The 72,089-nt window shown below is 42.9% G+C and overlaps 2 protein-coding genes across 2 annotated transcripts; both read left to right on the top strand.

Moving 5' to 3' along the window:
• The first annotated feature begins 48,459 nt into the window (after positions 1–48,459).
• Positions 48,460–49,768, top strand: RRS1 (regulator of ribosome synthesis 1). The gene has a single exon (XM_075141732.1). It carries the CDS (start codon positions 48,545–48,547, stop codon positions 49,628–49,630), a length of 1,086 nt encoding a protein of 361 aa, XP_074997833.1. The 5' UTR covers positions 48,460–48,544; the 3' UTR covers positions 49,631–49,768.
• Positions 49,769–51,373: 1,605 nt separating this feature from the next.
• ADHFE1 (alcohol dehydrogenase iron containing 1) lies at positions 51,374–71,873 on the top strand. Its single transcript, XM_075141731.1, has 15 exons — positions 51,374–51,517; positions 51,900–51,937; positions 54,226–54,269; positions 54,420–54,473; positions 55,707–55,861; positions 56,028–56,224; positions 56,596–56,673; positions 57,819–57,924; positions 59,149–59,301; positions 60,407–60,505; positions 61,464–61,542; positions 61,687–61,783; positions 64,958–65,115; positions 68,847–68,975; positions 69,587–71,873. Exons 1-14 carry the CDS (start codon positions 51,462–51,464, stop codon positions 68,928–68,930), a joined length of 1,398 nt encoding a protein of 465 aa, XP_074997832.1. The 5' UTR covers positions 51,374–51,461; the 3' UTR covers positions 68,931–68,975; positions 69,587–71,873.
• Positions 71,874–72,089: the final 216 nt, after the last annotated feature.

Raw genomic sequence — 72,089 nt, 5'->3', positions numbered from 1 at the left:
GAACTTAGACATAATAATTTTCATCTGACAACTATTCCCAATAACAGTTGCTGTGTTAAGGAATATTTAGAAGTCCTGACTGAAATTTTTAAATATAAATACAGTAATGCAATATAGATCTATTGTTTGACAGACTCACGGCATGGACACAGTACATAATTTTCTTTGCCCTAGTGCAGGTAAAGAGGAAAAAAAATTGCACCAATGCAACACAACTGAGAGAAAAATGAGCTGCAATGGTTTATAGATGAGTAATTAGAAACAGTTAATTACCACATACAGAAACTAATCTGTATCATGCATCAAGGCAGGCCTGGGCTCAAGCAAAGACAAATGTTGTCCAGACTTTTGAGCAGATCTGGTCAAAGATTTATCAGAATGTGATACTGTAAAATAGATTCCTGTTTTTTGTAAGAGACTTTAGGATTAAATATTAAGCATAAGCTCATTGAGATGATGACTGTGACCACTTTCATAAAATATATTATGAAGAACTATGTGTCTATGTTCAGAAGAATAAAACCCAAATTTTTATTAGTTCATGAAATGCACATATATACATGTGTTCATGGCTTCAGATAGAGAATAATTTAAATATTGTAATTCTCAGTCTATTTTAACCAAAACCTCCTCTTCTCACTGGTGCTACTCTGTACAAAATCAATCTGAAAGCAGACAAACACATTACTCAAAGCACTTGGGAAACCACAGTAACAGGTATTTAACTGACCCAAGCATTGCAAAGGGCTGGTGGTCATCAAAGAGAGTCTAAATCTTAAAAAAAAGTGTCTTTAGTCATGGACTTGGGATATGTTTGCAGTTGTGGGTCAATGTACTGCTGCTGATTTCACAGAATCACAGAATCATGGAACAGTTGAGGGTGGAAGGGACCTCTGGTCCAACCCCCCTGCTAAAGCAGGGCCACCTAGAGCCGGTTGCTCAGAACCATGTCCAGACAGCTTTTGAACATCTTCAAGGAGGGACATTCATAGGTGGTACCTTTCTTTTCATGTTATTACTGAAGCAAAATTCTAGGCATGACAGCACCACCTCAAGTGAAATCAAAACCATAAATCTAAGGGTCTCAGTACCTCACAAGATTTTATTTTTTAAATATTTATTTTTTAAATCTAGGTAGGTCACTAAAATAAAGAGATTCAGTTTCAGTCATTATTTCTTAAGGAAAATAATAAAAAAAACAAGATCCTGTTAAACCATACTTAAAATAGAAAATTATTTTTTTGTTCCAGAGATGGTCACATTTCAGGATTAAAGGTGCTACAGAAAAGCATAAGAGTTAATACAATTAACATCATGAGACAGCTTTATCTAGCACTTTGCTGTTTGCCCTTAGATTTTAAGTGAATTTGAGAACTGCTTCTGTCACATTTCAGGCACGACCTCTCATGTGCTCTGACACATCGCACCGGGCCACATACGTGACATCATGTTTTCTGTAAAGAAAGAAGCCTGATGTGACCTATACAACTCCATGCCGTGAGTCACAGTATTATGTATTGGGCAGAAAATTTAAAAAGATGCTTTGGCAAAATCCACCATTAAAAGAGTTAATTTTTCATCCTGGGAAACAAAAATGTTAAAAAATACAAAAATACTTCTAAAAATGCCAAATTCGTCTTCATTCATTGTTTAGGTCTGGATTGGTGGTCGTAATATATGATTCTCTTTTAAAGACCTAAATTAACAGATAGATAGATAGCGATATAAATGTTCTTTTCAAGTTGTTTTTCTTCTTGCTAAAAGTCATCCTCGTACGTTTTCATTCTCTAGATAAGATAAAGGTGAAATGAGCAAACGATGCAACATGCAGTGAGACAATGAATGCTTCTCCTTATCCTGAAATTGCAAAGAGAACAGCTCTGTGCTGGGTCTTTTGAGCTGTATTGTTATCACTTTCATGACAATAGCTGGTTGAATTTCAAACTCATGGCACTTATTGAGCTGTTACCTTCATAGCAGGATTTTGTCTTCTGTCTGAACTCTGCCGGGTCCCCTGAGCTCTCGCAGAGGCTGAGCAGCATGGAGTACCCAGCTGTTTCATCTAGCAGCTGGGTGTTGTGGAGCATCTCGGCATCTTTGAATCACAAGGAGCTGGATTTTGGTCCCAGTTCAATGTCCCTTGAAGTCAGACACATATGAAAGATATGTCATGCTCTTAAAAACAAGACCTTGGACCTTTCTAGCCTACCGTGAAGTATCTTTATGGAGCTACAGCCCTCCTCTGACAGGAACCCAGCGTGTCTGTGCACGGGGGCATGCTGGAGCCACAGACACAAACCTCCTTGCAGCCCACTGCCATGGTTACAGCTCCCCACTTTCCATGACCGCCCAGCTTACAGAGCTGGCTTCTCTATTGTTGCCCACTGAGCCGCTTGTGTGAGCCAGGTCAATTTAAGCAGGAGATTCAGATATATTTTGCTCATTTTCACTGAGGTGGGTTTGGGAGTTGAGTAGTTGAGTGAGCAGATCAGAGTAGCAATAGCCCCTGTGAGTGGGTAGCACTGAAAAGCTGGGGCAATACATCTTCTACCGGCAGAGCCACGTTCAGGAGAGACTGCCTACAGCCTGTTTTACTCCGAGTGCCATACTGCTGTACCTAGGCTTTTCTGGGAGTAGAACTAGCTCATTTAAAACTTCCTAAGGTCTCTCCAGGTTACATTACACCCTGTGAAGAGCAGACACCTCCACAAACAAAATCCTTCTCCACACCCAGGAAGGTCATGGCTGCGTTAGCCCGTGGATTGCCTTTGTCTTTGCCCTCCCAGCAGTGCGAGGTAGTTTGATGCAAGGAAAGAAAAGTTAGCACCAGTCTGTGATGCTCATACGTTGTGAATAACCCTCCATGCTGATGGAGCAAGGTGGCATGGTTGAGGGCCAAAGATGCCAGTTGAAAAACCTTGGTATAAATTCGGGATGTAGCAGATTCTGTCCATTGCCAGTCAGGGTTCAGTCCAATAAAAATCCTTTGGGAGTGAGTCTGCATTGAATAACCTTAGCCACTTAAGCTGGACATGTAAAATTAAATGCTGTGAATACTCACACCATCCTCTGTGTTTCATCCTCCTGATTTTTGCTGGGATGATGGAATATTGTCCTGCATATGTATTTCCCTAGCTTCCCTCCTCCCCTGCTCTGGACAGTGAGAAATAAGGAAGGGAAGAGCATCTCTCCTCTGCAAAGCTCTTGCCCTGCTCCACCTCCCTGAGAGCTCGGTGGCAGCTAAAGGTTATCCTTCAGGTAGAGACTCTCCTCTGACTCTCTGGGGATCAGCACTGCTACTTCACTTTTTCCTTGCTGCTGCCTGCAATAGTCCTCTCAGATCAGCCTGCTCCAGCAGGAACATGTTCAAGTGAACTGAATATCAGCAGCAATTAAATTTGTGATAGTCTCTAAGCAAATAGCCTCACTCAGTAATTTTGGTTTGTTTGTTTGTTTGTTTTGCTCAGGCAGCATCTCTAGTCAACTTTCCATTAAGTTTTTTGACTTAACAGTGACCCAGAGCCATGAAAATAATACATTCACTTAAGCACATTGAAATTCCAGTTATAAAAATATAACTGCTGCCAGGTGGGCAGCTGGATTTAATGCATACATGCTTGTGAACAAAGAAATTCATATATATATCTGTAATGCTGCCTCTACCAGCTTTGCACCTTATTTTTACACTGGCAGTGATTTTCTGAAAAGGAATAAAATAAATCTGTCTAGTAATTAAACTTCAGTGTAAGAAAGCTTTTAGATATACTATTAAAAAAAACTGAATTGGTCTGCTCACAGTTCTGTACATTTTGATTCAAATTCAAAGTACAAAATTATCTTCTACTGTGCAATTACGTATCTGCACATAGAATAGTATGCCCCTCATTCAACCACCTTCTTATATTAGCTGAATATGTTAGTCATATCTTGTCATAAATTGTAGCTCTCCACAAGGAATCCATAAAGAAGGTAGTAATAGAATGGCATTCCCATTCATATTTACCTACTCTAAGTCTGCATGAAGCAAGTATTTCCTTGAATACTAATTTAAAAAACAATTGGATATTGCGTTTGAAAATTTTATAGCATAGTATAGCTGACTGGAGTCACTAACTTGTGCATAACTTTAATGTAAAATTTATCTGGAATCTTCTGCTTGAGGGAAGGCAAAATGCAGGTTTTTTACAGCAATAATGATGGAAGACATTCTCAAGATGTTCATAGGAAGTGTATATAATTAGAAGAAGGGAATGTGAGTTTCTCCAAAAGCAAACACTGGAAGAGAAAATTCAGCCCAAAACATTTTTTTCTGAGACCACAGTGGACAAAGGAGCTACCTTCCACACCTCTGGTTTCAGGGCTGGAGATGTGCCCTCTGTAATGACAGCAGGGAAAGAAATGTTCAGGTAACAGCTTAGTGATTTATATCTAGAAAGACTGAGCCAAACTTTGAAGACAAATGGAGTAACTCTCAGCTTTACACTGTTGTAACTTAAAGCAGAATTTGCTTGTCAGTAGTAGAGGAAATAGAAGTCTTATAACTATGGCACAAAAGTCCTTTGTAAGGTAGACTTGATGTGATTTTTTTCAATAGGTATAATGTAAGTACTTAGCAGAGTGTCTTTCTCTGGCCCCTTGACATTTAAACAGGAATCTATTAGTCAACTGATGTCATTAGCTAAAGTACATTCTTTCTAAGGATGACACTGATGATCTAATCGATCATCATTATTAAGCTAACATCAATCAACTGCAGGTAGACTACAGCAGCTGCCTGATAGATAAAGTTCCTCTAGTAAAGTTGGAGACAACGGACTTCTTTTCAATTCCTTGCTGTTTTTAAAACTCACAAAATGTTGACGGGCCAAATTCCGCCGCTGATTTCAATGGTGGTGTTATTTTAGATTTATGCTGGTGTAAGAAAACAAGAGGAAGCTGTGTTTCCTTGTTTCATCAATGGGAAGACCATAAAAGTGACATGGTTGTGGCATAGCAGTTCAGAAGAATAAGCAAGATATTTGCCTGTTAGGTACCAAAGGCAAATTTTATTAACAAGGCTCAACTTTAGACAGCATCAATCTAATACTGTGAAATAAACTGTTAGAAATTCCTAGTCCTTTTCACAGCACGTTTTAGCAAAAATGAAGGGACAGCCTAGAAATAAGATGAATGTTGAGCTGACCATTCATTCATCCACTACTGACTGTATTCACTGTGCTCTCTTGGTTTGTTGAAGCTATTTTATAGAAAATTTTATATATATGTCGAGCAAAGTTAGGAACTATTACAATCATACTAATTGTGTTCAGGGAACAGGACACCACCAGCTTCTGAGCTGATTCTTTTCTCCATTTGCAGATGGGAAGGGAGTGAATCACCCAGAGTGGGTGTGGCTGGGCAATGACCTCTACCAAGGTGATGACTTCCAGCAGTAAACAAGTGTGAGGAAAGAGGTGAGCTTTGCCAGGAAAAGGGCAGGTAGACATTATCCTCTTAAAGGAATGAAAAAGCAGCAGATTTTAAAACACTTCTTTAGTCACTATTTGGTTATTCATCTTCTTCTCTGATAAAGTAGGACTGATTTCTATAGGGCTAACCAGCTCACAGACTGCATGTTACTCATGGCAGAGATCTGGCACCCAGCTTGGTCTGGAAAGATCATCACACTCTGGAGCTGCTAAATACAAATGGCCGCAGCAATCCATACTACCAAGCCCATATTCAGGAAGGATCCACCACCGCTGAGTTTTTAAAGGGTAGCCAGATAGACAAGTCCCTGACCTTGAGGAAACAGAATGTGCACATGCCCTGTCTGAAATGGGTTTCTGCTCTCTGAGAAATTACTTGCCCATTTCAAAGACCCATGCCCTGATGGCTGCCATCAGGACAGCAGCGAGGTCGTGAAGTCGTCCCATAAAGGCACGTTTCCCTCCAGTGGCACTGAGACCGGGGCAGGCAGAGCCTGTGCTGTAGGGAGGAGATGTCCTACCAGCCTCTGAAAGACAGGAACGAAAGAGAGAGGAGAAGCAAGCCAAGATGGGGGTGCCTGTCAGGTCTGCCTCATCCCTGTCAGATGTCAGCTGCCTCCACTGATTCTAACTATAAATGTGACAGATAGGTGCCTCATGCCAATGAGCTCTTATAATCATGCATGATGAAAGGATCTGAGATTATGGTGCTGTCAGTGGATTCTGTGTCAAACTGGAAATTTATATTTAGTATTTACCTCACTTGAAGTCACTTGAGTTATTACCGCAGTTCTCAGCCAGTTCTGGGCCCTGCTCCCTCCACCCTTACATCTGACTGAGAGGTCATGGCAGTGATATTCAAAAGAGCCTGTGGGAGGCAGATGTCCAACCTCGAAAGAAATTCAGTAGGATTTGGGTATCTCAAAGCTCCTTCAGAACCTATGCCCACTGAGTGCCAAGTAAATGGAAAGTGCTTTATATTAACGCAGTCCCCCAGCACAGCTTTAAGTGATGGCACAAGGTGCCAAAGATTTGGGCAGATTGAAGAGGTCAGCAGCGAATTGTGGGGCATGCATTAAGTAATGTAAATTACCCGGATGCAGGTTGGCCTTACTCAAGATACCTGGTCCAAGTGGGACCTACTTCTGTTCTAGATTCAGAACAAGCTCTCCAGGTATCTGCTTTTCTCCATCAGCCCAACTATAACTATGCTAGGATAATCTTGTCACTGTAACTCGACTGGGATGGCTCAAGAGCTACAGTTTTCTAAGGTGGATGAGTTCTAACCAGAATGAATCTTGTACCAGAACAACTGCCTTTGGACTCTGATAGCACCTCTGGGCATCATTCATTCAGAGAGTGTATTAGTCTGAAGGAAAAAGAATGAAGTGACAAAGAGGAGGTTCAGCTTTAATGAAATCAACTCCACTGAGACAAGAGGCAGATCATCAAACAGCCTAATATGCCTGCCTGGATTTCTGCAGGCAGAGATGAGCTTGTTTTGCTCTTCTTCCAGTTAAAAGTCATAACCAGTCTAGTTCTTGGTTGGTCTTGGCATACTGTGATCATCAGCAAACCATAGAGTCTCTGTGGTCCATATTGCCAGAAATGGTGTGTTTGAACCCAAAGCAAACAGAATAAAACTGGATTCTCTGTCTCAACAACCCTGCCAGCAATAACGGCTCACTATTTTACTCCTTAATGGTGGACTATGACAGCAGACTATGGGGCCAGCACAGAGGCTCCAGCCAAGAGAAGCCAAGTGAGAGACAACCTTGAACACAGTAAAATTTTGGTAACATACATTAGTGGCAATATGTCCCTACTACTCTGATCTGTTAGCATTTTATATATATGTTCTGTCTGATGTAAATATCTGCACAAGTGAGAGTTAGTTGGAATCTTTCACCCTATTCCTGAAGTTATTCCTGGATTTGCAATAGACTCCACAGTTACCCAGCAAATGAGTTCTGATGTGCTCACAACCTACTGGGGCATGGCTATAAATTATGTGCCTGGCAGATTTTAAATTTGACCTTAAATACCATATGTGTTTAGCATAGATATCTAATTAACAGCAACCAGCTCACAACACTCGGTTTTATATGCTGTGTACAAAATTTCTTAATCTACATGTTAAAAAGCACTTATTATAAGTTTCCAGATACACTTCTCTTGAACTGATTTTTCTACCTCTGTATCATATTCTCATAAATCTTGTATCTGCTTATACCACATTTCCAGTTTACTATTTCAATATCACTCATTATTTTTAATGTTACAAAATGGCAGTACTGGAATTATGACTTTAAATGATCAGAGTAACCATTGACATACAAAGTACTCCAAGTACTCCATACTTCATGAATTGTGCTAATAAATATTTATTTAGTTGACAGCAGAAGTAAAAAAATCTCTTCCAGCTACATCAAATTGACTATATCCTGCACTGTTAATTCTTAATTTGTGTGGCTCCATCTGAATAAAAAAAAATTCTAAGAAGTTTCATGTTCATTTACTGGTGGAAAAATAAATGTAACCATAGCAAGTAATCCTATTATGTTCTCAATTTAAAATGGTTTATAGCACTGGTTTCTCATCAGACAGCTCTCATCTAAAAGACTGGCTCAACATATCTTAAAACACCTGAAAGACTGAGAATTTTCCTGTAAGAAAAATTTTCTGTTTACATCTGAAAATAGTCTGCTCAAAGTCTAAGCATTTGCAGAACAAGTCTTAATAGAAACCTCTTTGTGTCTTGGCTCCTTTCAGGAAGAGGAGCTGCTGCTTGCTCTGACGTTTCTCAGAATGATGCACCGTACCTATACCTGAAAGGCTCAAGCTGACTTTTGCAATACCTACTTCTGGAAGAGAAGGTGCTCAGTACTCAACAGAAATAAATCAAATCAGTGACCTTTACTTTAAATACATCTGTAACATCCCCCAATGATCTAATGGTTTTCTCTTTCCCATCTAGGGTTGGAGGTGTGAAGAACTGACCTATCTGTTGCAGTCTGTGCAAGTCCTTACTGTTTTTCTCCCAACCCAAACTCAAAGTTTCCCAGAATCATTGGGCACATTCAGCACTACTCTGCCTTTTAAGATAGGAGCGAGACTTTGTTCTCATTTATACCCACAGAAATTCTGAGTCAATCAAGCAGGTGACTCTGTGTGTCCTGAAGTTAATAAATCCTCTAGGACTCCCTCCCAAGTTGACTCCTTATTCAGACACAGTTTCACATTTCCCACACATCACCATGATGTTCAGGAACACTTCCTGATATTTGAACGACAGTATTTTACTTACAAACTCTTAACACACAGCACTTTACAAAAAATAAATCTGCAACTTGTTCAGATTGTTCTCTGGCCAGTGTAAAGACATGCAATGGATAGGAAAGGCCCCACCAGCTTTTTCAAAGTATATGTGGAAAAAAGCAAACCTTTCAAAAACTTTTGCCTCGTTGGTCATCAGAGCCTAACTCCTTTGCTCACAGGGGCTAGTTTCTGCCTATGTGTGAAATGTTATTAGAATGCTGAATTAAAATTACTCCAAACACTGGGTTTTTTCAAAGCTTGCAGAGGAAATTGGGTTTTGCAAAGAAAGCCAGTACCAAGACTTTGATTGCCATTTAGAAACTGCAAGTCAATGTACGGCTCTTAAGATCATATTTCTTGACCTCTCGTCAGGAATCCTCACTTATTCTGCTAGCATTTCTGAGTCACATGAAGTTGAAGCTTCCTGCAATCCTATTTCCCAGATCTTTTAGCATGCCTATTAACTCTTCACTACTACCCTCCTTAGATTTTGTCCTTACAATTACTCCAATAACACCTACAAAATTCAAACCAAGTCCCCTATTGTCCCGAGGCCGAGCATACAGACTTTTGCTGATGCTGCCTGTCATTCCAAGATACTGAGTCTTAAAATACCCACATCTTCTGGGGATCTCACTCTAAAACACTGTATTTGGGGACCACCATGGAGAAAAGAGACTGAATCATGGAGGGAAAGCAAGGAAAACAAAGACAGCAAAACCAAAGTAATGCAAAGCAGATTTAGGCCAGCAGCACCAAGACGGTTTTACAAGCATTTCACTACTTTGCCCTTTAAAAAAAGGACTTCTGCCTTTGCATTTGGCAAGATACTGAAATGTACTGATAAATATTTATAATTTCTTTCTTATTTAAGTAAATGTAAGTAAAATGCTATGTTATATGCCTTGTCTGTTCTGATCCTCCTGAATATATAGTAGAAAAGAGAAAGATAATCTGAAAAGGGGTAACAAAAATATCAGGCTAGGATATGATGAAAATGGAAAACAAATGGGTGTATCCTTAAAAGATAACAGCTATTTTATTATTTTTTTAAAAAATTACACTAGCGTTACATGTATTAAATGCTAATTGCCAGAAGAGTTTATATCATCAAATGTTTGTGCATGTAAGATATAGAAATGATAACAGAACTTCTTCAAAATTTTCCTCCGGGGCTGCTTCTGATGAATGTTTGAATGCAAGTGACTTATTAAGTAAAGACAAATGGAACTTCTCTGGTACTATTAAAACAAAGCATGCCAGTTTTGTCCTCAACTAATATAAATCAGTCCATAAGCCTCATTCTTTATTCTTTTGCATCAATGAGGTATGTGTATAGTACCAGTGACATCACTAAGCTTATAACCAGCAAGAATTTATGCTAACAGAGAAGAAAATCAGGCCCATTAAATTCAGTATACTTTTCATGCTGTATAACAACCAGGGTTTAAGCATATTTCTTTCAGGCGTAAAGCAAGTGGTGAAATGTTCATAAATGTGACAAATGAACATCATTTATCATGAAGCTTGATCCAAGGTGCATCGAAACAGAGGGAAAGACTCTCTTGGTCTCAAGGGCTATTGGATTTCTCCTGTTTCCTACTATGGTGTGGTGCTTCCTTCTAGGTCTTTGGGCAGAAGCCTATGAGACCTCCCAGACACCAGGCAATACAGTGAGGGCTGGCTTTTCTGGGAAGGGAAAGGTCAATGATCCCAACATTTTTAAAATTAAAATTATAAATAGTGCTTGTACACTGGTCTTTAATCAATTAGACTGGGCTCTCTATAGGAGATTCTTCTTTCTCTGGATATGGAAGACCTGACTGCAGTTATCTCCTTTGTCTGACAGGACCTGAATCCAGAAGGAGTCCTGAATATCAGGCTCCACTTGGAAGGAATAGAGGACGGGAAAGGCAAGAAAAGTCCTAATGACTTAATTGCTTGGTATTACATTTTTTTGAGGGGAAAAAAAGTCCTACAATTTTCACCTTCCTAATGAGCCTAAACATGAGGCACATTAGTTGCTTTCTTCATATGTTTGCTCAGTGTCCTACACAGCTCCCAGCCGGGATTGTACCACCTGAGAGCAGTCTATTGGAGGTAGCTGGGGTGCCCACTGGGAGATAGGGGAGTTTCATTTGAAATCCTCACCCTGAATAAGGCCCCCAGTGGATCTGAACGTCCTTCAATTGCACTCTTCTTGAATGTCCTAAAAATAGGCAAGGGGTATCCACTTAGTTTTTCCTTTTCAGGCTGTTTTATTTTGCAGTAAGTGTTTAGAGAGACAGAGACTGGGTGGCAGCCTGACTGCCAGAAAACTCCCATGGTGGGCAGTCAAGTGACAGGTCACCTGGGTTTGGCTCTTGCTTGAGTGGGTATTTAATTATTTGTACACAGCAGGATAATAGGAACAGGAGAACCTTTTCTCTTCCCACCTTCACCTGTCTGCCTCTCCACCTTACAAAATCCATGGATTAAAACACTCTCTGAGACAGTGAGAGATGTGGGCTTCAAAACCGCTTTGCAGGGGTTAAAATTGACCCAACATCTCCCATACTGTGGTAGCGAGTCCTCTAGCCCCTGAGTTACTGGTCAAAACAGGAGCTACTGCCACCAAGATATTTAGGATTTACAGTTCAGTGAAAAGAAAAGGTGGACAATTACACATGGTTCAACCCAAACACAGTTTGTTCCCCATTTTGCCAGCCATCAATTAGTCATGCAGCTCTAATTTTGAACATTAGAAAATGCCTCTATTTTTGGAGTATCCTTATTCAAGAACCCTTAGTCCACAGAAGATAACAAAGACATTTAGAAGCAAGAAAATAGGAAAAATATTTATCCAGTGTCACCTTTGATATTGCTTTATACAATGTGCTAGAAGCGTTAACTATTACAGAGGTTTGCTTGTTCAAAGTGCTAAAAATGTTAATATTAACTTAGTAAAACTAGTCGTGATTTATAACTAACTAAACAGCAGCAGAATACTGGTATAGAAAAAATCACATAAATTCACTAGTCACTGGATAAATTTACTACCTTTTTGGTGTTCCACACAGGCCAATGTTAGAGGGTAAACCCTACAGTCAGAATAGGAGAAGGTAAAATTCACGTATTTGCTCTGACCTTTGGCATCTCGCTACTACCAGCTGCTAAACTGCATAAGAAAAAATTGCCAGGAAGAAAAAGGCCATGGTGTCAACATAAGAAGAACTTTCACTATAACTGAGGGAAAAAGGTAGTGGGCAGAATGATGTAAAGACTGTCCTTTGCCACTGCAGAAAAAAACAAAGCAAGGACCCCAGGGGAAGCTCTCCTCCAAAAGCCACGTAATCCCTCCCAGGAGTACACTAAGGTCTGTCAAATATCCACCTGGATGGATGGTCTTGTTGAAGGCTGCTCCTGACCTTTTCCCTCAGCCAGTCAGAACTCCCCTTCCAGACCAAACATATTTACTAGCAGCTATGTTTACCTTGTTCCTGCAATTCGGCAAAAATTGCCCTGTCCACAGAGCATTCAGAAACTGATGTGGCTACTGATGTGGCTGGGCTCTACTCCAGCACCCGGATCCGCGGATGGGGACTGGGTAGCTGGCAGGCAGCTAACAGCAGAACTTGGAGCCACTGCTGGTAGAAAGCATCTTTACTGGAGAGAGTTTGCCTTATTTATTTATTTATGTGTTTTGATTTGATGTGCAAAAATGCCTCTCAGCACTCTGACAGTAATTAAATTTACAATCCCCATAGGATTATTCTGTGAATGATGCCAATGTAGGTATTGACAAGGTGCCCGTAAAACCACACTGTTCCAGCACACAAAATGAACATATGTGTCATGCTGATGGAGCAGTACTGTTGTTGGTGGTGTACGCTCACCTCCCACATGAAATGCCATCATACCTGTTATGGCACTTGAAAATGTGTTAGCACTTAACCAGAAATATTTTCAAAATAACACTTGAACATAAGAACCCTTAACTGCTGGAAACTTCCCCCTAATTTCCTGCTAACATTTACTTGCTGAAGAAGCTCACTTCCCAAACGCATTGCAAGAAAAACTTAGGAGACCCACTGGCTGAGCTGAATGCCCAGACTATGAATGCTTTTTAATAAGATTTTGACATTTCTCATTCTGACCCTGCTTAACACAATGCTTTTCAGTTCTGCTTCCTGAAAATATGTTTTATTGAAAAGAGAGAGAAACAAAAAGTGTAAAAGCCTCTTGCAAATATCTTTAGGTCACCCACACTGTGTTAAAGAGAAACTGCTGAGAACATTAATGTTGCCAAGGCAAGCACTTAAGAAAATGCTGGAATTAAAGTTGCCTGTGGAGAAAGTGGTGTATGAGCGTGGAACTGAAGACAGTCATAGGGCAAATGAGTGAGGTGTGATAATCTGCTGTACAGGGATGGTACATGCAACGTAATCATGTCATTTTGTATCTTTCAGTGCTTGAAGCTTTCAATCACAGTATTCTTCTTGGATTTTTTAAGTGTAATTTCCTAGCTCTACTTTTTTTTCTTTTTTAACCCTCTAGTGTTGTTTCCCAGTGACACTCACCACCAGCAGGACCACAGCTGCTACAGAGTCACCAGACAAGACATGAACAAACAAGATTTCTAGAAACCTCATCTTCTCCAGACCCACCTTAGCTGCAGCTTCTGGTCAAGCTGCGATTTGGCCCTGCAACAGGAGAGCAGGAAAGCTCAAGGTGAACCAGAATCTCAGTCCAAGTATTTCACAAGCAAGCACTGGTATGAAATTGTACTGGGTCTGACTGGGATAGAGTTAGCTTTCTTCATAGCAGCCCGTATGGTGCTGTGGTTTGGATTTGTGACTAAAACAGTGTTGGTAACACACCAATCTTTTAGCTATTGCTAAGCAGTGATTGCACCGCATCAAGGCTTTCTCTGATCCTCACTCTGCTCCCCAGGGAGCAGGCTGGGGGCGGGCAAGATGCTGGGAGGGAACACAGCCAGGACAGCTGACTGGAATTACCCAAAAGGATATTCCACACCACACAACATCACACTCAGCAATAAAACCTGGAAAGACCAGTTTTCAAATGGCTACTTTCCAAACTAGCCATTGCTCGGAGACTGGCTGGGCACCGTGGGAATGATGGCCTTTGCAACAGTTCTTTATTTTTTTTCTCTCTTTCCTTCACTTACTAAACTGTATTTATCTCAACCCAGCAGTTTTCTCACTTTTGCTCTTCCGATTCTTTCCCCGATCCCGCTGAGGGGAAGGAGTGAGCAAGCGGCTGGGTGGGGGATTACTTGCTAGCCAGGATCGACCCACCTCAGAAGATCCAAAGCTTGATTTTCCTGCTGTTGGCAGTGGTTAGTGTGTGCTAGTGATGGATACAAGGAGGTCATTCATCATGGGCACCACAACGATGGCACCAAGAAAAACGATACCGTTGGTGCTGTAAAGCCAGCAGGAAGAATCCACCTTGATGACTTTTACTCAAACAAGTTGCTGACTCTGATCGGGACACTTCTCTGGCCAGTACAGAAAAACACATGGCCCTGTGCTACCTGAATCTAGGAGTCTGAGTAACCAGCAAATATGTGGTTGAATAGATGGTAGTCACCGGGTAAAGAAAATCTTTCTCCTCTCTTCAAACCTGTAACTTTGATTCAAGGTTTAAATGTCAGTGCTTATCACATCTGCTTTTGTCCGCCGCAGGCTAGTCCTACGATAGAAATGTCTTCATATTCTGTGTTTAGAAATGATTTTGCGTGGACCTGACATTTTCCTGACCACAGACTGTGATGACTAACGACAGTATATACGGCATGTTCTAACTTGCAGTTTGACAACAGTCAAAAAATTCAAGAACTGTTGTGCTTCAAAATGCAAGAAGTCCTGAGCCACGGTACAAATTCTTAGTCACACCGTTACCCTAGGATATGAGTTTCCACCAGGATTAGAAGGTGATTTGATTTGTTTGTTTCCAATAATGTTATTAAAGCTTCTGATTTACTTGAAATAGCTCATTATTTGTTCTGCAATTTACTTTAAAATTTCAAAAAAGTTAATTAAAGGGTTCTGTGAAGAGCTTCCATACCCGAGAGCAGTGGCCTATGGTGACAATTCAACAACAGAGTGCTTGTGATATCTACACCACCGCAAGCATGTAGCAGGCATCACTCTCAGACTGTCTCCTATATCTGACGACCTCATGATACAGGCATTGATAGAAACTGTAACCAACCTTACTAATTACCGATGTAGCAACAAAAATGAAGTAACTGTAGAAGTTTACTGAAGCTGTGCAGAATTCTGAATGATCTAAAAATATGCCATGAGCCCTGCCTTCTTCTCTGTAAGAGTGTCATAGTTTGTCATTTTCTGAAGTTGGGTAGGTTTTTTTTATCAGTATTAATATGCACAAAAATGAGCCCCCTTTTAATACGCACAAAAAATACCCAAAAAGTAGCCACCTTTTGAAGGTCCAGGGCATTTTGAATATGATTTAACAGCAAGTGTGAAAAACAAATGAGTGTCATAAGTAGTCCCCAGAGATTTCCAAATGCCGTAAGCAGACAGAGAGTTATTGATTGTTGCTTAACATGCCTGTAGAAAATAATGGGGTAACAGCATCTGTGCTGTAGCAAATAAAGTTATTCCATCTGCTGTGCCAGCACCAATATGTGGACATGTCCAGAGCTGAAGCCTCATTATTTGTAATGCCAGCTCCACTGTAACCAGAAGCAAAAGCAAGCAGGCTCCCGAGCCCTTGTGCTTTTGCTGTCTCGCACCAAAATTGTGAAGCAGTTCGAGGAAGAAAAGGCAAATCAATAAGTAATTATTTTACAGCCCTCACCACTCTTTGCCCATGTCAACTAATTGAACTAATAAATAATTCATGGCTTGCTTCCTACCTCGCTGGAGACAGGCAGCAGTTTCCCCAAATGTGTCATCACTATTGATAAAGAGGTGACAGGGATGATCTTTCCCCATCTCCTTTCGGTCACAAGTGGCCTCGTGAGTTTGACAGTGGTAGTTCAGGGTCTCTCTGCCAAGCTGAGCGGGGCTGGCAGGGGAAGAGGGAGGCCCGGGGTGCCAGGCTGCCTAATAACAGGGTGTCGCTTGCGTTCAGTCTCCTCCTAACAGGACAAGTGGGCCAGGAGGCTCATGTACACGGTCCCCACCCCTGCGTATCTCTGATGTAGCTCCTATGGGAGACGCCATGGGGGAGTGCCAGGGCCCTGCAGGGGCTGGGGGCTCCCTGGGGAGCGGCAGGGCCCCCCGGGGCGGCAGGCCAGGCCCTGGCAGCCCGTCCCGTCCCACCCCAGCCAGGAGCAGGGCAGCCGGGGACACAGGGGCAGCCCCAGCCCTGGGCATCGGGCACCTCCCTGGGGACGGGCCGAGGCTGGGACAGGATGGCGGCCTGTGGGTGGGGGCAGGATCGGGCCCAGTGAGGGTACCCGGGGTCAGAAGTGCCCAGGACGGTCGGGCTCAGTTCTGGCCACATCACCCCCATGGCCCCGGGGCTGGGGGCCACCCTCGGCTGCACCGGCGCTGAGCTGCCCCGAGCCTGGCAGCCAGCGCCGGGAGCAGGGGATGCACTCGGGGCCCTGACAGGCAGGAAAACTAAAACTCTCATGAGATGAGATCGTGAGAGCTGGAGAAAGCAGGCAAGCTCTCGGGACACAGCCCCTTCCACAGGTCCCCATCCACCACAACAAGACTACACAATTCATTAGGCAACATACAGTTTAAAATAACCTGGTGGGATTTCTACAGCCTTAGCTGATATTTATTAATGTTGGTTATTTCAAGGCTAACTACAAGCACCACCATTTTATGTTATTTCTGTTTTTTTAAACCTAACACTGCATGCTCCATGATTGCTTTTCCTTTGCCCACCAGCAAAAAAAGGGTCATTTTGAATGACTGGGCAGCCTGATGCAGTCTGATTTGACTTAGAATCATAGAATCATAGAATCATTAAGGTTGGAAAAGACCTCTAAGATCATCGAATCCAACCATCAACCCGACACCACCATACCCACTACACCATGTCCCTAAGCGCCTCATCTACACATCTTTTAAATACTTCCAGGGATGGTGACTCAACCACTTCCCTGGGCAGCCTGTTCCAAGGCCTGACCACTCTTTCAGTAAAGAAATTTCTCCTAATGTCCAATCTAAACCTCCCTTGGTGCAACTTGAGGCCATTTCCTCTCGTCCCATCGCTTGTTACTTGGGAGAAGAGACCAACACCCACCTCACTACAACCTCCCTTCAGGTAGTGGTAGAGCACGATGAGGTCTCCCCTCAGCCTCCTCTTCTCCAGGCTAAACAACCCCAGTTCCCTCAGCCGCTCCTCATAAGGCTTGTGCTCCAGGCCCTTCACCAGCTTCGTTGCCCTTCTCTGGACACGCTCCAACACCTCAATGTCCTTCTTGTAGTGAGGGACTTCTTTGATTTCTTTGATGGGAGGGTATTTTTCACCAGCTTTCAAAAAACTGCACGCATCACCTTCCACATGCAGGTCTTCATGTGTGAACTTTTGAACATACCAGTATTACAAGCTTTAAAATACATATGAGGGAGCTGAAACATAAGTTAGAAGAGTAGGTAGTAATGTACTTTTGGATCATGGAGTGCCATGTTATACTGAACATGAAGTTCAGACTCCGAACAGAGACATCTGATGGGGTGATTTCCAGAGGATGTTTCCCAGAAATTTCTTTTAAGAGCTTATAAATGCTTACCTTTTTAATAGACTTCACTTTTTGATTCATATTTTCCACAGGTATCTGCTTTACACTGATAATTTTTCCTAAATTCAGTGTTTATGTTTTGGGTATTTATGAGAATAATCTTAGGGATTTTGAAATAACATTTCAAGTTGAAAGAAATCTCACACCGAGAAACTCAAGAGCCCTCGCTTGGAGCAGAAATTTTGTCCTCATATCAGAGATGCTTCTCTGACGCATTTACAAATTCTGAGCAATCTTTATTCACACGTGCCTATTAAAGATTTGTTAGTATTTGGTGCCTAAATTCTCTAAAGATGTTGTGGCACCGGGTACCTCCAGCTCAGGCTATAGAGGCTGAGCACAGTTCTTCCTGCAGTTGGTTTTCTGGACTGTCAGGAACCAATGTGTTATCCCTGTCAGAAACACTTTCCTCCCCTGTATCACCATAGGTTCATCTATCTGTGTGTGGATGAGGAACGCACTCTTCAGCAAATCTCCTGTCTATCTACCACTTACCATGCTTTGCTTCATTTTGTGGAGTGGTCTCACAGTGCATGGGTCGCACTCCCGCAGAGTGAAATTATTAAGGGAGGGATATGGTCCTAATGTAAAGGAGGGTCCTGCCCATGAAAGGTTGTCCAAATTTAAATCCTCTGAAACACTTATGGGGTGGACACTGGGTCCTGAACACACAGCATTTCACTCCAAAGGTCTGCTCCCATTGGGCCATGGTATTTGCTAATGCGGACATAGCCTCTCTGTAGTGTAAAGGAGTAGGAATTTCTTGCCTGAGATGCAGAGGACAAGGACCGGACCAAGGGAAATGGAGGAGTAAGGAAGCTGTTTGGAAGTAAAAAAGTTGGGTTTTTTTTTTAGTAGGTGTTATGAAGTTATTTAGACCTAGATACAGTGAGTCTCAAACTGGAATGAGGAAGCTACGGCAAGAGAAACCGGAGCCAACTGCATGTGGAAGTGGGAATGGAAGAAATAGCTGGGAGGAGAGCAGCAGAACAACAGCTGGCAGCATCCAAACCGTAATTCAATGAATAGGTCATGGGTGAAACCCACAGAAGTTTTGCCATTGACTTCACCCTGGAACTCCAAGCTGCTTTACATCCATCAGCATGAGCAGGGTGTAATTTTAGGGCTGTTGCAAACACATTTGAACTTTCAAATAAAAAATTGCCTCTGCCCGCCACTAACACCTCACTTCCTGATCTCTTCTCATGCTGTGCTTGTGCCTGTAGCTGTAAGCTAAGCATGGACAGCCACTCAGCAGGAGTTAGTTGTCATTGATCTACTGGCTTAAATAGCAGTTGCTTAGATTTATACTTGCCTGAGATCCCACTCTTGGGATTTGGCAGTTAGATGAAGAGAGAGCTAATTCTGAAATCTTTTATATTTTAAAATCGAAATGTCTTTGTAGTCTAAATCCAAGTATGTATTATTAAGCCTATAGTTTACTAGCTGTAGTTTACTAGCAAGGCAATAGGACTCATGAAAAGGAAGAACAGGATGCAATTCAGGTAAATCAGAAATCACTTCAGGATTGATAATATTCATGACTTTTACCTCCTGCAGTAGTATGTAATAGCAAGTTGGTTAATCGGCAGAGGAAATGCACAGGATCTCTATAAATTATTCAATTCAGAAATGACAGGAAAAGATTATTAATGAGTGACACTATGATACAATGCCGTCATGGTGAGACCACCTGTAGTTTAATGAATTAACATTGTTACAAGAATCTTTGCTTAAGACTTATACATTTAATTTGATTGTGTTAAACATGCCACTTATTTATCATTATTAATGGGATTTCTATTTTTAGATATTGGTCTCAACATGACCAATGGGACAATATAATCAGAAGTAGCTTCCATGATATATACTGTCTATGGGAAGATTGCACAGTGTTTCTCTGTGCGTTCCCTCCATTCTCTAATTTTTCATCTGGTCCTGCTGCAACTACAAGCATAAGCCATGATAGAGCCAGCATCTAAAAAGCAGCAGATTATGAAGACTAATTAGACAGGTGATGCAGGAGGCTCAGTCCTATCAAGCAGCTTTTACTTTAATTCAGGTAACATTTTTTATTACAGCCAGTGAAATGTCCTATTTAAATCTGAACCCTGCTCTGTGCACAGCTACATCTCTCTTCTACCTACAGTTCATCCTGTGCTTGTAGTCACACAGCAATACTGTCCCTTTCATTTCGCTGGTCTAATTTCTTCCTGGTCTGTTCCTTCCACTCAGACAGTTCTGTCTGAGAAGATTATAGTACAACTTCAAAAAGATTATAGTACAACTGCAAAGCATACAGAAGCCAAGGTGGGAAGGGGCCTCTGGAGATCACCTGGTCCAACTGCCCTTTGAAAGCAGGGCCTCAGATTAGGTTATCAAAGGCTCTGCCAAGCCAAGGCATGAGTGCCTCACTTGTAGTGAGGGAGATGCCACCACTGCTCTGGGCATCTTCTTCCAAAGTTTAACTGTCCTCATGGTGAAGAATTTTTTTCTTATATCTAGCCAGAATTTCCCCTGAAATAACTTGTGTCCATTGCTTCTTGTCCTGTTGCCGTGCACGCCTTTTTCCAATTTACCAGATTACCAAGTACTGTAAACCAGCACAGTTCTGCTAACTCTAACTGTCTGCAAAGGTGATTCACTAGCGCTAGGGATCTGTGCTTTCTCAACCTGACATGACATCAGAACAAGTTTCCTCGGGAGTCTCAACGTGAGAGGCTGCAATCAGGGACTAGGGGCTGAATACAGGTATCAAACTGCCTGCATAACTGACATTCTGAGCATCTCTGCACATGATGTATAGCAGGGGCACTTGACCTAGAGTCTTTGGGTTAGAGCCAGCCAACCTGAAAACTAATCCATCTTCTGCAAAAGACCCAGAAACGTGGGCAGGAGCAGGTTGAGAGCCAGAGAAGTCGCTCTAGCAGTCTGTTATCTGCTGCCTCCTTTTCCTAAAGTACTGCAGCCCCTTCCTGTTACATCCAGCCTCACGATCTGTTGCACATACATGTTCTTGTCAATTTTGTTTATGTGACAGAGCATGTTGGATTACATGGCAGAGAAACTGCCACTGCATAGAGCCCACAAGACCTTCCACACAGCACCTCTGTTCAAAGCCAGCATGTATTTCACCCAGCCCCTACTTTCTCCTAACCTTCTCCTAGCCTATGTGACTGTTTAAATACATTTCCTGCTTTGGTCTGAGGGTTTGGGATTTGGAGGGGGGGGGATTAAGGGATGAGTTCTTGATTGTTTGAATAGTTAAAGCTTGGGATAGGAATAAATGCCTTTGATTATTATCAAATTCCAGCCAAACACAGCAAGACAAGTAGAAAGGTCTTTTAGCGCAGAAGAAGGAGGAGGATTTTTCCACATGCAGAGAATACAGAGGAGGAATCAGGAGGCAAAAGAGCTGTCAGAGCAATGAATGGCCACACTGCCAGTAGTACCTCAAAGGTTGTGCTCTCACTGCAGAAGAAGAAAACTGGAAATCAAGAAATGAAAAGGCTAGAAAAACTCATTTTGGAGACTCACTCGTCAGTAATACTGTCCTTCCACACCCTCCCACCCTAGACAAAGTAATTACACGTGAAGTGTAATAGAGAACTGGATATAGATTGCTGTTTTATTGAAGAGATGTAGCAGGGATCTGATCCCTTGCTCTAGAGATGTGGAAACAAATGAGTTCAACCTAGGCAATAGGAAGAGCAAACATGTAAAACTATACTTCAGGCTAGTTAGAGAAAATTCAACTTGAATTAAACCTAGATACCATGGCTGAACACGACTGCTATATATCAGTGCCAAGCACACCATGAAAATCAACTTTTTAAAAATGTAGCCTATACCGACAAAAAGGAAACACCGCACTTAGGAAGCGATCAATTCTCATTTACCTGAAATTGTAGGTAGCAATCTCAGGTGTCCCCAGACTTTTTGGCACCAATTACTCTTTTAAAATTTCAAAAACGTGAGTTCTCACTGTCTGTCACATCTTCCCAAAGTGGGAGGTGGAACTGAGGTCACAGCATCGGTTGGGGCCACTCCTTGTCTGTGGGCTTCCTGGGGGTGCAGGGAAACACTGGCCAGAGGCTGGCTAAGTAACCCATGTTCTGATTTTCTCTACCCTTACTTCCTCCACACGGTCATCATCCCAAAAGTTGAGGCTTCCCCTTCTTTCCCTTGACTCTAACACTTCATGCATTTCACTTACTGCCGTCTCGCAAATCCTTTCTTATAACCTGATGCAAGACCTTATTGAAAATGTGGAGCCAGTCAAGTCTAAATGAAGACTCATACCCAAACTGGAGAGAGTATCAACTTGGAAAAGTCCTATTTAAACTCGCAATTATGAAAAAAAATGAATCAAAACCAGTCTCTTCCACAGCTCCCTAGCAGAGAACATTAACTAACATAGACCACTTTTGAAGATCACTTTTGATGCAATTAGAGTCAAATAAGTTCAAAAGATATTTCACTATCTTCAATATGGAAAATCCTGTTAAAAAGCTGCTAAAAAAAATAGGAAAAATCCCAGCACAGTTGAATCATTAACTCAAAAATCCATTCATTAGAAAAAGCAAAGTTAGCTATGAAAGTTATCACTTTCTCTGCTGACCACAAAAAAGACCTTATCCTTCTTACAAAACTGGCTTTTACCATAACTGCTCTATTCTGAAAAAGAGCTAAAGGTCAGGTTACCTTTCAGAATCTACATCTTGAAGGACAGCTGAAAGACACTGCATTACAAATACAGCGTAAGGTTTATACACCTACATAAAATATTGAAATGCTCTCCTGTCCAAATACCCAAATATTTCAATTCATTGGTCATATTTCCTGAATTATATTGAAAAATTCCTTTATTTTCCTTTCCAAGAAGCAGAAGGATAGCAGGATCCCGAGGTAGAGAAAATGTTCTAATAAAAAAGTAAACGCAACGTTTTGTTCCACGTACAAGAATGAGAAAATGAACCACTCATGGGCAAGCAATTGCCTTTGGTGGGTGTCCCGATAATTTCCTCAATGCCATTATCTTGTCTATAAAGCCATAATAAAAATTAAACATGGAAGCTGTATCTTAAACACATTTTAGAATAGTTACATTCTTGCAAATAATGAACAAAGTCCCCACTACACTAATTAGATATTCAAATTCACCTAGTGGCTTTGTTGACACCTCCTACACATCCCCTGATACAGCTGTGGATAAGATGCAGGATCCATACAGTTATTTTAGGAACATCTTCATATAGAGAACTGTTGCAAAACCTCACTAATGGTGCAGAAACATACAATAGGAAATTATGCAGTCTGATGGTGGGGTTTGCACTCCTTTTGCATATAAAACAAAAAATCATCATGCAGCAGAATTCAGATTTCATGCACTGTTTTACATACACACGGGGCATAAAATAATTATATGCCCTTATAACATACTGTCATTTATGTCAATAACAACAGAATGTATCTGAAGCAAGTTTATAATTTGAGAAAGCAGATTCTATGGATTTGCTCTGATTTTTACTGAATGCAAAAGGAGCAGCAGGTGCATTTTAGAGGCAGAAATTTGCTCCTCGGATATTTTCAAGGGGGCAGTGGGCACACACTGGTGGTTGGGAAAGGAGCTGTAGAGCTACAAGGAGCCACAGTGTCAGTGGCAGACCCCCGAGCGCATCCCCAGCTCCGGGCGCTGGCCATCAGGCTCGGGGCAGCTCAGTGCCGGCGCAACTGAGGGCATCTTCCATCCCCATGCCCGTAGGAGGACACGGCCAGAACCAAACCTGGCCATCCTGGGCCGTATCTGACCCCCGATCCTCTCACCAGGCCTGATCCTGACCTCCACCCACAGGCTGACATCCCATCCAGCCTCAACCCATCCCCAAGGATGTGCCTGATGCCCAGGGCTGCCCCAGTGCACCCCAGCTGCCCTGCTCCTGGCTGGGGCGGCGGGTCCCTGCCTGGTTCCCCACTGCTTGGCCCCACACAGTCATTCTGACTTTGACCCGCAGCAGGGCGCGCAATGGCATTTTATCTGCAGTTTGCACAGAAAAATATACAGGTTCAAGGCAAAAGAACATCGGGCCCTTCGTGAGACATTCACCTCAACTGATTCTAAGGGCAGAATCTGGCTGCCTGAATGTCAGCACCTGGTGCCACATGAGGCCCCTTAGCCTCTGCCACCCGGCCTCCAGCGCTGCTTCAGAAGACTCGGATCTCCCACCGCTCCTGCAGTATATCCTCCAGCTTTGCCATGGGTGGGGCATCTCTTAACGCCTATGCTGGGGAAACTGAAATAAGCCCTGACTGTCTATATGATAAAAGTGAAATTCCTCTTTGCTTTAACACACCTAAATTTAGCTATGACAGATGTTGCCATGGGAGACAAGTGTCTAAGCTCCCATCATCGTCAGTGGAGCTCTAATCAGGGGAGGTAAAGAGCTGCCCAGGCAGAAGTTGTTTACTTTTTGGTGGGCTAAATCACCACCTTGATTGTCAGGGAGCAGCAAGAGTGGGTCTGCTTTGCAAGGGGAGCTGGGAGCCGAGGGTGGCAGCAGGGCAGGCAGGATGGTGGCCTCACTAACGCTGGGCACTTTCCTGGAGCATCCGGGCAAGAAGAGCTCAGCAGACGTGGCAATGGGAACCAGCGTTAGCCAAGAGCCCTGTGATCCCCCAGCGAGTCTGTATGGTGAGGCAGACCTGAGGCCAGGCCAGAAAGGCAAGTCAGGGAGCCAGGGTCAGGCTCAGGGAGCTGCGAGACCAGGCAGGGGCACCCCTGCACTGTGGCTCTGTTACAGATGGGGAGAAGAGCTCCCAAGTGAAGGAGGAGCAGGATCCTGCTGAGGATCCTCAGGGCCAGACAGCTGCACCACATCTAAGCTGCTTTGAGCCCAGGCTGCCAAACCCTGCACTGAACAGGGGCTTGATCCCTCTGTCCAAGGATAGGCACCTAGTGACTTTGGGGTGTCCTAGTGTACCCCTCCTGACCTCAGCTACTGCTTCAGAAGGGCTGGTGTCTCCTGTGGGTCCTATGGCATATCTGCCAGCCCTGAGTAAGGGCATTAGATTCTCGGGGGGATTTCAAGTGGCTACATACAGGAGCTTAGACACCAGTCCACACCACAGAGAGTCCTACTTGTAGACACCTAATTGTAATCTGCAGCTAAATCCCACTCCAGGTGTCCTGCCTCAGCTAACTGCCTGCACTCCCTCTGCCATCGGTGGTGAGAGAGAAGCAGCTCCAGAGGCAGTTCAGCTCATTTTAGGTAAGTTGGATAAATCTCTCTTTAGAGGTGCCTTCCTCTCTCTGTGTAGAGGAACCTAGATGACTGATTAGACGAGACAGCTATCCAATAACCAGCTAAAGTTGAATGAGATGTGTCCCACCCTTTGTTTTTAGAAATGTAGCTGTGCAAGAGCTAGTATGATTGAAGACTACAGCCCATGATCCTAGGGCAAGTTCCTAGTGCAAGGACTCACTAACACTGCGGGCAGCTACATTGCATGTACACCTACACTGTAAAATTCTGCACCTGGGTCTTCTCAGAAGTACCCCAGCCCTGGCAACGTTAACTCCTAGCTCCTTGGCTCCTGTCTGCATCCTCTCAGGATCTACAGACTGAAAGCAGCACTTGAATCACTGAGGAAGCAAAGCTGTGTGTGCCCTAATACATCAAGGAACACACAAAAACAGCAAGGAGGGGCAATTTCCTCATTTTAATCCAGTAATTTAGTCAAAGCAACACTCAGCCAGCAGGTGGGAGACCTGGGCTCAGTGACCTGCTCTCAGCCCTACATACCACTTCTCCAGAGCCCTCTCCGAAGGCAGAGAGAAGAAACCGTAGACAGAAAGAATACATGAGAGCATCTAGTGAGATGTGTAGAGCACTCATCTGAGAGAGGAGAAATCAGCACTTCAGTTTCTGCATCAGCTATTATTTATTTCACCAAATGGCTGCCTGATATAAACCACAAACGTTAATTGGCACAGAGACTTGTGGTATCAAAGTTCTTTGTTCTTGTTCTTATATCCCAAGTAACTATGGATTCCAGTGAAAAATGAGTAAAAATTACATAATTCATTTGCCTTTTTATATATCAACTCATCAAAAGCCTATTGAAGTATTTCTTCCTGCTCCCTGCATCACACACCCCCACTAATCAGGCCTGGAAGTTTGTTAAGGTGATTAATACAGCAACACAGTCTTTTGGCACGGAGTGATGTAAAGGTGGAGGGTGTCACGAGGACAGAGCCAGGCTCTCTTCAGTAGTGCCCAGTGCCAGGACCAGAGGCAGTGGGCACAAACTGAAACACAGGAGGTTTCCTCTGAACATCAGGAAACACTTTTTCCCTGTGAGGGTGACCGAGCACTGGCACAGGTTGCCCAGAGAGGCTGTGGAGTCTCCTTCCTTGCAGATATTCAAAAGCTGTCTGGACATGGTCCTAGGCAACGAGCTCCAGGTGGCCCTGCCTGAGCAGGGGGGTTGGACCAGATGCCCTCCAGAGGTCCCTTCCCACCTCAGCCATCCTGTGAGCCTGTGCTTATTTCACTCACTGAGTCTGGTGGAGCACCGGTTGCTTTGTGTCAGTACGGTTATCTAAGTGCTTCAAGGCTGTTTCACGAGCTGTGACGAGCAGAACTCAGGCACCAAAGTTTGCTGAAAACCCCCACAGAAGAGAGAACCTTGTAAAAAGAAAATAGATTACTCGGGCACATGACACATTCTGCTTTGCCCCAGGGAAAACTACTGGAAAAGGTCACTGATTCAATTTATTTTTGACCCACTTTAAACTTTGTATAAAGGACATGATTCGGTGAGCTCATTTACACTGGGCTGAACAGCACAGTTAATATGCCTTGGGTGGTAATCATTTCAATTAACAAAAACTAATAATTTTGACTGAAAAATGTAAGCAGACTCCTATTCTCCCTCAGAGCCAAATGCACAGGGTCTCTGTTAATTTCTGTCAACCCATAAAGTGCAGTTAGGATTGTGTCCTCTCTTTGAGGCCAAATTCAATATTTGGCTGCAACCTGCCCTCTTACAAAGTCTCACCTGTCACTCAGTGGGAAATCCACAATCCTGGTAGTTGTTTCAGGACATAGTTCGTCCTTCCAACAAAGGGCATCCTGTTTTTCTTTGTTAGCTGGTCTCCCTTTCCTCAGCAACAACAACAAAAGCCTTACATAATTAAAACTGTAGCTCTGTTTTAAGGTGTTTTTAAAGATAGTCTGAAGGAATGTGTTAACAGCAATGCACGTAGCAAAATGAGTATAAAATTGTACACAGATTCTCCCTCAAGCACTAAGAAATGGTGTGAAATAAATTGTGCTATGAAAACTGACTGTGCATCAGAAGGAAACTAAAACAATCATTCAGAGGGCAAAATGTGATTTTTCTGGAAAATCAGAAATATAATCAATGGCGTAAGTGTTAGAAACAGTTAATAGCAGAACTCTATTTAAAAGGTTTGCAGCCTTATTTTTCTGTAGCTCCCTCTAGCTTGATAGCTGGACCAAAATATTTCTAAGTTTAGACCCATAAGATGAAGACTAAATATATAATATAAAACAACACTTTTTGAAAACAAAAATCCAAAATTTTCAGCTGTGGGTGTCTTTGGTAAGAGGTTCACTTTTAGGTGACTGGATGCAGATCTTACTCATTTCAGTGGGAGTTGTGGGACTAGGCATTTCTAAGCTCAAGGACATTTTTATCCAGCTGTGTCAATGTACATGAAGGAGTTTTGAACCTGCTCTTCATTTTCCCAAACCATTTCTTTTCAGCTTCCTTCTTCTCTCTGCTTCCCTGTCTAAACCTTTGTTCCCCCCACTCTTAGCTAACAAAGACAGACATCACTGTTGAAGCCCACACATCTCCGGTCTGGAGACTGGCTCTCCTTGCAATACCATCAAACTTCCTAACTTTGATGAGACCAGGAGGAATGATATTCCCCTCTAGTAATAATAGGAAATACCACAAGGTGTTGCTTAGTGAAGTATTGACTTTTTCCATTTCATGTCATCATGTTTCTCTCTCATGTCATCTTTCAGTAACTATGGAATGTAAATTCACAAGTTATAATGACAAAACAGGAGGGAACAAGCGCTGCAGACACAGACTCCTTCAAAAAGTTGGGGACGTTATCACACTGCTCTGCCATCGCAAGCCCCCCAGGGGGCAAAGGGCCAGCCTAGCTATTACTGGGTACCGTCTGCACGTCTTTGAAGATATTCCCCTTCTCCAGCTGCAGCAGCTAAGCACATCCTGCAGAATTTAAATGTCATTATTGGGGAGAGTCTGGTTAATGTTACCTAGTAAGGAGAAGACACTTCTCTTCAGTATATGCTTAGAGAACGAAACTCCGATTAAATTAATTGGGATCATTTTACTGTCATGGCCAAAGTCAACTCTAAGTGCAGAAAGTAACAGTAATCACAGAGTAAACATCAGGCAACAATATAGTTTCTGGCTCAAATCAAGAAAGTTCATTTCAAAGTTGGAGTGGTTACTCTTATCCATCTAAACAGTAACACTTCTTCGATGAAACTTGAGCCACTGGAAGCAGAATACGAGCTATCCTCCTTTAAGAAAACAACATATGACTACCCCTTCCTCCTATCTATGACTAACCCCAATTAGAATTTACTCTTTTTATAAATATTCAGGCATCATTTGACGCACTGTTGAAGGAAGATAAATCTGAAACCATTTCTGGATGAAGAAGAATCACAAAGATCGTTCACAGGAGGCAAACGCACTCATCTGTGAGAAATGGGAGGTGAAAGCTCTACCAGGATGGAGCACTCTCAAACTATCTGAAGCACTTGATGGATCTTTTCCCACCCTCTGTGATTAATAGAACGCATAAGCTATTCAGTCTCCAAGCATTTTGCTTGAGGAAGCTTTGATTTGAAAAATGAGACAAGTGCTTCCAATGCTGTCATTGATAGGAAATTAGGTGATAAAAGAGAGCACATTTAAGCAGCTCTTAAATATTCATAATTAGAGCTGTCAAACCGCTACACTATCCCCTCTCTCTTCTTGCATTTACCCAAACGTTCTGTCGGGAGTAGTGAAAACAGCAAAGCCAGGGGGATGTGACAGCACTAAAGCATTTCAGAAGTAATCACAAGAGGACAAACAGGGGTTTTTTTTTGGTTCAGACCACAGTACAGATATAACCATCAAGTCAAATGTACCTAATAGTTCATTTGCTATGGTGTGACGTTTTGAGTTGCTTTTCTTTTAATGAATGGTACCATCAGAGGTTTCTCCTTCTGCTACTTCCCCTCTGTTTGGTGCAGTAGCAGAGCATTTGACTTACCAACTTTTGATTGTTTTTCTAGAAATACATTCCAGGATGATTTTTCTCATGACTCTGAAAAAAGAAGAAAATTACCTACTGCAAAATTATAATAATAAGCAAAACCAGATTATTTGTTTTAATATTATTAAAATAATGTATATTTATATAGATCTTTTGTTTCTAAAGCCCCATACTGACAGAAGTGGCTCTCAAACCGGGATATCCCAAACATGAAAGTAGGTGTACTCAAAAAATTGCTATGAAATTCATTAACTTTTGTTCTAGCACTTTATTAATTTAAGAGAACTCCAACTCGGCTCTGCTTTTTTGGTCAGTTTTGTGCACAGTGTGGCAAGAAGCTGCAGAACTTCACCAGCAGCCGTGAGACGTGCTTGCACAGGCAGCTGCACAAGCGAAGCAGCCCTGTACATTTCAGGTTGCTCCTGACTGGACCAAATCTCTGCCACAAACATTTCCAGAAGAGCAATATCTGCTCGGGGTGCAAATTTTCACCATTTGGTTCATCACTACAAAAACACCTTCTGTGAGCACAGCTGCTGCTACGGAAGACAATCTTTGCTTCATTTATGTTTGTCCATTCAGCTTCTAAAGGTGTAAGTTCCTCCTGTGCTGGGAGGTCACACAAGCAGGCTATAGCTGCAGGAGCTCTGGTGCAGCCGAGGCTCTAACCTGATGTAAAGAACGCTGCAGAGACTTCCAGCTGCCTTTGGCGTCCATTAGATTGGCCCTTAAGGAGCAGCAAGGGCAGATTACAATTTGTCACCTAGCATGTATAACTACTGCTGGAACCATTTCTAAATTGGAACAGAGTTATAAGGTTGACTTGAAACCCACCTGAGAGGTAGAGAGCAGTACAAGGCAGTAATTGGTACACAGGAACATTGTCCTCCGGTTTTGGTGCAGGAAATGAAGACAAATGGCTTTTGCAATTGACACTTCAGGAGGATCTATGCATGAAGAATGGAATTACTTCCAAAGGCTTTTGATTAGGTCCATATCCCTATGCTAATGAAACGAGACTAGCTTGTAAAAATTAAAGGGATTAGCATCTCAGTTTTATGTCTCTTCTGAGAGGTATCACACGGTTAGGGCTGAGGAAAGAGAACTGATTCACAAAACGTATTGATCATATAGAAATTGACTTTGTAGTAGTGAGGAATGAAAAACCCCAAATGTATGCAATTCTCTGGAAAGGGAATGGAGTCCAGGACAGACTGCCTGGGTGGTGGATGCCGGTTCCGACACTGCCTGAATGGCAGACTGGCTCACAGCTGCACACCCCGGACATGTGTGATGGAAGATCTGGCAGACTAAAAGAAAGTGTTCTCCGCTGGGAACCAAGTCCCTGGATCTTTATCCCTAAATGTGTGCACCCAGATCATCTGTTAGAAAGTGGGCAGACAGAAAGGGGGATTGCAATGAAAGGCGGTATGTGCTGAATGCATAGTCTGTGTTCTTCCATATCTGCATATCTGCAAACATGTTGATTGAATGTGTATGTAGGGGTTTTTATACTGTATAAGAAATTTACCATTTCAACGGGCAAGTATAGTATCATTTTCCCATGTGTTTGTGATAGTCCACTTCTGCAAAGCTTTTGTGCTCAATCCACCATCCCGAAAGCCTTTCTTTAGAGGCAGAGCGAGGCAGGAACCACAGTGTTCTCCCTTCAAACTGGACTGACTGGTACCACCTTGCACCTTCCTTTACAATTATAGGAAAAACCAAACATTCTGACTTGCAAAACTGTAAAGGACTCTAAGGAGAAGACTGGATTTTACGGCTTGTTAGACTGGATCACTATGATAGTCTTTCTGGAACAAGCAAAACACTATTCCTCATTCCCCTGTGCAAGTGGTGGGCGGATACTGAAACATTTCTGCTGTCACTTTTTGATTTTATGTTATGTGGCTTCATGTTGAGCCTTAATTTGCTGCTTTTTATAGCTCAAGTGTAAGGAATACAGTTGAACAAATGTTACTGCCCCTCAGCCCCCCCAAAAAACCCCTGCTGTGAATATTCATTTGCATTTTTGAACAAATTCACTGGGATTACACTCCCAGTTCATCTCCGACAAGTAATCCAGTGAATTCTCTAATGAGAAGCAACCACAACTGTGAGCAGGGAGCACTGTGCTTCAGGTCTACCAGGATGAAGTGAAGGGGCTTTGGCCAACCACCTTAATACTGGTCACCCCTTCTCACCTAACAGGACCCGGCTATGGCTATGAGGACGATGACACAATCTGGCTTCCCCCTTCACGCAGGTCAGGACAGTACTTGTCCTCACGCCTCAGCAGCACAACAGCGCTCAGGGAGGCCACACTGAATTTCTGCCTCAAAGGTTGCAAGAGGAGGAAGCAAAAGATATTGCAGACCTCTGGGTTTTTTTCGCATTCCCTTCATGGCTGGATCCACAGAGCTGGCCTACAGATGTTTTGGGAATCACTCCTGAATTTCGGTAGAGTGAGCAAAGAGCAGAGTGCAATCTGGTGTAACAACAATACATAAAGCATAACTGTATAAGTGCTTTCCAGCACGGGGAGCCCCATTTTTAATGTTGTACTGAAATATTTACAGTATCTTTGTCTTTGACCATGCAGAAACAAGTAGAATACTGACAGCACTACGGAAACACAGCAGCGAGTAAACAGAGATAAATCCTGAGCCACTGAAGCCAACAGGAAATTTCTGAGGGAGCTGGACTGGATCATGCTACCTCTTCACAGACATTTTAAAGACTTATATACTGCTTTTATACTGTACCCCAGAGCACAGCATTGCTGTACCTGAAAGCCTGCAGTTTCAGAGAGACATACAGAAATCTCACCTCTCCTCTTTCCCTCATGAGAAAAACTTGTTCATTTTTAATGTGATTTTTGGTGAGCTGACTCAGTCCGAGGTCAGGCACGCACCGGTGGCACATGGGAAGCGGCAGGAGTCCACAGCAGAAAATGGCACCGCCACCCTCTTTCAGCAGTGCCCAGCCCCTAAACCAGTTAGCTGTATCGTCACTGCACCCCGAATGTCCCAGTGCATGAGACTCATTGGATGAAATACATGAAGCTGCCATTAGAGGCTCCAGGTAGGAGAGAAGATTGCTTGGAGTAGCCTCTGTGAGCACAGGGTCCACTGGATAACACCAGCCTTACTGCCGTGCACAACCCCTTCTCCAGATTCCAGGCCAGATGGTACCTCAGGTCAAGGTACCTCAGGTCAAGGACTGAAAGTGGGTGAGACACAGATGGGGCAAGAAGGGAGCATTTGGCAAGTCTGTCCAGTCTGTCCAGTTGACTGGCCTGCTTTCCACCTTTAGCCCTCTAAAGACGAGTAAAGATTTTCAAGGAATTCCTTAAGTAGTTTGATTGCCAAACCCGTTTATATAGAATCATCATCATCTCAATGCATCAACGTGTAGAAGAAAAATAGATGGTAAAAATGTAAGCAAGAGAAGAAAAGAAACAGGAAAGGAGAGTGGAGGAGAAAAAATAGCTTCTTCAGAGGAGATAAAAAGAAGGAAACAAGAAAAAAAGACTCTGGATAGGGAATATATACATAGTACCTTGAATGGTCTCTACCTGTCACGGTCCCACAAAAGAAAGATAGGATCATCTCACCTACCTGTGACACCTACATAATGAGGGCTACGCTTGAGTTACTCAAATTGCCACTAAGCTTACTGAAGAGAAAAAAGCACTTCTAGGGCAAGCTTTGTCTTGTCTCAACGAAGTTTTCCAGAATATCTCAGTATTCCTTGTTTCTCTCCACTGGCTCTAAAAGGAGCCTAAACAACCAGCTCTATGTGGATGCCTATAGTGTAGACACCTAAAGCTAGTTGAGGTTAATACCACAGTAAAGTCCCCCACACTCCTGCATGGTCTCTTCTGCTTATTGATGTTCTCTGGGATTCTTGAGCTCCATGTTTCCCACTTCTCAGAAAGAGGTGCCCATCACAGACAAAAGCTGTCACACTGCCAAGCTGGAGATCAGATGAATGCTTGGGAAACCAAGACCTGGCAGACCACAACACACAAGACAAGTAGGCTTAGATGTCTCAGGGCATCACTGACATGCACTGCCAGTTTCTAGCCATAAAGCCAATGCCTGGCCAAGTAGCAACTGGTGTATTCCTCCCACTGTGAAGACTTTGATAAATTATGTAGAAACAGCAACTATGTCCACTTCAAATTTGTCAAATACAACTACCTGTGGTAATCTGTCCTTCACAGGCTGGGTTCAGCTCTTGTGTAAATCCGCTGAAGTCCGGGAGAAGTCGTAACAGGAACAGAGCACAAGTCCTAGTAGAATGACAATAGCAGGCATATTCAGTGGCATACTAATTCAGTTCACTAAATTGGGCACTTTCCCACTTTATTTAAATAATTATAGTGAAAGAGACATTTATAGAATGAAAAGTTTGGAACAAAGTTCGATTTAAACAAAACTGAATGAAATAAAAAGGTACATTTTCAGTTGGCAGAAAGAAATAGACTATATTTGGATTTTGGTCAGAAATTCAAGGACTGTTTTTATCGCCTCTAAATATGGCAGCAGAATTCTGAGGTCCCTGGTACTGGAAGTGATTCTGGAGGCACATCCTCTTTGGAAGAAGATTAGGGTAATTTTCCACACATTTATGTTTATTAATAGAGGGGGGAAGAAAGATTTAACTGTCTCAGAATTAATGGAACCTTGTAAAAGCCCCAGTGCCAGGAAAAGCTTCTGTCCAGAGCTCGTACTGGCCACTCTAATGGGCATCTTGCATCCAAGCATTGCTGCCTTCAGTCACCCACCTCTTCATCCCAAGAGAGGTTGAAAAGTTACTAGGAATTCCTGATCCGTTCAAAATGTACTTTTGAATCTGTTTTCAGGCAGGTATTCAAGTTAAACGACGCTGAGTTCAATTCACACTGATGAGCTAGGCCACGAACAGTGATGGGCCTAGTTTACGTCCATGGTGGCCTTCCAAAGGCCAGAATCTCCACACCCTTGCTGAAAAATGCCATGGCTCAGTTATTTCCTTTTTTTGGGCTGCCAGCCTGACTCATTGCTGGCTTTCAGTATTTTTGGATGGGTTTGGGCCAACAGCCAAGTGACCTTGAGCTCATCATGTTCTGCCAGCTGCTCTGTGATGCCGCCTGCCTACTTCTCACCTCCCTCCCCGTTCTCACCTGCAGAGCGCAGGGGTGTCGGCTCATCCCGACAGGAAAACTTCCCTTGCCCCCCTCTCCCCAGCACAGAATGGTCTTCAGACGGACAAGGCCACATTTCTCAAACTTGTTGACTTCAGTGGAATAACTTCAGGTTTTACCTGCAAAACAGACAGAGTGGGGATGTGCCGTGAGGACCACTGATGTACTAGTGGGGACCTCTGGGGTGACATAGCTCTTCTAACACTTTTGTGCAATCTTGTGCCCTCCACAACACCTCTGACCTGCAGTTTCAGCAGGAGACACTTGCCAGGGCTGAAGAAGCAGTGAAAACGGGAACATTGCCATGATCCAGAGGTGTGACTGCAGCTCTTCCAGGCACACTTGAGTCACCTTCAGCTGCCAGCTCTGGTGCTGACGGCAAGCATTTCTGCGCAGACCGTGCAAATCTGCCCAGCACCCTGGGTGAGCACTTGGCTGCGGATGTCCTCAACGTCACAGCTCCCTTGTTACCTGTACCCGAGCCAGGAAATTTCAGGCGAGCTCAGGATGGAAAGGCAAGCCACAGTCTGCCCCTTCAAGTGCACAACAGCGAAGGTGTAAACCAAAATGCTGAGTACATGGGACCTCTTGGTACTTTGGAAATGCACGTGCAGTTGTTGGCACGCTGGATGGAAGGGATGTAAACAGACTACACATCCATCTGAAAACCTCCTGTCTATCTACACATGCACCAATCTCCCTGTGAAACAGCATCAGGTTAACTACGTGCATTCATAGAATCATAGAATCATAGAATCATTCAGAGGCTTTTAAACCTTGTGATCTTACTGGAAGAGGAAAGCTGAAAGCGGGGCACTTATTTATAATGAAGGCATTTACTGAAGCAAGACTCTTTTATCTGTTTACTGTGTGGTACCGAATAGAGGATTCTGTGAGCATGTGCATCAGATAATTGTGAAAAATGTATCTGCATTATCTTTGCTAAATATCTCACTAATGTGAAAGAAAGACTAAAGGTCATCTGTCAAATGTAGTTGTGAGGCAGGAAAAAAATCTCTCATGTTAGATATCTCGAAACCTTTAGGCTCATGATATTTTTGTTGAACAGAGGAAATGTGATCAATGAATCATTAGGAGTCCTGTGCCTGATAATGGAGGTCAAGAATGCCTTTTGATTATGAGTTTAAGACGCTTTTATTAACCTGTCTCAAATTGGTTGATTGCTTTCTAATGTGATGAGACCCTCTCCAGCACTTGAATTTTAAAATATTTAGAGATCTTCATTGCCAAATGCTTCTCAATAATGCTTCACAATAAATGAATTATTGTGCAAATGAAACTCAAGGTAGTTTTTAATAAAATCAGAGAGATTTCAGTATTCTGTAAAGACTAATCGTGTTTTACAAAGTACTTGCTAAAATAAAGGTAACTAATAGGAAGACACCTGGAAATTAATGAGGAACTAGGTGGATCTCATTTTCTTTTCACACTAAGTTTCTGAGTATGTAAATACACTAATTTCTAATTCTAATTGCCTCCAGTTACATTCTGGCTCATTATAACAGTGCTCATGTGAGAAGAAACAAATTGTCTATGCTCAGGTCCTAAGGAGCAAAGCCATTTTCAGCCTTGATGCTTTCTGATACAAAATCTATTTTGCATCTCATTGGCAATATAGATTACATTCACATTCGCTTCACAATTCTGTTACACAGTTAGAGAAGTGCAAAGTGATGTCTGACTTAATGAGAATCAGGCCATCACACATAAATTTTCACTCCTGTTTCATGATCCCAATTCCCATTTCATTTACACCAAAGTGAATCACAAGTAAATCCATTTAAATCCACCAGACTGTACGAATGGGAAAACAGAGTAAGGAAGATCTTAATTAGAGGGGGTGAGCAGCAGTGTTCCATATTTACATGGCTGCATGCTTTGTAGAGTTAGAATATATAGGATTTTGTTCATGCATCCTTTTTAAAACTCTGACAGCTTAGGCCTTCTTTTTGAAAGACAGTTCCAGTATCAGTTCTGAATTTACAAAAAGGAGCAGAGCACAGTTTTTCATTAGGTCCTGCCAGCCCCAACTATTCATGGTAGATGAGTTTCCTGTACACTGTTTTCACCTGGTGATATGTTAGAGGACGAATTATTAAGCCACTAATTAGGCTGGTAGCTGTTCAAATTCATATGACTTCACTTTACTGTACAGCGAAGTGACATAATGCTCAATTGTCTCATCTGCCATCTGCTTTGGTGTCAAGATGTGCTTTTTTCCAAGTGACATTCTGTTGTCAATTGCAGCATTCTTGACATTTCTAAATGTCTTTGTTGAGAAGTTTGTGGTCTACTTTGTTTTTCCACAAGAAAGTGTTGTTGATCACCACCAGTACTATGGGACTTGCTGTTCATGGCAGCGGGAGGGTTCGCTCACCCTGCCATTTCTAGAAAATTCTGAAGCTTTGCAACCATTTCTCCCAATTCCCTGCCAGTTTCACTTCTGACTGAAGGATTCAGACGGCTTCACTTGCTCTGTCTGCTATTTTGCTCTTCACTTGCTCTACGCGTTCAGTATTCTTCTGACATTACGTGCAAGTATGACATCAGAAAAACTAACATTGGTCGTGAGTCCTTAGTCACCTCATATAGGTCAGGACTGCAGAGTTAGTATGTTATTGAGATGCACAGCTTACTGTTCTCAATTTAATTTAATATGGCTGTGCACTGTACTATATTATACTGTGTCCTCTATTGTATTCTATAAGGGGGAACCTCTCATTAGGCAGCAGTTGCGCACAAAACGATGTTATACTGGCTCATGAGCTGAATATGAATCAACAGTGTGTGATGCTGCAAAAAAACCCCAAAACCTAGTCTTATTCTTTGGGGTACTGACAGGAAGGCCATTTGCAAGACCTGGGAAGTATGTTACTGATTTTCATTTGGGGCATCAAATCCTAAGAAAGATGTAGGCATATTTGAAAGCTTTCAGTGGGCAGCAACAAGAATAAAAAGTCTGGAGAACCAACAACAGAAAAGGATGGGTTAGAGGCGCAATTATTATCAGTGCAATTTCTGGAGGTCCTTCCCATTTGCAGTGCTGCAAGTGTGTGATTTCTGAATTCTTGACTCAATCCTTCCAGCCCACAAACACCAATGTGTTCTCTTGGGGAAGCTTTTAAAGATCCCAGGGAACTGTAGGGAATAGGTGGAAAAAGCTGCCTCGCTGAGGGCTCATTCACAGTGCCCATGTGAGTATGTAACGCAAGTTACAAGGATATTAATAATTGAGTATCTGCAAGATTTTTTTCCCCTTACATACCCTTTTCAACAGCTTAGCCTAACTGTACGCTCTGAGGGTATCTAACTGTATCTTGCAGATACTCAGACAATTATTAATATCCTTGTGCCTAACTAACTGTGCTCTAAATGTTCCCTCAGAAACAAACAACACAGCAACTCTGGCCTGATGTTGTAAAGCTGCGGCCCTCTAACGAGTGCCACTGACAGTCTGTGCACAAAAGCAGGCTCGGATAGCTGGCAAAGCTGATGTAACCCAAGGCAATGCCAAGTCACACCTGTCAAGGATCAGGCTGTAGACCTGTACTGTAGCAATGAGAGACCTTGGTTCATAAAAGCTTTCAGGATCAGGCCCTGTATAGCTTTCATAATGCATTTAAATAACTTCTCTCAGACACTGCAAAAAAGTAGTTTGTACCATACAGAAAAAGGTCACAACAGCACTTACATTTCAACAAGAGGTAATTAACACATTATTTGGCCTCTCATTTGTCAGTTCTTATAAAGCGACGTACACGGCCAGCAGTTACACAAGGACTCTGTTGTACTAATGTTAGTAGAGAAAAATTTCATCAAGAAACTCCCAAAGTTGCATGGAGGGGTTATTATGTAACATAGAAGGTATTTGCACGCTTCCACTTTTTTGCTTTAAGGTTCACGCTGAGAATGAATACACAACGTTTCTTTGTGGGACACCTGCCGTAAGACATGTACATTTAAACAAAATATACATCCAACAATCCATGTTCTATTGGCGCATATGTTCCTTCATTTTGATACCATGGTGAGAATGCAGGGCCTTCTGATTTTTTGCTCAGTGAGATACACTGCTGGAGGACCTTGCATTCAAAACCTGCAGTTAAATACACACCTCACTTCAAACCCTGAAATCAGTAGGACTCTTCATGTGCCTGAATACCTTCCTGAATCAGGCTGCAACCAACAGGAGTCTTCCCACCTAGTTTAGCTAAAAATGAAGCTGAGAGATGAAGCAAGGTAGCAGCCAACATATTTTGGTTTGTCTGAACAGCTCTGATCTAGCATTAGCTCTCATTATCTTGGCAAGCCCCACTCACTGCCCACAACACATGGAAAACCTGGCTTAATTTTGCTCTTCTCTATCCTAACACAAACAGTAATGTAATGGCATGATTTTAGTGCTGCTACAGCAAAAGTTTGCTAAGGATTTAAAGTAAAAATGTGTCTTCTGGACTCTGAAAGCTCTATCATCCCATTTGTTTTCAGACAGAAGCATAATCTGAAAGCAACTTTTCCTTAAAAATTGTCATGCTACCACCCTGAAAGACAGCAGAACGAAAAAGTATTTCAAGTGATTTCAGGGACTTGTACATCTGGGCATTTTGCAAAGAGCAAGTTTGCAACAATCTGTTGAATTTTCCAAAATTATAATAAAACAAATTCAGAATCATAGCCTACGTCCTGTTTGATCACATCTCAGCAAAGCTGTATACAAAAAAATTGGTGGGTTTCTAAAAGGAAGGGATCAAAGGTCTAGTTCATAAGGTTCTTAAATTCATGCTTAATTTTATCTGCCTGGGTTTAAGCTTCAAAATCCAAACAAGGGAAAACACAGGTTGTTAGCTTGCAAAACAAATGTACCTAGCTGAAGGTAGGTAGGAAGACAGGTTTACAAGCATATTTTATGTCTATACGTATGTAATTTTAAACTAGCGTAATTTGCATGGAAAATGCAAACTCAAATGTGACAGTATGAAAGCAAGATTAATTTTTTTTTCAAAGGACATCAATCAATATTGCAGTCAAGGTGCATTTTTCCTATATCTAAAACAAAGATCTCATGCCACCTTGAAGACCACTGCTGAATCCATTGAGAAGATGAACACAAATCTTTGAATCCAAAACCAGCCTTTTTAGCAAATAAGATGTTTGATATTATCCATCTATTTTTCTTTTTGTTCAAATTGTTTGTGTTTAGAGGGTTTATTTAGAAGATATAGGCTTAGTGTCAGATGTTTCCATCATAATAACTCATAGCCTGAACAAGAGCATCTCCCAAGATCTGTGAATATGCTCAGTCCAGTCCTAAACCATCTCCAGGTTTTTTTTTAATTTCTCTAATCAGTGAAAACATAATGAGAATATGCTTTATCTAGAGCTGTTTTGCACAGCTTGAGTAAATTGGAGTGAAGGAAAAGCTGCAATCATTCAAACCATTCATTTAAAGAGATGTTGCTCTCCTCCTTCCTCCCTACTGATCCTCTAAAACTCGTTTATGAAGTATTTTTCCACTTAGCTTTCCTCTTCTTTCCTCTACTCTCTCCAATTGTAGATGTCTGTATTTTCATTGATGCAGGATACAAAGCCCAGGAAAGGCCTTACCAAGTGAGTAAAAAGCACTTGCTTTCCAATACGTTACACTGCCCACACCAAACGTACAGCTGGGATTTTCCATGATCCTCTAATTGACGGGTAACATCAATAAGGGTTGAGTCATAAGCTTAATTCACAACTCAACTATTTCTCAAACTTACCATCAACTCTTTCTCAAACTTACCATCAACTATTTCTCAAACTTACCACCACCTGTTTCTCACACTTAGCACACCATTCAAACTTATCACACCATTTATATCAGTGCATTATAGGAAAGTTAAGCCCAGCTTACTCACGCAATTTAGTAGGGACTTTTTCCAGGTCCCCAGGAGGGCTCTGTAGAACTGCATGAGAAATGCATGCTCTGACACACCTCGGCACAGCACACAGCTGTTCTGTCCAGCGACAAACGAGTCCAGAGACAGGCTGTGGACTGGAGCAAGGTTGCCCCACAAATCAGGGGAATTCAAGCTCAGTGCTTCACAGAAATAATTAGAAATACTAACGGACGTGATCAGGGTAGAGCAGAGACTATGAAGAACAGCTTCAAATACAGGAGCAAGTAAGTAAACACCGCAGAAATAACAGGCCTTGGAAATGTCTGCATTAATGCAGCGAAGAAGGAGGAACGACGGAAGGGAACGAAAGGGATAAGAGGAAAACAAGGCTCCAGGTGATGGGTTACACGGAGCACCTCCGAGGGCCTCTGGATGGCTCTGTAGGGAGCGAGGCGAGTGTTGGGAAGCCCAGAGAGGAGGCAGGTGCAGGATTCATCTTCAAGAGAAAAGGAACGTGTCCTTTGTCAGAATTTGGGATATTTGGACAGCTAGAGAACACGAATGCCTGGCCGTGTAAATTCTATAGAAAAAGGAGCAACAAGGAGCAACAGCCCAGCCCAGCAAACACTCCTATTTCCATACAGCACCTCATGCTAATAGGTAGCCCCAGTAGCAAAGACTGAACTGAGTTGTATGAGATATCTGCAGGTTTTAAATCAAAAATCAATAGTATTGTAGATTAAGCCAGTCATTCACCCTTAGCTAAAGAAGCAAATCTTTTCTGTTGCCCCTTTCACTTATTATGTGAAAATATTTATTTCTTTTCATTTTATTGTTGCTCCTAACTACTGCTACACACAGAATTGCCTGCCCCTGCCTGAAAACTTCCTTAGTAACTGAGGAAAATTACAGACTGAGCAGTTCCCACAGTGCCTGTAGAACGATTTTGGAAACTGAGATTCTATCCCATTTTACAGGTTTGCTCCTTTTCCTGTAGCGCAGCAGCTGGTGAACAGAGGCACGCTGCAGAAAACTAAAAGAATAAGGATGCACTGTGCAGAACAGCTGACTTGGTTTTGTGGCGGCACGAGGGAAGCTCTGAACAGCTGGGAGAATCACTCATCCCCTCCAAGGACCCAAGAGATTTGACTGCAGATTAGGAGAGGGAATTTCCTGCCCCAGCTCTGAGGGCTCTGATTCAGCAGCAGCAGGGAGGTTACCTTGTGATGGCCAACATCGTTCCTGCTCCCAGTTATCCCCACCACCACCCCTCTGAGATGCTTCCAAACCCTTTGCAGGAATGACTGAGCGACCTATGTAGCAGCTGGTTTAGTTTATAGTATATTATAATAAGGCAACAACAAATTGCTGTCAGTTTCCCTTAATGCGCTAGGCGGCGAGCTCTGGTTGCTACAGGAGCTGTTATGGGAGATCTCTGCTGCTGCATGAGCAGTTATGCCACCTTTACAAGACAGACTTCTTCAAGGAGAGGTTTGGTAGGCTGCTGCAGGCATGAACCACAATTGCTCCTCCAAGGGAAGCCATCCCCACTTGTGAGTCACACTGTGGCTAATTCTCTCTCGGGGACCAAGCCAGTTTGAGAGATTGCTCTTCCCTCTCGAACGCCTAGCCACGCACTCACACTCCCACCCCACTCCAGAAGCCACCTCCCTCGGCTATGCTGATTCAGCTACCTTGTGAGCATGGTCTAAAACCTCTGAATTGACTGTGTTAATCTCTAGGACTTCTTTTTCAGTGCAAGAACTATTTTAACCAAATCTGTTGTCATTCAGTAATGACATAGAGTCATAGCCTTAGGCTGTATGACATTCAAAATGAAAAATATTTGTTCAACAGAAATTCCCCTAATTTACTGTGAACTACAACACACATCCTAAGTACAAGCTCATACAAGTTTACAGATGATTCTTGTCTTACATGAGTCACCTATAGTTACGTGTGGTTGAAAACCTCCCTAATATCTCAGATTGAACCTATAAAGTGCTATATTCCTGTGTACAAAAAGATCTAAACCAAGACTTTTTTCCCCTTTCATTAATAACTGTCAACTGAAAATGTATTAGCAAGACCTTGAAGTGACTGCCACCGATGTAATTGAAACATCAAATTTGAAGCGCAGCACTTAGTATCTTTTACTTGGACACCTACAGCGTACATTATCAAAATAGCTTGTGGGAGGCATAGTCGCACACACAAACGCTTTCGCTGCCTCATGGCAGGACCTGCATGTACATTCCCCACTCCTCATCACACCACCTTCAACGTGTATTTCATCACGCTGCTGTCAAAGGTAGCTTTAAGAACAAAATAGTCTGAAAACATACTGAGGACAAAATTCCATCCTGACTGAACAGCCTCGCTGATGAATGGAAATGTGGAGGATAAAAGGTTACAAATCGGGCTTGGGGAGCCTTTTCCTTGCTGACTGCCAAGTAGTGCTGAGGCTTTGAAGACATCTTTGGCAAGCGGCATTGCAGCGTACATCTCCATGTCATCCAGCAAGGGTTGGGAGCAGATTCAGGCAGTTGTGGTGTGTGAAATGGTTGTGGTGTGTGTATGAAATGATGCCTGGATCTATGCCTAGCCCCAAGTTGAAGGTTCCCCAAAAAGTCACTGAAGAATCATGGTTCTAAATGCATTGTATTGTTTTGCTTTGAGATCAGGTCCCATCCTTTTTCCTTTGGCAAAAATCAACATGCAAATCTCTCTTGTACATGTGAATGCTGTTATCTGCATAATAATCACATGCATGCAGTATTTGTATTTGTGCATAAAAGGCTGAGATTTTCTACTGAAAATGTGGCCCAAGAAGGCTTTTCTAAGGCCACTCCTGAAGATGGATTGCTTCTGACTCACAAAGGCATTTGAATATGGGAGCTGGCACAGTCACTGTCAGCAAACACACAGAGATTTATCCTAATCTCAGATTTACAGTATTGAACCCTTAGTTCGATTTTATTTGCCTTGTGTCCTTCTGTCAAAAATCAGGAGTGACTATGGCACATCCTTTCTGTCATGGATGAAGACTTACACGTTCCACCTCACTCCCAACATCGGAGACATTTCCAACCATGAACCCAACCCAAGAACAGAGGACCCATTTTTGTTCTGATTGCAAGTGTGGACTTAATCCAGGGCAAATCTCTGTTCATGACAGATTTCTTGTAAAAGAAGGAAGTGTGTTCCACGGCTTTTTTTTAAACTTGTAGAAGTAATCTTATGCCAAAAAGTAAGTCTACTCTAGGCAGGTGATAAGAAGGACTGACCCTGGAAAAAGAACGTGTTACTACATTGCCATTCTTTCCATCACTGCCTGATAAAAGTTCTCACTCTGTTCTTTAAATTCTGCTAAAAAACACGTAACAAAACCAAGCCACGCCATTGCTGGTATTTCTGATATTAAGACCACGCTACAAGAAAACTTTCTCGGAGAAATCAGGTCACTGTAAAGCTCATAAAAAAGCAAACCGCATCACAATCTGTTTTCAGCCTGATTCCCTAATGCATAGCAAGATAGGCATCAAGCACTTGGGAAGGCCTCAAATTAGCTTAGCTTTGTTTTGTTTACCCAAAATCAGTTCAGTGAAACCACATAGTCACAACCAGTCAACTGATCAAAATAGATTATGGTCTACCAATCACTTTCCATAATGCCTGCAGTCATCCAAATCTCCCTGCTATCTCGCCAGCTATCTATGTTCTGGCTTCTGAACCAAAAACCAGCCTCTACTTAGTACCCACTTGTAACTGCATTCTCAGTTACCCACTCTTAGGTTTTGGGACCAGAGCTACAGCCTCCTGAGTTTCATCTTCATCGTTTTTCACAAGTACAGCATTCTGCTAATAGCACATTAAATCTTCGGACAGGAAATCTAATCCTGCTTATTTACAAACCAAGTTTTTAAGCATGTGAGCACAGATAGTATCATCAGCATCAATAGAAAAATCCACATGCCTGGAATTAAGCATGTCCCTTAACGCGTTTCTAGCAGGGCTTACATTGGTGAAACCATGAGAAAAAACTACCCATTATCTGTAATCAGTAATTTAACTCTTTCTTGAATAGTAAAAACTGTGACTACCAGGCATATTTTTGTTATACGGCTAAAGTCAATCTTGATATTTGATAAAGGATGATGGCTCAGGACTTTCCAATTTTTTTATTCCTTACAGCCAATTTTTTCACATTATACGGACTAGTGAATAGGAAATAGTCTTTGTTTAGCCAAATTTTCATGCCTACGCTTCATTATTTTGCAAATGCACTTATACGTCCCAGGAAATAAGATACATGCTGAAATACATGAAATACATTCCACAGGGGTAAAAAATGTATTGGGGAGCAGAATTTGGTCGACAAATTGTTGTACTTAATTTAGCTTCAGCGAGCAAACAACTTCTCCCTTACAGGAAGAAATCCTACAACATAGATTTTTGCTTCAAAGTGTACTGAACAAAGTCAGTGGAAAGGAATGATTTGGAGGCAGTGTGGGTATTTTAAGGGCACTTTCTACTATTTGCCAAAATTACCAGCACTTTGGGTTTTCCTGATAAAAGTGTTCTTCATAATGATCCTCACAGCAGGCTTATGAATTGGTTGAATCATCTTGTAACTACATCTACTGCCATCCAGAGGTAATTGGCAAAAGTTTGAAGAGTAAATCTAAGTTAATGGTATCACTAACAGTGGGACACGAATACTGCACATTAGAGCGGTTCCTATCAAACACAAACTTAAAGTTGTAGCCCAGCTGAACAGAAACTACAAAAATAAAAGTTAAGCAGGATAATTCTTTATCCTTTTCCAACAGAAAAACAAAACCAACAGTGTATCATATTGATGTTGTAGTTCTTCTGGTGCATCACATATATCATGCATTATGCTTTCTATTAATCTTTTGGACAAGTGTTTCTGCAAATAACACTCTGCCATCTCATGTTTTTCATGCAGACCTCAACTGTGGTTAAAAAAAAAACAACCCAAAACCCTACAGCCTTTTTCACCCCATAGAAAGCCTGCACTTTGCCACAGCATCCAATTTCTGTCTGATCATCTCGCAGTAATGGAAGTAAGCACACACTAAGGAATTAAGCACACACACACACCCCATGACTTATGTGTTACTATCATTTATGCTGGAGAGAGAGAGACCCTCATGGAAAGAGAGAGTAAGGCTGAAATTGTTTAAATATCTATGGATTGTGAGTGCCCGCAGTAAGAGAACTGCTTTCAAGTCCCATGGGTGAGCACTCACAAATTCAGCCACAGGCAGCTTGAGAAATGCGGTATTTAAGATTCTAAAACTAGAGACCCAAACCCAGAGATGACCAAAATGAATAAGCATTGCTAAAAGTTCATCCTTAAAAAATTTACTGCAGAACTGATAACAAAGCTGGAGCAAACATGAGATAATAAAAACACATATTTTCTAACAGCTGTTTCTATAATTCAACATTGACATCACCCTTTCATCTTTCAAAAGCCCAAATTTTCAGCAGTACACACATGCCTATTCACTTACAGGAAGCTCGTGCCTGCTTGTAATTCTCAGGTCTAAACTGGGAGTTACAAGCTCAAAGCGTGGCTATGATTACTAAGGTAAGCACCTCAGAAGACACTTCTCACAAATGATAGTTCCCCAAAATATCCATGGCTCTTATTTACAAAGCCTGTTTCATTTACAAATCTATTCAAATATTCTTCCAACTACCACCTTCCCAAACACACTGTGAAATCACAAACTTAGAAATGTCCTGTCTGAATAATATACCGTGGCTATGTACAGCAGCAGTGGTTTTGCAGCCAGGCTTCACAAACAGGCAACGCTGTGCTGAGGACACTTGAAGCATGAGGCTTCAGTTATGTGGCATGTTCTTCAGTTACCTCCTGTGCTTACAGGACAAAAAGTTTGGCGTTGTCAGTAAACCAAGCAGATATTTCTTTCTTCTACACAACAGGAGGAGGTCTATACAAAGACTACGAAAGTTTGGCTTGTAATAAGTAAAATCTGACTCTGTCAAGGCCTACAGCAAAACCATCCAAGGCTTCAGCTTGGTCGGTGTTTCTCCCATGTTCTTTAGAAGCCTGAATCCTTGAAGTGATGCAAGAAGCTTTTTCAGAATTATTCTCTAAACAGATATTTAGATGATGTTTTGTGTTTTTTGAAATAACTTTAAGAATGTGTTGTAACATTTACTTGTGACAAGTTTCCAAGACTTACCTAATTTGCTGAAAGCGTGATTTTCATAAACAGCAAAAAAAAAAACCAATGCGAAAGCATTTACAGATTTCCTCTATTGATCATAATTGTTACTGTTCAATCATGTATGTAGAAACTAAATACACAGGATCAATCCATTGCCTCCAGCAATGACACACAAAGCAAAGATTAGTAAAAGGAGAAAAGGCCATTAAAAAAATTCACCTTTGAACTCCATCTGAGACCAAGTATAGAATTTCCTGTCACTAATCTGTAATCACAAGGGTGCCCCTATTAGGCTATTATCGCAAAGTAACACTGAAGGAATTGAGTAAATGAACCGTCCCCTTTACTGCGTTGGGACCACTCATACAGTAAATGACAATTTCTGGAATACATAAAAAGATGGGAATTCAGTTGTACACAGCAGTCACCAGAAAGTATTTTCACCTTCTGAGATTCTTTTTGCCCTTCCTTAGCAGGTTCATGCTATCAGGTAAAACAAGGAGACCAATTCCTGGCATGCACTCCTTCTGCTATTCCAGTGATACACAGTCATCACTAATGCTTAAAGCAACTTTGGAAGTGCAATAGATATTACCAATTGTGTCCTCTCAGTCCCAGACATTTACCTGAAGGCTTCTGGGATTTGTACAAATATAAACCAAAAGAACTCAAAGAGTTAGGTGCACAAGGATAAAACAGGAGGGTCCAGGGATCAGTGTAACGGTATTGACCAGACTGCTGAAAAAGTGGCCCTTGCAGTTCAAAAGTACAAATTTATGCCTAAATCTAAATAGTGCATGTGCGTCTCTTCAAAGAACTGTCTTTAAAGTTAATTTTATCTGTAATTCCAGGTGAAAGTATGAGCTGTCCAAGACAGGGAACAAAATCTTATCCAGCGCAATGCCATCTTGTGGTAAACGGGAAAACTGTGCCATCCGGGCTGGGTTTAAATGCATAGGGACTCTGCTGCTCCACAGTACACGAATCACACTCAGAACTGTTGACATGGAAAAACGAAGACTTTATCATAGTTAGAATTGCAAAGTATAAGCTGTGATATCCTAGGCATTAGGATTTGAGAATCAGCTATTCGTCTTCCTTTTACAAGGCTGACATTTTATTTTCATTCCAAAAATACTGCTGTGCCTTTAAACTCGGAATCATTTCCATCACTCCAAACATAATGTAAAGGCAGAGACGTGATATAACTTAGCAGAAAATTGTATCTAATAAAACTCCCATCACGTTCCTTGGCTAGAGTTAAGTGCTATCGTGAGCTTGTTTTTAGGGCACCGGGGATCAGCTCAAAATGTCATGGCCATACAAGCCAAATCACTGTATAGCTATAAAAGGATTCTTCCATAGCTCATTTGTTTAAAAATAGCACAGAGATATCTTTGACCCAGCTGATCTTTGGGTGCATGCAGTATCACCCGATCACCTCACTTATCATTATGCCCGATGAGACATCTGCCAGGCGATACTGCTTTCCAAACGCTGTTCTTCCCCTCCCTTCTCTGCGGTCAGACTTGCCCACAAGACCTGTATTGGTCTCTGTGGAGCTGCAATACTGTACTTGAATTTCGGTCCTGCGACGAGCACTTACAGGCATTGCTCTACAGCAACGACCGTCAGACATAATGATATGCCACCAAAAAAAAAAAACCCATGGAAAAAGTATTTTCCCGTTTCTCAGCCTCAGAGCTGCTCAGTGTTGGAAGGCCGCGGCGTGCCCCTCACGCGGGCAGCGGCAGGGAAAGCTGCCAGGCCCCGCCGGCTCTGCGGTGGCAGCACCCCTGCACCGCGGGGCGCGGGCGTGCGTGCGGCGCTTGCGTCCCCTCACGGGCTGCCTCCTCCGCACGTTCTCTGCCTCAGCCCCACTCCTAGTGGCGGCGGGAGGCCGCGTTTGGGGCCGCCCCGGCCCGCGCCCAGCCCCAGCCTGGGGGTCGCCGGGGACTTCGGTGGGCTCCTTGGAAGCGCCTGCCCGTAAGTCACGGCGGCAGGCGTCCCCTGACAGGAACCGAGAGGAATTAACGCGCGGGGACGCTCCAGCAGCCGGGCGAAGGCCCACGGAGGGTCCGTCGGGAGCCACGGCCCTCCCTCGGGCGGGGGCTGCGGCTCCCGGCTACCTCCGCTGCCTCCGGCCCCCGCCCGCCGCCGGGCCGGCGCAGGCGGGACTACAGCTCCCGGCAGGCAGTGCGCCGAGCCCGCCCTCCGCGGGGCGGGGCCTCCCGGGCACCGCTGTTCCGGGCGCGGAGCCGCGCTTCCGGCGCACTGAACCGGAAGGGCTTTGCTGCACTTCCGGGACGGCCGGCGGCAGCTGCCGGCACGTGCGGTGAGCGGCGCGGCGCGGCCCGTCGTGCCCGCCGCCATGGCGGCCGTGCGGGTGGAGGAGGTGCTGGCGGCCGCCGAGGAGCGGGAGGCGGAGAAGCGGCGGAGCGTCACGGTGGAGAAGGAGCTGGAGCTGGAGTTCGACCTGGGCAACCTGCTGGCGCTGGACCGCAACCCGCCGGCGGCGGCGGGGCTGCGGGGGGCCGGCCCGCGGCGGGAGGCGCTGCTGCGGGCGCTGGCCCGCGACAACACGCAGCTGCTGGTGGCCCGGCTCTGGGAGCTGCCGGCCGAGCGCGCCGGCGGGGCGGGGGGGCCGCTGGTGGCGCGGCTGCCCGAGCCGGCCTTCCGCCTGCCGCGGGAGAAGCCGCCGCCGCGACCGCGGCCGCCGACGCGCTGGGAGCAGTTCGCGCGGCTGAAGGGCATCCGCCGGCGCAAGCGGACCTCGCTGGTGTGGGACGAGCAGGCCAAGGAGTGGCGGCGGCGCTGGGGCTACCGGCGGGCGGGCGGCGACCCGGCCCGCGCCTGGCTGGCGGAGGTGCCGGCGGGCGCCGACCCGCAGGAGGACCAGTTCGCCCGGCTGCGGCGGGAGAAGCGGGAGCGGGTGGCGCGCAACGAGCTCAACCGCCTGCGCAACCTGGCCCGCGCCCACCGGGCCGGCACCACCGTCCCCGCCGCGCCCCTCCACCCCACCGGCCACCAGAGCCGGGAGGAGCTGGGCCACGTCACCCGCGTCGCCCGCGTCTCCACCGCCTCGCTCGGCCGCTTCCAGCCCCGGCTGCCCAAGGAGCCGGCGGAGCCGCCCTCCCGCAGCGGCGGCAGGAAGCGCCGCTTCGAGCCGCTGCTGGGCAACCTGGCGGCCGAGCGCAGCCGGCAGCTGGAGCTGCTGCGGGACATGGGCAGCAAGAAGCCGGTCCTGGACATCACCCGTGCCGTCAACAAGCAGCTGCGGCAGGAGGAGGCCGAGGCGGCCGCTGCCAAGGGCAAGAAGCAGTCGCAGCGGGGGAAGCGTGGCCGCCGGCAGCAGCGGCCTGGCCGCAGCAGCAAGAAGAGCGGAGCCCGGCGGCAGCAGCAGCAGCAGCGGCCTGCAGGCGGTGGCACCGGCGGTGGCAGGAGGAAGAAGGCCTGAGGGATGGAGAGACTGCATGCAGCACGGGAGCAGGCATGCCTGCTGAGGCGCGGGAAGGGACTGTCACTGCCAGCCTCCTGCCCGGTGCTCTATTCCCACACCTGTTTGTCAATAAATATGCTCCGGCTTTTCTAAAAAGACCTGCGTTTGGCTCTTGGCTGGCAGTCAAGGAGGGCTGTGTTCTCTGTCCAAGGGGAGCTGGTGATGTATGGAGGGGGTTGGGAGCCCCAGTTCCCCCCAGTTTCGCAGGGACAGCCAGGTACGTTGCTTCACAGCTGGCCGTGGCTGCAGCATTTCCAGGCAGGACTGAAGCTGAGCAAAGCTGTCCCTTGCTCAGGTAACTGGGACTGGGGGTGGATCGCAGCTGTAACCTGCGTTTTGATGGAGTAACGGCCTGCTCAGACACAGATGCCGTCAAAGTACGTGGCTGCTGTGCTCTGCTCTGGGCAAGCGGCCTGACGGTGGAGCTCTTGCTCTGTAAGTCAACTTCTGCCGCTCAGCTCTGGTATTCAGGTTCAGTTACAAAAGGAGCATGAAAACTTACTGTAAGATTTATTGCAGGGCCTAAGAAATGGTACAGATTTCCAAGAGAGTTCTGTTGATTAAAAAAAAGAAGTCAAAGCTGGTGACCAGCCATTGGATTCAACAGAAAAATGTTCTTATTGGACAGCAGCTTAAAACCTAAATTTCTCCCTGTATTAACAGTAATCCATCATTTCATAGAAGAGTTTCACAGTGTTTTTCTTTACCAAGCAGTTTGAGAACAGACATTGGAACTGATCTCAGACTTCTGTTTATTACTCTTTTGAACTCTCTGGTGCCTCCTGTGCACTTGAAATAAAAAATACCATTTGCTGTCCCAATGTGTGGCTTAGCTACAGGAAGGATGCTGTTCCCTGGGCTGTTCCTGGTAAGAGGGGTAGTAAAACAAGTTCTCAAACTTTCGAGTAGTAAACTTGTGAGTGGTTAATTATAACGTTGTATTTCACTGCAAATGAGTTTTTGGAAAAGCTAGGTGACGGTAGCAGTTCTGTTACCTCCTTCTGTAGCAGTTCAGTAGGATGGCAGCTTGAGCACAATCAAAAAGCAAACCTCTGTCTGTAAGGCGGCTGCTGAGGGCAGAAGGGGTACGTACGCCTTGGAGCTGAAGGGATTTGCGTGGCGTTGACGGACTGACTATAGTGCTCAACCTATGGGCTTTGCGTAGGATGTGCTCTTTGCCTCTTAAACGTTTCTTGCCACTGTGCTGAGCAGCCTGCACCACCGCAGGCTGCTTCCGACTTGCCAGTGGCAGGAATGGTCTCATGGACACAACCCACTGATGCCAAGCCTTTGGTGTAAGGAGCTGTGCAAAGCAGGTGCAAAAAGCCCTTGGAAATGTGGAGAAAAAGTCGTTTTGAGTATGTTCCAGACCTCCGGTTTTCCTGCAGTTTCCACGGGGCACGTCTTGTACCCACTCCACCGGAGAGCGCGGCTTTTTTCCCACACGCGCGCAGCCCCGCTAAGTGTTTTATGCTGCCGAGGGCGTTATTGGTGACCTTTCCCCGCTAAAGCCCCGGGCAGCCTGTGCATCTCCAGCAGCGACGAGGGAACCCCGGCAGAGGTGGGGGTGCTCCGTGGCTGCTGCCGCTTTCTGGCTCTCCCAAGCGGGTGAGGGTTTGGCAGCTTCGGGCGGGGCCCCTGGCAGGCCGGGAGGAGCTGCACCGGGACAGTGCTCATTGCAGCCGCGCAAAGGTCCTGGGCTGTGGTAAACCCTGTGACCGAAGCGGCGGTCGGGAAGCGACCCAGGAGGAGGCGCTGCCGCCGGCTCGGCCCCCCCAGAGCCGCGGCGATGGCGGCGGGGCGGGAGCGGGCCGCCCGCCTCCTGCGGCAGCTGCAGCGGGCAGCGTGAGTGCGGGCGGGCCGGGGCGGCTGCGGGGAGCCCGGAGCCCGGCGGGGCCGCCCGCGGGGCCGCTGGTTTTTCCTCCCTTTATCGGCAGGTGCCGGCAGCGGGGCGGGGGTCTCCTAATGCCCCTCCCTAGCGCTGCCTTCCGCCTCACACGGGCACCCCGCGGCCGGCTGAGGGCCGTCTTCTTCCGCCGGCGGGACCCCAGCTGCCGGCCGGCCGCTGCCCTGGGCCCCGGGGTGGGCCAGGCCGCCTCCTCAGCCGGGCTCCGCTGGTAGGGCGCGATGAACAGTGCATACAGGAGACTTTTAGGCAAAGACAGATTGGTTTTTCTTCTTTAGTTTTTCCTTTTAACCGTGCCTCCTTTTTTTACTTTCTAACTAGATGTCGGTGCCCGAGCCATTGCCAGACTTATTCCCAAGGTAAGACTTAATTTGTGTCTCCAAAATGATTCTGTAGGAGACCGTGGCCCTGTAGAGCCGTACATATCGGTGTAATCTGGGCAGAGGGTGCAGGCAACAGGTAGGAAAGAGAACAGTTCAAAGGATAAGGTAAGCAGTCTGTTATTTTGCAACTGTACGATGATAGTGGTGTTGTTGGAGAGACTTGCTGTTCCCACCTAAGCCACAACTAATGCATCCTCTCCCTCCCTCCCCTGACCGCGAGGCAAGTTAATCAGAAATTTACTCTGGCTGCCACTACCGCTGTCATCACCTGAGCCATCTCAGCTTTAAGATTTGCTTTTGAGAGGAAAAATACACATCTGTTACATTAGAAAAGGAACAGGAAGCAATATGGATAAAAAGGAGCTATTCACAAAGGTCTGCTTTGGCTTGGGGAATGTAATCTCTATAGGCTTTTTGTACAGTCAGTCCCGAGAACGCAGCTCGCTTAGGCCAGGGTTGTGCAGTGAGAGCAGGAGAGCTGCACCGAGTGACCGGGTCACCCTGGGAGGAATTTCTGTTTGCACTGACTGTAGGGAGGCTATGGAATAGCTATCTGTGTGATGGTCAGTCTCCAGATCCAATAAAAATTAGTATTTTGGGCAATAATTTCACCAATGTGTAATTTTGAGTGGCTTGGTTTCACGTGCTTTACTTAAGACACTTCTTAAAGAATTACCATTACCATTTTACATATGGAAAACCTATATATATGTTCAGATACTTTTTTTGCCCAAGATCATCATACAGCAAGACAATAGTGCAGCTGAGAAACAGAATCTCATTCTTCTGCTTGTCTGCTTGATGACCTACTCAGTTAATTCAAACTAAGCCCTTTCTAAAGCCTAGAAGTCTTAGTTAAGAACCCTCTCTGTAAGTTTTAGGCAGCAGTTGAGTCTATAATGTAGCAAGATGGTATTGGTTCAGTAAGTGTCCAAATAGTGGGAATTGATTTAATAGTGACTGTAGCAGAAAAAAAAATGTTCATTGTGTTTGAGGAAATAGTGCAATTTTTGAACTCCGTAAAATTCTTCCTGAAAGTTAAGTTTGGCTCAAGAATATAACAGCAGGGCATCTATTATACTATCAGAAAGCAAGAGAGTAAATGGCTTGGACATGTTCTTAGCCTGTCAAATTAATGACTGAGAGTACAGCAGACTCAAACTCCAGGAGAGGTCAAACACGTACAGCCTGGCAAGAGGTGGGAGTGAAAGAGCTGACAGCAGCTGCCTGGGCTTGAATAGAAAGTGCATAAAGGATTTTAATACATCTATCTGTTACTGTTGTGGGTCAGTGCTTCAGTGCACCCCAGAGTGTCTGTAAGACTCATTATCATGGCTTCACTCATCGGATCTGAATCCAAATCACATATTTTCAATTAATATAGAAGACAGAAGGCATGACTTCAGCAGGAAGAGCAGAATGCCTCATCTGATCTTTTCTTGGAGAAGAATGGACTGTTTCAGTTAATGCAGTTTGCTTCACTTTGTGGCAAAATCAGGATATGCAAGAAATGGGGAGGTTTGTGGAAATTTATGCAAGAATGACATGGCAGAGAAAGGATGTGACTGAAATACTATCCTTATAAATGTCTTCTCCGTTCTACTAAATAAAGTTGATAGTGACACACCAATTCTTATTAAAACTATGTTTATTATTAGCAATGCGTGTAGTTTCTTAATTTTCAAGCAAGCAGTTCAGTTTCACCTGCAAGTTCAGGACTAGGCAGAAGTAAAAAGAAGTGTAAACACCTGTCAGTATTACTCTCACACATACCAAAGATGTTCTCTATCCGGGTGCGTGTGGAGGATGCTTCATGGATTTGTCCTAAAAGTTGTCCTGAAGGTCATCATGTAGCCCCTACGCGTTTGTAACACCTCTCAACCTGTATGTAGCAGCCTGTACGCTCTGCGGATACTCAGTTCTATATACTTGCTATGTACTGTTCTGGTCTTCCAGACTGCAAACAAATTCTTATGCAAACTTCCTGCTAACTTACTCAGTTTTTATAGGAAAGAATTAATTCTTGAAGGAAGGAAAAAACACCCTTGCTTTGCTGAATTGTATGAATTGAATTAAGTAATTGGATCATTTGATCTCGCAAACAACAAGAGACGAAATGGGTAACTGTTACCCAGACAAGCCAAGATGACCTGTGCAAATGTATTAGTGATTTTAAAAGCAAAGGAATCTGTCAACTTTAGTATTGAGATACAGACTGAAGTCACTTTTTGTTCCCTAATTTTACTGTTTCATTTCCATTCCAGTCCCTGAACGGCCTACCCTGGGAAATACAGACTATGCATTTGAGGTAGATTCAATAATAAAATACATTTGATTTAAAAGTAGTATTTTGTATACTTCAAAATGGCATTTATCAGATATTTACATTAGTAAATATTTATATTTCACTTTGACTGCTTGGGACTAGATGCCATTTCTCCATGTTCTTTTTTTGTAGATGGCCATTTCGAACGTCCGATATGGAGAAGGAGTTACTAAAGAGATTGGCATGGTAAGCTTCCACAGTGTAAGTCCATCACTGGTGAAAAGTTACTTTTTAAAGGGCTGCTGGTGCTATCAATCCATTTTATAAGGGAAAGCTTATATATGGTGTGTCTGAATCTCCACCGCTTTGCAGTATGTGTAGTCATATATACCAGTGTAAAAAGGTTGGAAAATACTGTTGGGTAAAGAACAGAAGCATGTTACATCAATGTTGCAGTGGTATAAGTGAGTACATGAAATGCAGCTTAGTAGATAATTAGATCGTTGATGATTTGCCAGGATTATGCAACAAGATTTTTCTCTGACAGGGAATTTATTTCAAAAAGTTTTGAATCCTGTTGACTCACCAGGATTTTCTCAAGATCACTTTCATCTCTTTCAGTGCTTATTAAAATGAATCAGAAACTTTCCATTAAATTAGGTGGGTATCCATTCAGCTCTGAGTTTGCACTGTGAAAGTGTAGAATTTTTGTTTCAGCAGTGTGAGATGATTCACCCGAGTACGTTGTTCCAGTTTGCCTTTATCATTGGGTTTTTTCATTTATCACTTTTTCTTCTCTTCTTGGCCTTTATGGCATTAACAGTTCTCTTTTTTATTTGCAAATTTGTAAAGTAAGTTAATAGATAGTAAATGAAGTTAGATAAACTTCTGTCTTTAAACAGCATTAGGATTATTTAGAACTGCATGTATTATATAGCTATTGTGACAATTAATTTAGCAACGGTAGGATGCAGTATCATTTTTCTTTTTTTTACCACCTTATTTCTATTTTTCATCAATAAATTAATATTCAATATTAAATTTTCAAGATTTTAATGCCATCCTTTGGTAGGCAGTTAGGGGAGGCATAACCTGTGGAAAAGCCTTTTTATGTCAGAGGAATTGTGTAGGAAAAAAATATTTCAAAAAATTTTTTTACATTTTACTGTAGTCTTAAGTGGTTCCACGTGGTTTTCACTTGTTCGACATCTTTATCATTAGTTTTGTTCTATCATAAGACTTCAACTATATAAGTTTGGAAGCTTTATACCTTATGCTGTTTTCTGCATCCTATATGTATGTGGTTAATCCTCTTTTTCTTTAGCTGATGCTGTTTCAAAAATTTTACAATAACCGACTATTTTTAGGTTGGGGTTTTTATTATTATTAAATGGTTCAGTTGATTTGGATTAGTATTTAAATAGTTCAGTGTATGATTTTATACCAGTTGTTTGGTTTTTAATTTCATTGTTATTGTAGGACCTGCAGAATATTGGTGCTAGAAGAGTTTGTCTGATGACAGATAAAAACCTCTCCCAACTCCCTCCTGTAAATGCAGTATTGAATTCCTTGGCAAAACATGATATAAACTTTCAGATGTATGACAATGTCCGGGTGGAGCCAACAGACCAAAGGTACTACTTCTGACAGTGCGCTTCTCAAAGTAGTGCCTCGGCTCTTACAGCATGCCATACAGCTGTTTAAACACCTCCTTGTGACCTCTACACTGGTCTTAATAGTTTGTTTCTCTGTGTGCTGTTTTTCTCCTGACTAATTGGAAAGCTTTTCTTGTTTTCCCAGTTTCCTGGACGCCATTAAATTTGCTAAAAAGGGAGAGTTTGATGCCTATGTTGCTGTTGGAGGTGGGTCTGTAATAGACACCTGTAAAGCTGCCAACCTGTATGCGTCCAGCCCTACATCGGACTTCTTGGATTACGTCAATGCTCCTATTGGGAAAGGGAAGCCTGTCACTGTGCCCCTCAAGCCACTCATTGCAGGTAAGGCAGGAGGGGGGTGTGCGGAGAGTGAGGGAGTCGTTCTACACTCTGGTGAAATCAGTTTACCACGACTGTTTCACCTTCCTGTGGGCTTACTTCTCCTCTAGTTGTATTCAGCAGCAATTTTGCTATTTACTTCAGTGGAAGTAAAATCACGGTTTTTGTCATTAGCTTGTCTTTTTTACCTGAGTTTGACTCCTTTTACTGAGAAAAGAGATCAAAGTGGCAGTTTCGCTTTGACCTGTTGGCTTCGGATCAGGGATACCTCTGAGATTTCCTGGATCCTGTATTTTTATTGTGTTTTTATTTATTTATTTTGCAATATTATGTATTACTTATTATTTGTTGTTATCCCCATTCTTCCTTTTAAGTTCCTACGACAGCTGGAACTGGAAGTGAAACCACTGGTGTTGCCATTTTTGACTTCAAAGAACTAAGAGTAAAAACCGGTGAGATTTTTTTTTGTCTGCTATTCAAGACAATTGCTTTTCCAATGTCTTCATTATTTCCCTGCCTTGAAAAGAATGCCGTTTCAGGTGTCATTTTGTTTGATTCAACTGCCACAGGCAAATTTGAAGAGCTTAAAGGTTTCCTCCTTGAATTAAATTTATAGCATATTAACATAATGAAATACCTATGTAATACAGTGGATTATAGTTTGAAGGCAAAACAGGAAACTAAAATCTTTCAAGTTCTTAAATGGCAGAAAATGTTAATTGCAAAGGAAATTTCTACTTACATTCAGGGTCAACCAACTGTTCCTCATTTCCTCTGTATTTTGCTTTCTGCTTTTAAGACTTCTGTTTCTTTGTTGTGTAATTGCAACCAAATGTTTCTTTTCCTGACTTTTGAAACCTCAGGCCTGAGATGCTGTGCAAGTGAGGGGCACTGTCTTCCTTTGGCCTTTTTATCCCTGGCAAATAAATATTAAGGCTAAAATGTTATCCTAAGCTTCATAGCTGTTTTGAGGGTTTCGTTCTAAATGTGTGGATTTTATATGCCACACAGTCTACAGTACTTGGGACCCAAATGGGTGTGGTGAGGAGCTCTGAGCATAGCTCAGAGTTTTCTAGTCTATATGTAGTCAGTCAGCCTGTTTGTGCCTGTGTGTCTGTATGTCTCTCTCTCTCAAAGCTACATCGGTGGCCCCTTAACCAAAATATGAAGGCATGGTTATTACAGATGCTGAAGACAGCAATTAGCAATAGCAATTGCTTGTAGACACAAACCAGTCTTGCCCTCTGATTATTCACAGAAGATACAAACCTAAGAATAATGTTGCAGATGCCGTTCAGCACAGACATTTTGAAAGTATAGGCTACTCAGGGAGAGTTACAAATGGAGAGAGAACATTGTCTGGTATAATTCACTTCAGGCAACAGTCTCAAATCATAAAATTCTCTTACAGGGACTTCATCATCAGTACGACTTGGATTCATAGATACTTCTTACTCACCCTTCTCTCTCTTTGCTTTTATCTTCGTTGTTTCAAATCATTTCCCCTCATCATTGTTATGTTTTGAACCTTAAGCTTGTCTTGTCCTATTTTGTTGCAAAAAATCTTTAACTCATTTTCCTCACTTACGTATTGCAGGTATTGCTTCAAGAGCCATTAAACCAACATTAGGCATCGTTGATCCTTTACACACATTGTCTATGCCTGAGCGAATAGTGGCCAACAGTGGCTTTGATGTGCTTTGGTGAGTTTTCTGTGTAGGCTGCTACTTGAATTTATTACAATTTTGTATTTTTACTATGATGATTGTAGAAAAAATATATTTTAGGCGCAGAAAAGGATGATACTTTTTTTTCTCTCTTTCCTGTTCTTGTTAAGGTGGTCTCCATTATACTTTGACTACCTCCCTCAGAATGCACGGAAACAAATCACTCATTTGCAGAAATTTTAATGTTTTTGCAGTGCACTGGAGAAGCCATTTGCCTCCAGGTTGGTTGTTGTCAGGGAAGAGAATCCAGGTGTCCCTTTTTAAGAGATCAAGTAGATGATTAATCACAATTGTGACAGTGTTTAGCATGTCTCACAGACACGACGGGGAATAGAGAACAAGGATTTTCAAATAAAAGCCACGATGTGTCAAGAAAAATTTGTGAAGGCTTGTGGGATGCTGGCAGATGTTAGCCCAATTATGACCGTCTTCAGAACCTCTCTCATAATGTGCTTTTCACTTGGCACAAAATTTTCTTCATCTTAAACCTACAGCTTTTAACTGCACAAAATGCATGAAAGTTTCTATTCAGAGGGCCAGAGCTTACTTGGTTTCTGGGTGCTGTGTACATTAAAGTGATAGATGTATAATGAAACTGTGTGATTTCTCAAGCTTGGTGAAGTATCCTGAACTACAATGTCTGTAATAGAATTGAGGCATTTGTTCATAAATGAAAATGGTTTGTCTGTAGTTTTGTGGATCTAAATGTAGCAATGTAGGCAGTGCCCCTTCTTTAGGGGGGCAGATTCATGAGTATCTGGGAGGTGGGACTGTTGGCAGTTCCACTTAGCTTAAGTATCATACTCCTCATTTTTTAAAGATCAATACTTTTAAACAAAAGGTAGCTTACAATGCTTCCAGTGCTAAACCCTCTGACGGTTCCTGTCCTACAGAAGGGAAACGCACCCATTGCAGATGCACAGTGCACTTCAGTGAAAGTCATTACACCCTAACTTTAAGCATGGTGTGAGCTGATAGACTGTGACTGCGTTTGGATTGCCTTCTGTGTGTCTGTTGGAGAGCAAAGCACTCTGCAGGTGCCCGCCCAGCGTTCTCCCAGTTGTCTATGAGATTGTATTTCTGGTTTTGGCAACTGTTAAACACCAGAAGTAAATAAGAAAAACCTGCATTCAAAGGGCAGCAGGGCAGTAAAATGGAGCTCTCCCACTTAAATAATTCATTTTTCAATCTTTCTGTTAGCCATGCTCTGGAATCGTACACCGCTCTTCCTTACAACATGCGTAGTCCCTGCCCTTCAAATCCAATCAACCGACCAGCTTACCAAGGCAGCAACCCCATCAGTGATGTCTGGGCTCTTCATGCTCTGCGCATTGTGGCTAAATATTTGAAAAGGTAATACGTTTAACAGCCACTCCCCTTGCAGTATGTTCAGTCTTCAGTCTTCAGCCCAAAAAGGGATCATTAGAAGAATTTGAATTTTAGGCTAAAATAAGGCAAACTACTACATTAAACCTTCATTTTCTACCCTGGATTTCTCTTGAATAAAGCAAAAAGTTTTTCAAATAACATTGAAAGTAAAATTAGGGTTCCAAGGTTGTCTTGAGGAGGTAGCTTTTTAAAGCCTCTGTGAATCTATTTTCTAAGTCCTCAGTTAAAGGTATTTCGAGCTGCTCAGTTAATGTGGGAGCAGCATTCACGTTTTTTTTCCAAGACTCCTCTTTCTATGACAGTAAAAGGAGAGTATGTAACAAATTGAATGAAATACTGCTGGTGTAATTTCTGTGACCTTCAGTGTAAATTAAGATACTTATATGTCCATCAAGAAGGTAACCACGTGTACTTACGACTGTGCAAAATTACGCATTGACTGAAAACTAGTTCATACTTAGAAGACTTTCAATTTAGATTAAGTGTTGACTTGACTGGGAGTTGGTTTTGATCCCTGCCAATACAGTTTTTGCCTGTATACAGCTTTTGTATACCGTGTGCACTTCTATTAAAGTTCAGTGTGGGGTTTTTTTGTAAAAAACTTTTTATAGTACTTAACTAATTAAAGTAGTTGTTTATCGTTCCTGTGGAATCTATTCATGAGACTTTTTCTCCATGTTGTCAAACTACACAAGCAGTCTGATGCGTAGGAAGGCAAGGGGGTCCAGACCACCACCTAATGAGATGGTGAGAAAACTGGAGTGATCTTGGAGCCATACGTAGGATTGCCAAAGCTCCTAAGTAGAATTGTTTAAACCACCACTGAGGTGAATATGGCTAAATTCTCTCTATTTACTCAGTTTTGAACCACTTTGATCTACTTACCGATCCAGAAGCAGGATTGTTCTCTGACTGAAGTGTGAATTGGTCCTATTTCCAGCATTTTTATCTCAGCTTACCTTAGAGGTTTTTGTATATCTGACCATAAAGAAGCGCTCTCTCCCTTCTCCATCCTGAATTACCAATCTGTTTGTGAATTCACTGGTACCATTGTCTCCATGGTGCACAGAGCCATCAGAAACCCTGAAGACCGTGAAGCAAGAGCCAACATGCACCTAGCAAGTGCTTTTGCTGGTATTGGCTTTGGCAATGCTGGTGTTCATCTCTGGTGAGTACAGAAAAATGTTAACCCCATCCGAGGTCAGTTTCTAGCTAATGTTTGTTTCAGATTGTCAACAACATCGCTGCCTTTGTTGCTGAATATATAGTAAGATATTGTAGCCTGGCCTGCGATGCAGGGAGAGCCTTGTGTTGTGAAAAATTGATGGGCTCTTGGCATTCATGTGTATGAGGATTGTGTATTCTGGTTGTGATACTCAAATCCAATCACGTAAAAATTACAAAACATGGCCTTCTTTACCTTCCTCGATAGTAAAAACCATAGTTAGAAAAAAAAAAAAACATCAATGGCATTTAAGATGTTGAATTTCATGCCAGCTGTTCTGCAGCAAGACAGCAATGAGGTAATCTTGTGCCGTTCCTGAACTGATGCAATTGTCTGTAAGTTTGCCTGTGGGGTAGGCATTCAGCAGGCTGAAATGAGCTGTAATTAATATTGCAAGGCAATGTAGTTTCATATGGGTGAAAATCTCAGAGAAGCAAAGCCTAAGCCTGAATTGTGTGGAGAAGTTATTAGCAGTCATTCTCTTCAGAGACCTTCCTTTCATTCCTTTTGTTTGAGCAAATCCACTCTTTAATTATACTTTAAAATTAATGTTTATTTTTCTCAGGCAGTGTGAGCAGGTAGGGATGCAGATTATGCTATTTTTGGCATATCTGTATTACTTTAATAGCTGAACATCTTTCAGTCCAGTCAGTGGAGTAATATAACTTCACACTCGCAAAGTAAGGAGGTACTGTTCTTTACAGCTGGGTCCCTAAGGTGCAGAGGGGTGAGGGTTGTCTGTACCTAACATCCATACCATATGTCTACCTAAATACCTTTTGAGTACCTGAACCTAAGAGACTTGCATACAGAAGACTGACCACACAAGGGAGACTGAACTCAAATTTTCGAAATACCGGGAGAGCTGCCCTAACCACTTTCTCTCTACTCTCTGTTCCAGCCATGGAATGTCTTACCCTATTTCTGGTTTGGTGAAAACTTATAAACCAAAGGATTATAATGTGGATCACTCTTTAGTGGTAAAACTTGGTTTATCTTTGTTTTCGTATTTTACATTTCAATTCTCTGTTATTTCACATTAATGAGCATTAAAGCACATTGAAGCTGAAAGTACATGTCCTGTTGATGTGATTTTATTCTTTTTTTTTTTCTTTTTTCCCCAGCCACATGGCCTTTCTGTGGTGCTGACATCGCCAGCAGTGTTTGCTTTCACGGCACAGGTGCATCCTGAGCGGCACTTGGAAGCTGCGGAGATACTAGGTAGGAATCTCTATAGATACAACTTACTCGTACAAATGGAACTCTTTCCAAAATGTCTTTTTGGGAGGAAAAAAGGATGCGTGCAAGCAATTGTAGTTGGTTGTTGCAGGGGTTTTAAGTTTAAAAAACAAGATTCTGGAGTCTGAGTTACACATAATGCAAACTTAGGTAGAATAATGCTAAATTTTGATATTGGATGATGCAGTTAGAGAAGCAAGCTGGAGAAATCTGCTTCTTGGCTAGAAAACTGGACAGCTGAAATTAACTGTAGATGTGTTATGAACCAGGAGAGAGTAGCTGTGATTGGCATCTCTCTTGGTGCTTTATGGAGAGCAGTTACTTTAAAGTAGATACCATAAAACAAACCAGTAGTCAGGTGCATCTGTTAGCTAAAAGGAAGCATTTTGCCTAACACATTTCCTGCTGTGGCAATGAATCAGGACAGAGTGATATTCTGAATCACTCCTGCTCTTTTTCTGTGGCACACAGCTGTGGGTTTTGATCTTTCTAATGTAGGCCTAAGCTTGTTTGTAGGTGTTGGAATTTCTCAGTGGCATCGTCAAGGGAAAGCATGGAGTAGCTACTCTGTGGACACATCTGTGATGGCTCAGAAGTGGGTTAATGAACAAAGTGGCCTTTTCTGCTTCTTAGCAGAATAAAAGTAAATGCTGCAAGCTGACAGCTCATTTAAAGATTATCTTTTCATACAGTGCTTTGTTACCTGTGCAAACCATCACTGGAAGGCGTCCTAGAGAAAGGATACCTCTTTGTTGCACCCCCAACATGACTGTGTGTAATAAACTAGTTTTCAGTGGTGTAATCTTGGAGCTGTTAGCAGGCTAGCTGTGACAACACGGCTCTGCAGTGGGCTAATTTATTTATATCTGAGGTCAAAGTTTTTTGTCTGCACTAGACTGTGTTGTAGCTAAACTGCTGCTAATACCCATGCTCGCTAATGAACAATCACAGTCACATGCGCAGCAGTGTAGAGAGAAAGTGGTTAGGGCAATTCTGCTGGTATTTGGAAAATTTGTGTTCAGTCCCTTGTATGGTCAGCCTTCTGTATGCAAGTCACAGCAATCCAGTCACGTGTATGACTTCCTTGTATAAGTAATCTGAAAGCATTGTGGGTTTCAAGGAAGAGTGGGACTTTTATACAGACAATGAAAATATCACAGTATTTTAAAGAGGATGTAAAACAACATGGTCAGGAAAAATACATTGGGGGAAAATTCTGTTTATTTTATAAATGTTGGCTATGAGGTTTGTTCAGCCTTCCTCCGAAGTATGCAGTTCTGCCTATGGTCAAAACCAGAACACAAACCTAATTGGAATCATATATACTAAGCTACAAAATATCTGTGTTCCTACAGCAATAACATACAACTCAAAGTAGGCTAAGAAAATATTTCTGGATAACTGGCCAGCACAGCATATCAGAGAATTTGACTGTGGCTCCTTGATTTTAAAACAAGTGGTTAAAAAGCAGTTCCTTTAGGTTTTGTGGTATCAACTGCTGCCATAAATTCTGTCTCTAAAAGCTCTGTTAATTTTCTCAATAGAAGTTTGAACTATGTTATTGTCTGCCTTGCTGTAAAGGGACTCTGCCAAAAACATGTCACGTGGAATTAAATTTGTTAATTCCCACCTGGGGTGTTTACTTCTGATTCCAGTCCAGAGTCCAACTGACTACAGTAGCTGATTCAAATCTGTCATGTTGCCAAGTGCAATGACTAGAAGGTATTTTATGACATGGAGCAGATCACTGAATAGTTATGTTGTGTGTATGTACAGCTGTAAATTTCAGTACAGCCCGAAAAATCTTAATACCTCCCTGGGTGGATTCTTAAACAGTTGAAATAGGTGTGCGTGTGGCCAGAAATTTTCTAAGTGCAATCAAAGACTGATGTCTTTAGGTTGAGCAAAAAGTACTAGAACTATAGCAATATTTTAAAACTGCCCTTCACATTTACTGTCCTTTTCCCCCCCGCCCCTTTCCCTTTTACTTTACAATCTGAAGATGCTGGAGTTATGTCCCAGTTACTCCTCTACAGCAAAACCCAGGATAAACTCAGACTGCATGGAATAATCCCAATAGCATAAGACTTCGTACAAGACTCTGTCATACCTTATTTATCAATTTCTCCCAGATATTCTCTATCACAGTACTGCCAGTCGTACTACCTGAATATCTGAGCTCCTCAAATGAGCTTGTTAGTCTCCTGTTCACTTAACCCCCTTTGAATGTTACACTGAACTGCCTGAGGATCACAGGAAATATTTTTCCTGTAGCTGTGCTGTGCTCTTACTCATCTCTCAGTATGGCACTTGGACCTAACATAGTTCTGGTGTAACATCATTGAGGTTACACAGAGAACAAATTTAGCTCAGCTTACTTTGAAAAGATATCATATGGAGGAACCTGTGTCATCTATCTGGACATGTTTTTATTATTACTTTTAAATAAGTCCTGACCATTCATTGAAGGAGGGGAAGCAAGCTATTCTGTAAAAAATATTGGTAATCTTTCATTTTATATTGATGCTTTCATTGCTGTTCAGTAGATGTTTCAAAGATGCCTATTCCATCTCTTCAGTTCTACATTATCCTACACAAGTTAGCACATATTCAAATAGCATTAAGTTTAGGGTTTACTTAACTCCTTGAACATTGCCCTGCCATCTCCTGTCTTTCTCAGCCTACATGCTCTCGTCCTCTTTGAATGTGTAATTTAACAGAATAGTCAGTGGTTTCCATGTCCTCTAGATGTCAGCAAACTCAAGGCCTTAAAATAAAGTTAGCATTTGGCACACTGTCCATAAAAATAAATACCATTGACGTTCATGTGTTAGCTGCTTTCTTCCCTCTGACAGTTAGTCAGACCGAAAAGTGCTTCGCCCTGTAAGCACAGAGGGAAAGGAAGTTAACCTCATGTGGCAGTTAGTCTTTCTGGCAGCAGTTACCTGCTTCTCCTGATCTTGTTTTATTTCACCTTTTACAAACTATTCCAACTGTAAAATGAAGACTGATTCCTCTTTTTACTTCGCGTTGCTTTTAGGGCAGTGACTGTTATGTATGGATATGTATTCAGCTGATATTATGATTAAATTAAGTCTGGAACAGGCTTCCTCCTCTCTCTCCACCCTACAGTCAAGGCATTATGTCTTATTTTAGGAGCTGACATCCGCACTGCCAGAATCAAAGATGCGGGGTTTATTTTGGCAGACACGCTCCGGAAATTCCTGTTTGATCTGAATGTTGATGATGGCTTAGCTGCAATTGGTTATTCTAAAGCAGACATCCCTGCATTAGTCAAAGGCACTCTGCCTCAGGTAAGACAGAAAGCAAAACAGTTTTTCTTGTCAAATAAAAAGAGCAGATTTTTGAAAAAACAGAAGCGTTTCTTTTCAAGCAAATGTTATTTCTAGTCCTACATGAAAACAATTAAAATGGAGAAAATTATGGATAGTCAACTGTATTTTGTTTCTCTGCACAGTTTAGGTTTTTCTTTTCAGTGAGACGGAGTGCATGCTGCAGTCTGTTCTTCGCGTGGATTCAGAAAGAAAGGCTAGGTGTTTGGGTTTTTTTTTTTAAACGTCACATTTTAAAAGAACAGGATTTTTTCATAGACCTTTGATCTTTACAGAAGATACTGCTTTTTCATAACTCTCTCTGTTAATTATGTATGCAGGATGGGTTAAAGATAAAGCCTTAGTACCAAGTGCTATCTGGTAAGAAAGATTGAGCTCACTTTGCATTAAACTTTTCCATATTGAGGAGTTGCACTTTTCTTCCCAGATGGCTTTTTTGTTCCATTGACCCGCATCAGAATTTGAAATAAGGTCCCCTGGGATGATATAGATTAAACTTGTAATACCCTTTATTGTTTCAGCGCTCACAAAGACACTGCAAAAAGCAACACACCACTCCAAAAGCAAAATCCAGTGTCTTCCTTGTAAAAAGGCAGCTTGATTCATACACTATGGACTGTTCTGTCCACTTACGATTTATTTCCACCAAGTAGCAAGGGAAATGAACACTATGGAGAAAATGAAAATTTTGTAGGCTGAAATGTTACTCACTTTTTATAGCAGTACCTCTTACCATGTCTAGTTCTTCTCATTCATAAATCTCAGAGCAACTTACAACAGAGGGTAAATATTAACATTCCTATTTTATACCTGAGAAAATGACACAAAGGTGCAACTATTTAGGATCACATACAACAGAGCAGTGGCAAAGCCAGGAAGAAAACTATGCTCCTATCAAATAGGTTATGCATGTACATTGTTATGGGGCATTTTGGAGGTTCGTTCTGATAAATATGTTCCTTTCAAACAGTTGGGTTTGGGTCATCACAAGCACAACATCTCAGTGAAGGCATGTTTTGCATAGCTGCGGGAGGGGGAAGGTTCTTCGCCAAAAGGTGTTGAAGGGGTTTTTTGTTTTTTTGTTAGCTTAGCTCAAATTGACTTTTAATTAATTTACTGTCGTCTCACGGCATTGATGATTAATTGTACTGTGTAAAATTAGATGACCTAATAGTTTCTCAAACCTCATTTTTGTATATGAAATGTAGCATGATGAAAATGTATTAGTGTTCCTTGGTAGTCCATTATTACCCACAGAGGTAGTCCATGCAGTTTAATCTTCGGTATATTTTTTCTTTTCACCTTGTGGTACGTTTTCTTTGGAATACAGCACTGACCCATTCACGTCGGCAAGGCAGTGTGGTGCAGTGGTGGTAGCACTAGTAAGTGTGCGGGCTGTATTCCACACTGTGAAGTGCAGGCTGCAGGAAAACGAAACTAATCTACTCTTAACTGCTGGGATTTGGGGTGGGAACTCTGCTGGGACAAACATTTATACTTAAAGTTAAAACAGAATTTTATTTTCCTTTCTAAGTGAGTCTATTGAAAATGATCCTATTTACAGACAGCAGTGAGTCTAGCAAAGAAGATGCTGTCCCAGGGTCTAAGGTGGCCGGCCCTGTGACGGGGTTTGAGGGGAGATGGGGAGGACAGAAAATGAGAGACGGTGGAAGGGCTGTTCTCTAGCCCACCTACACCCTGCAGACATCCCAGAGGCAGCTACAGTGGGGCTGAACCACTGATGAGCCAGGAGTTGCTCATTTTTGGCACTATACCAGAATGCACTGAGTCAGACTGGGTGAGCTGGGGCCTTGCTGTCTGGGCACCAGCAAATATCAGCAGGCTTGTGCAGAAGGAGTGCTGGTGCCTCTGTGTCGAGGCATACAGGAGGAGCATCCGTTGGCAGCCTGCTGTCGATACAGCTGGGAAAGGCTACGGTGTCTCAGGGTGATCGTCTCCTGTCACCCCGGGTGACTTTACAGATCACTCTGTCCATCTCGGTGCACAGGGCTGCAAAACTGTAATTTGGCCCAGAGTGTCCTAATATAAGCCTGATGAATTTACTGAGTGCTTGCGCACTGAGTTGTTACATTTTGCATATTGTGAGTCTGAAAAAAAAAACATACTTTTGCCCTAGTGCTGTTTGAATTTTCCATTTGGTTTCAAAATTGCGTAGAAGAACCTTAGCCTTTTCTTTAGCTGGATCTGTGTGCCAGCAGCGCTGGTCAGGATGGGGAAAAGAGGTATCATTTGATTGCTACTGCTGCACCAGCAAAGCCCTTCATGTAGGTAAAGTTACACACTCATAGCTGCACTTTTCAGGCTCGTTGCACACCATGCTAACCATGCTGAGCATGATTATGAACTGTGAATATCTCACAGCTGACTTCTTCACTGTGCTAGACCGGTATTTCACATGTTAAGTTCACAGTGCGGTGGCCTCTCTTGCTGCGTAACCACATCCAGCCTGTCCACAAATCGCAGCCCCGTGGGTTGAGAGGGAAGTGGAGCGGCTGCAGCGTTGCACTGCAGCGTTGCGCTGCGGCGGCGGTGAGTGCTCCGCTCAGGAGGGCATCTGAGCTGAGCCTCCCCCGAAGGGCTGGAGGAGCCCCTTCCCCAGCATCCCACTTGGTGCGTGAGGCGAGGCCCCTAGCAAATGACATCCACTGTCTCACATGTGAAAAAGGGGGGGGAAATTTAAAGCTTTTACTGGGACAGCCTCTTCCACGAGGGAGGTGTTGAAACAGGTTGTAGCAGAAGAAACTCCGTCTTGCCAAAATACACTGCATTCATCTAAAGATAACACGTTCCTAGTGTAGGCCTGGCCTCTGTCTTTGCAGATGTTTGTAACTCTCCCCAGTCTTTCAATAAATGTTAAAATCGTTGATTGTTGAAAGCTTAAAAGTACTAATCATAACCAGTACGAGTACATTAATGTTAGGCCCTTTCAGCTGAGTGTTTCTGCAGTAACTGATTACCTACACTAATGCAGCTCCTCATCCTCAGTAGCGTGGGGCTTTTCTGAATTGCCATCCCTGCCTTTGTGGTTATTTTGTCAAGCAGAGCAGTGAAGCATACACCTGAGTTTCATTTCAGTCGGTGGGACTTCAGCACCCGAAAATTCTGTTGAATCACCATCCAAATGAAGACCAACCACAACAATTTTGTATTCTGATTCCAAAGTATCAGGCTATTTATTAAGCAGTTTCACTACCGTCCCTTGCTGTGTCTCTTTGTTTGAGTCTGAGTTGCAAGCACTGTTTACTCTTCCCATCTATGGCAGTTCCTGGGCTTTGAGAGATGTTGTATTTTGAAAATCTTGGTCCCTAAAAATTGACTTTCTAGTTCCCATGCTGGCAAATGAATTTTGAAATGGACTGTATTCTCAGGATACTACACACCACTGTACTGACATCTGTGACTGACAAGACCTGTGTTTCAAGTACTTGACTTTGCAACTTAACTGCATTTTAATCTTCCTTCTGTGTATTTAATTATAGGCAATTTAAACTAATATATTCTTGAAAGTACTGTACAGTTGATGAATCTTCAACCTTAATTACTTGATTACTTATTTGCAAAACCTTGTTATTCTCGGTTAAGGACGTTAATACAAAGGCACATAGTGCAACTACTGTTTGATTAATTTTATTGGCAACCTTCTGTAATGCAGTTTTTCTTTAATCTTGCAGGAGAGAGTAACTAAGCTATCACCGCGCCCCCAAACAGAAGAAGACTTATCTGCCCTCTTTGAGGCTTCCATGAAGCTTTATTAGCTTAAACATTTTGTTCTGAAAAGTGTGTTCTATTCTAACACAAAGGTAATTTCTTATAGATATGGGACTGAATTTGTGTAGAGAATGGAAGAACTTATGTGTCTTTGACTTCCGTTCCATTGTACACAGCCAAAAGGTCAAGCAATTCATCTTTAACTAAATAGTGGTCTGAAGTGAAGGCTTGTCTGTGGGGTTTTTCCTTGCTCAGTAGACTGACTATGCAAGTGGTATTAACTTGCATAAAAGTTGGAGCAGACTTCTGGCTTTACTGAAGGCTTTCTTGTGCTTCAGAGGTGGTCAAAGCTGGAAAAATGTTTTAAGGGATATTCCAACATATTTTACAAATTATGGTTTTTATTAAAATTGTCTGGGATTTTGTTTTAAAAAGGCATGCTATTTAAGAAATAATTGGAGCCATTTTTAAATAGGGAAGGGGAGTTACCTTGCAGAAGATGTCAGCTTGCTGTATTCTGTTCCACTTTATCATCTTTTTACCATCTGGCTTTGCTAGGAAGGCTATTGAACTGGGGTACTTTTTGTTGTTTGGTTAGGGAAAAACCTACACACTTCATACATGTTTGGAAAAGGCTTCCTGAAAGTTTGCTTTGGGTTAAAATTTTGACATGTATTTTCAGGTATTTATCTTTCCTTTTAAGATCTCTGTGAAGCGTTCATAGGAGGAGCAAAACCAGAGTAAAGCATGGTCACATGCTCAACAGGAACCACGTAACAGCAAGGCATCATCCATCATGGTCATTTTGTCTCTGTGGAGGCAACAGCTCCCTTTTCCTGCTGCATTCTGTGGAAAGAAGCTATCAACTGTATCTTGCTTCTCTGTGAAGCAATTGCTTCTGCTGAGCTCCTGCAGGTGCTGTCACTCAGAGCACAGCCACCAACTTAAGGAAGTGGCAGCGTGCTGTGGTTCAATATTAAAAAGTGGTGGTGTAGCATATGGCTGCACAGTGCCCCGCTGGGAGCTCTGGTTAAACGTGGGAATGAGTGTGCACGTTCAGAGCAGTTAACCAGCTGGTTGACTGTCAACTGAGAAAGGGAAGTGGGAAAGGGAGAAATGAAACTAAAATTTTAATACTATTTTTCTTTTTTTAAAAAGTGCACATGGTTGTGTGTACAGTTCATTTAAATCAGATTCTGTTTCATGTTGGGCCCTTTCAGCATCTGATTCATGCAGCTACTACAGCACAAAACAAATGTGAGAAGAACCCCATAACTTCTGGAGTGCTTATTTCTTTCTGCTAGGAGGGAGCACTTTTCAGTCACCCTGTTGAAGTAGAAGGCTCTATACTTACACCTTTGCATTCTTGTGTTTGTCTGATAAAGCCAGTGCTATCCTAGAATGAGGGCAGATGCATACTGGATATTGACGTCGGATCTCTTTTAATGCTCAGTTGAAATAGGTGGATGGATACTGGTTGAAGACTGGAGATTTTCTTTTTAACCAGAGAATGAGTTTAGTGGCCGTAGGGGCTGCACTGCCAGTATGCCTCCGCCTGTGCTGGGACACATACTTGATTTCCATGTCCTTTTGAATCTTGTCCTCTGCTGAAATTGCTCACAAGAACCTCTGTCATGAAGGCTGGTGTAATAACAAAGGGTGAGGGATTCACTTTATTGTATTGTGCAAAGCTACCATGTTTGAAAAAAATCTTTTTGTGAAACCCTTTTGTATATAATCTTTGGCCTGTTTCATCTTTCCACTCCTGTCTTTCTCCAGGCTGTGGTAGAGTACAGAGGCCTGAAGAGAGAATCTTTTTTCCAGGAGCCTAATTTGTGGCAGCCATGCTGTGTTTGGGGAGAATATACTTTCTGGGGAACCGAACAGCACATGGGTTTCATCACTGCAGCAGAGCACTTTGATGGGCAGGAATGTAGGGTATTTCCTTCCAGTGCACTTTTTATTTGCCATTTATGCCAGTATGGCAGTTATTAGCAGGCTGCTTTTTCAACTGACAGAATCTCGCACTTAACTTCCTATACCAGGTAACCCAGAGCTCTTGCTAGTTTTTAAATTAAGCCTCACACCCCCCTCTGATGCAGTAGGTTTTATCCATATTTTATAGATGAGACGAAGTGTTTGATAGAATACCTAACCCAACATAAGCAGATGGTGCTGTAAGAAGGACCTTTTCTGTTTCCCACACCCCTTTGGCAGCATCAGGGTCTTTGGCTTAGACTGGTTGTGAAATCTCACTCACAGACATCGGCTACACAAGTGTTCCTCCACCACTAATTATTAGTTACTAGTGGAAATTTTCTGTGGAAAAATCAAGGGAGCTCAAGCGACCCCACAGTGCTGTCTTTCAAATAGTGATGGTGTGACAGGCAGTGGTAGTTTTATTCACAACTGAAGAGTTACCAGGGTTTTTCATCTGTTATCTTACTAAATTACTCTGTACCGAGACAACCTAGTCAGTCAAATATATCTGTATCTTTGAACATGCCTATTTTGTGCACGTGAGCCTGGCATTTGTGTGAGGAGCTGGGGTGACATTGTCATTGTGAGTGTCTGGCGGAGGTTGGGCACGTGTGTGAAATCTGGGCAGCTTGTTCTTGTGGCTCCTGTTACTGCTCTGTTACTCAAGCCCTCCGTGATGGATCTGTTATTGCCTTTAGATGATACTGAAATGCAAATAACAAATAATATTGTACTTGCTATAAACACAAGCTTGTTTGAAAGTGTTTGAGAGCAGTGTTTAACTCTGTCATGTTAACTTCAATCCTATAAAGTAACTATGAACCAAAACCATTCAGAGAAAGTAGGCTTTCACTGGCTTCACAGACCATAATGATTCCTCCTGCAACATCGTTTGCCTGGTGAGCTTGGCGCCGTGCAGACAAAACCATTGTATCGTGGGTGACAACTGAGAGCAATGGTAGAGGCATTCCAGAAATAAAAGTATCCGAACTCCTGCACGGTATTTCTGCCAACATTTAAGATGGTTTCTGCATGCCTTACTCTGCATAATCGGTACATAGTTATAAGTATTATTACATATTTCATGACAACACTATGAATCCTTGTATGTCATACTGGTTAGCAGTAGGGCTTGATTGAGTCCCTCCTCTTCCTTGTGGAGTCAGAGACTTACTTTCTGCCTTAAACAGCTGTAACTATATAAAAGGATTTATCAGTCTTTATAT

The sequence above is a fragment of the Calonectris borealis genome, chromosome 2 (assembly GCF_964195595.1).
Source record: "Calonectris borealis chromosome 2, bCalBor7.hap1.2, whole genome shotgun sequence".
Taxonomy (NCBI): Eukaryota; Metazoa; Chordata; class Aves; order Procellariiformes; family Procellariidae; genus Calonectris; species Calonectris borealis.
The sequence above is the reverse complement of the archived record's forward strand: the minus strand, read 5'-3'. Positions and strand labels throughout refer to the sequence as shown.

Excerpts from the sequence above, each read along its gene's own strand:
- RRS1 (XM_075141732.1), top strand. The coding sequence starts at position 48,545 with ATGGCGGCCGTGCGGGTGGAGGAGGTGCTGGCGGCCGCCGAGGAGCGG.
- ADHFE1 (XM_075141731.1), top strand. The coding sequence starts at position 51,462 with ATGGCGGCGGGGCGGGAGCGGGCCGCCCGCCTCCTGCGGCAGCTGCAG. Across the intron at positions 54,270-54,419 it reads ATACAGACTATGCATTTGAG|ATGGCCATTTCGAACGTCCG; the intron begins GTAGATTCAATA and ends CTTTTTTTGTAG. Across the intron at positions 59,302-60,406 it reads GTGGCTAAATATTTGAAAAG|AGCCATCAGAAACCCTGAAG; the intron begins GTAATACGTTTA and ends CATGGTGCACAG.